This window comes from Meriones unguiculatus, chromosome 7, assembly GCF_030254825.1.
Source record: "Meriones unguiculatus strain TT.TT164.6M chromosome 7, Bangor_MerUng_6.1, whole genome shotgun sequence".
Taxonomy (NCBI): Eukaryota; Metazoa; Chordata; class Mammalia; order Rodentia; family Muridae; genus Meriones; species Meriones unguiculatus.
In genome coordinates this window covers 43,089,242-43,150,189 of record NC_083355.1, presented here as the reverse complement: position 1 = coordinate 43,150,189, position 60,948 = coordinate 43,089,242, and the positions used below count along the sequence as shown (strand labels likewise).

The window sequence follows — 60,948 nt, the reverse complement described above, 5'->3', positions numbered from 1 at the left end:
TAGGTAGACTTATGAAGGGACAGGAAAAACCCATCTGTACTGAAGGAAGGCGGCTCATAGACATTAATAGAGAGAGCCTCCATATTGGATTTAAAGTCATCAGAGGTTACTATGAAAGTTTAATGTCTTCATGAACCTGCAAGATGTGCTTCTTGAACAAATAGGAAAATGCAAATTGTCTAAAGGAAACGGCAGTGAAAAGCGCGCTACCTGAGGTGAAAAATCCAAAGGCCTCACAGAGGAGTTTAGTTGTATGGGCAAGGGACAGAGCTCAGTAAAGGGCTCCCTGCAGAAGCGCAGGGACCTGGCTTTGATCCCTAGACCCCTGGTAAGAATCCTGACGCCGTGACACCGTTTATGATCCCAGCCCTGGGGAGGTGGTTGAAGCCGATCCCGGAGGTCCGCTGGCCAGTCTAGCCTCCATGGTGAGTGTTGTCTCAAACCACAAGATGAGCCTGGTGTGCCTAGATGCCTGTAACTCCAGAGTAGGAGGGGGTGGAGACAGAGTATGGCTGGGGCTACTGGCCACCGGATAGTTCCAGTTCAGTGACAGAGCCTGTCTCGAAGGAGGAAGGTGGAGCATGATAAAGGACACAGGAAATCCTAGTTTGGCCTCCACGCATGCATTCATGTACATCCATATCATACCACACGTACATATACCACACTCAGAAATTATAAAAAAGGGCTGGAGAGATGGCTCAGCAGTTAGGAACACTGGCTGCTCTTCCAGAGGTCCTGAGTTCAGTTCCCAGCACCCGCATCTGTAAAGGGATCTGATGCTCTCTTCTAGCATGCAGGTGTACACGCAAACAGAGCACGCAGCATTTAAAAAATACATATAAACATTTTTAAAGGGGGTGCTGGAGAGATGGCTCAGGGGTAAGAGAACGTGTTGCTCTTGCAGAGGACCCAGGCTTGGTTCCCAGAACACAAAACGTGGTTCACAACTCTCCGTAACTCCAGCGCCAGGGAATATGACGCCCTCTTCCGACCTTCCCAGGCACCAGGCCCAAACATGGTATACATGCAGGCAAAACACACACACACAAAATAAATAAATCTAATTTTTAAAAAAAAAAATAAATACAGGGTGATAGCTCCTGAGGAATGACATCCAAGACCATCCTCTGGCCTCCACACACATGTGAACACACGTGCACCTGCCGACACACATACACATACATGAACACACAGCTTTAGTGTCACAAAAGCCAAAATTGGTAGAGAAAATAGAGGCTAAAAATGCTAAAACAAGCTGGGCACAGTAGTAATCCCAGCACTCGGGGAGGCAGAGGCAGGCGGATCTCTTTGAGTTTGAGGCCAACCTGATCTACAAATCAAGTCCAGGACAGTCAAAGCTACACAGAGAAACCTTGTCTCAAACAAACAACAAATCTAAAACACATAACAATACCTAAAACTTAATCACAGCCTGGCATAATAGCTCACGCCTTTTATCCTAGCACTAGGCCAGCCTGGTCTACATAGTGAGTGCTACAACAGCCAGAGCTACATAGGAGACCTTGGCTCAACACCACCTCCTCCAACAAGAAGAAGTTAATCTTGGGAAGGAAATAAGCTGAGCAGGAAATTATCTGGCAGAATGAAAGAGTGTAAGAGCAATCAGAAACTGCCAGTGAACGGATCACAAGATAACACGGTAAGTCCTGAGAGGTGTGGGGAGCCTGTGCTGCAGGAGGCAGCCACAGCGCTGCACTGACCACGCAGAAATTCTGGAGAGAGAACAGAAGGAAAAGCTAGCTGGTGAAAGTGAGGAGGAAAGGAACCATCAGAGCTAGGGACTCGAGAGACTTTTCTAAGCCTCCAGAGAAACAAATGCCCGCAGAGGAGGGAGCCACACACCGCTAACTTCTCGGCAGCAGCAGTGGGTATCAGTAAATGACGGGCCGGGCATGTTCTGAGAGAAAATGGCCGGGGACCTAATCTTTCTGTCCTGTGTTAAATTAGCATTTAAGTGTGACGATGAAGTCAAGACTTCAAAGTCTGTAAATTTCTCATCCCAAACTTTTACTAAACAGTTATGAAGAGGTCAGAGGGATGGCTCCACAGCAAAGGTGCTGGTGAACAAGGCTGGGGCCTTAGTTCAATCCACGTAGTTGTCCTCTGACCTCCATGTACAGGCTGCACGTGTGCCCTCTCCCACTGTGTACACACACATTCACACGTTAATAAAGAACTATTTATTAATGAAAACGTGCTCCCCATGAAAGGAAACAGCAAACCAAGAACTCATGCATGGGGTGGGGCGTCCTCAAACGCCATCCTGACAAAACACAGGAAGGGAAACACATCTCTCAGCAGAAAAGCCTGCAGCCTAAAATCCTGCACCCAGCCAAACTGGCATTTAATTTTGCGAATAAACAAAAGTAAATTTTGATATTGAAGAATTCCAGGCATTTATTTATTTCCACTCAAACACCCCCCCAGACACACACACACACATCGACAGATAAAACTGGAAACTGGATTCCCTGTCTCATACTAGGGTCACACGCTAACAGGCATCTGCAGACGTGTGGAAGGAAAGAGCACCTCCACACTGGTCGAGTTAAAGGTGTGGTGCCTCCTCAGCTTGACAGGGTTTAGAAGGCCTAGGAGATGGACTTGTGGCAGTAGCAGAAGGCCTGCTTGATGGGAGGACCCACCCGCCATGGGCAGCGCCATTCCTTTTGCTCAGGAGCCAGACTGAATAAAGAGGAGAAAGCTGCAGCCATGTTCACGTGGTGTCCTTGGCTCCTCCGGCTCCCCCAATGCTTCTTCCCGCTCCTCTTCCTCTAAAGGACTCTCTGAGCTCTGCCTAATACTTGGCTGTGGGTCTCTGCACCTGCTCCCTTCAGGTGCTGGATGCTCCGGCCCCAGCACATCCTGCAGGCATGGCAAATTGTAGGTTAGAGTTTTCGTGACTGTGTTGGTGTCCCAGTCCCTCCACCTGAAGCCTGTCACACGGCCCACAGAATCAACTGACTGGGCCTCAAGTGTGCTCACTGAGAGCAGGGAGTTTGTGTAGGTCTGATTTCTATGTTTATGGCTGTGTAGCTTGATGTTCTTGTGGGAAATCTGACAGTGGGGTGGGGTTAGGGGATCGGCCTGCCTTTGGGACCCTTTTCCTCCTACTGGGCTGCTTTGCCCAGCCTTGATGTGAGAATAAGGGCCTGGTGGTAGTGCAGCTTCTTATGCCTTATTTGGTTGATGTCCCTGGGAGGCTTGCTGTTTTCTGAGGGGAGGTGAAAGGGGGGGAGGAAGAGGAAGGGAGGAGAGGCTGGGAGAGGGGGGAGGAGGGAGGGGAAACGGCAGCCTGGAAACAATATATTATATAAGAGAAAATAACTAAAAAGGTAAAAAAAAATTCGAAGAAGAAGAAGGAGGAGGAGGAGGGGGAGGAGGGGGAGAAGAAGAAGGAGAAGGAGGAGGAGAAGGAGGAGGAGAAGAAGAAGAAGAAGAAGGAGGAGGAGGAGGAGGAGGAGGAGGAGGAGGAGGAGGAGGAGGAGGAGAAGAAGAAGAAGAAGAAGAAGAAGAAGAAGAAGAAGAAGAAGAAGAAGAAGAAGAAGCTGCCAAGTACCAGCATCCATCTCTCTGCCGGGACTGTGGATACAGAGAGACCAGCATCAAAAGCTGTTCTCAGCAACATGCCTTCTAGTCTGATGGCCTGCATTTTCACTATGAGCCAAATAAAGCCTTCCTCCCTTAAGGTGAGATGAGCAGCAGAGGCAGGTGAATCTCTGAGTTTGAGGCCAGCCGGGGTTACACTGAAACCCCCTTGCAAAAAGTAAAATCCTTCCTTACGGTGCTTAGCAAGCTATTTGGTAAGAGCAACAAGAAAAGTCAATAATAACAAGGGTATGTTTAAAAAGTTTAACTATGAAGCCTTCAGTGTGCTGAGAGGAATCTTATCAGTGCAGTCTTCTATAGGAAAAGCAATGGGAACCATGGAGAAGAAGAATAGGAAAAACTGTAAGGGTTTATTAACTCAAGAAAGGAATCTTTATAATTTATAATTCATCATGATGCGATTTTGTAGACCAAGCTGGCCTTGAACTCACAAAGATCGTCTGCCTCTGCCTCCCAAATGCTGGCCTATAAGTGTGCCCAAACACCACCTGGCTGTGAAGGGATTTTTTTTTAATATTAAAATTTTCATTCAAAAAAAATTTAAACTCTTAAGATTAAGATAAAAATCTTAACTGTATATTGTCAAACATTTAAATAGTTTCTCAAGTATATCATTTACAAATATTTAATATGAAATCCACCTTGAACCAGCCTGGTCTACAGAGGGAGTTCCAGGACAGCCAGGGTTAAACAGAAAAAAACAAAAAAATGAAAAGCACTTTGAACTATGAACGCTGCATTTCAGAGAAGCTAAATACGTCGTTACAGTTCTCGGTAGTCTTTGATGAACTTTAGCCTATAAAGCCTTGTTTCATTTGGTCACCATTGGTCTAGAGAGCAGATGCTCTTTCCCAGCGTTGCACAGAGGAGCCTGAGGCTTGGCGGGGAGGGGGAGTGGCTTTCAAGTTCATTCAGCTGGGAAGTCCCAGAACTGGCCTAAATTTCCTTGTCAAAGTGACATACAAACGCATCACTGTTAAGCCACAATCTTTCCTTTCTCGTTCATCCCCCAGATTACACATTAATAAAGACATCACAATGTAGAAGCTTTTGCCAACTTAAAGAGTTCCACAGCCTTACAAATTCAAACACTTTAAAAGTTGTCTTTTTAAAAATATCCAGTCTCAGCTGGGCACGGTGGCACACACCTGTAATCCCAGCACTTGGGGAGGCAGAGGCAGGGGGGATCTCTGTGAGTTCAAGGCCAGTCTGGTCCACAAAGCGAGTACAGAACAGCCAAGGCTACACAGAGAAACCCTGTCTCCAAAGGAAAAAAAAAATCCAGTCTCTTTTAAGATTAAAACTCTCTGTAAAATTCCAAAGTCTCTCTTTTTTAAAAAAAGTTTTAAGTTTCTCAAATGTGCGCTTTTTTTTTTTAACTTCAAGGGGGGGAAGAACCAGGACACAGTTACAATCTGAAGCAAAATCAAACCCCAACAGTGTAAATAGATTCACTGTCCAATTATCTGGGATCCACTCACCCTGGCCTGGCCTCCCCCAAAGGGCTTGGGTCACTTCTCTGGCTCTGTCCTCTGCTGCACACACAGCTAGCTCATCTCCTAGGCTCAGGCCAGCTCCACTCCACACCTGCTGCTGTTCTTAGTGGTCGTCCATGGCTCTGGCATCTCCAAAATGATGGGTCTTCTGCTGCAGCAGGCAGCATTTTCACCAACAGCCTCTCCTGGCCTCTCCCTGCCACACAGTGCCAAGTCTCAGCTGCCCTCCACGACCCTTTCATGTCTTCAAAGCCAGCACCACCTGGGTGACTCTCAGACTACCAAATTCAGCTGCCAACAAGAGGAAATGACCTTGGCCTCTTCCAGAACACAGCTTCTGTGTGGTCACTTAAACATGTCCCAGAAGGCTTCACCTTAATGATGCTGGTCTCTTCTTAATCACGGCCAGTTCTTCAGTTCCAGTTCCCTCTGAAGCTTCCCCAGCCCAGCCTCTATCATCTGCACAGCTCTCAATACTCTCAGCTTCCAAGCTCCTACAGAACAGCTCACTGAGCCCTCAATACTCAATGGCTTTTCCAGCCCAAAGTTCCAAAGTTCTTCCATAATCCTCCCGCAAACAACACGGTCAGGTCTGTCATAGCCATATCCCATTATCCTGTATCAACTTAGTGTTACTCTGAAGGGCTCTAGCAGGCCCAAGCCTGGCAAACATGGGCAGGCCTTGCCCTTCCCCCTTTCCACTCCCTTTTTAAACCGTACATTACATCCCTAAAGCCAGAGACCAAGATCTGTTCCCTTATGTGGACACGTTCTTATGCCACACTCATTCCTATGGCTGATCACCAAGGTTCAGCTATCAAAGCACTGAAATCCAGCAACCGAAAGCTCTAATTAACATGCTCGGTAAAAAAACCATCCTACCACACCCTAGCCCATCCTAACACAGGCCTCCCTTTTTCCTCTTAAAAGTCACATCTACAAGGTCATTTGCAGCTGTCTTTTGCCTAAATCAGAGATCTGCCATTTTAATGTTCTTCCCCACTTGATAAAGAATCTCTTTGAAAACGGGCGTTTGGGTGTGGCTTACACTCAATGCTGGGTTGGGGAGGGAGCACCCTGCTGTGTGCAGGTCCCCTTCACTGCACTGCAATGAAACTATGACCAACTGCAGAGAAAAGGGTTCATCTGGATTACACTTTCACGTCGCTGTTCATCACCAAAGGAGTCAGGAACTCATTCCGGGCAGGAACCAGCAACAGGAGCTGATGCAGAGGCTGTGGAGTTGCGCTGCTCACTGGCTCCTTCCTCGCGGCTCGCTCACTCTGCTCTCTTACAACACCCAGAACCACCAGCTCAGGGGCAGCACCACTCACAATGGGCTGGCTCTTCCCCAGCCATCACCAATTAAAGAAATGCCCTACAGGCTTGCCTATAGCCTGATCTTATGGAGATATTTTCTCAATGAATGGTCCCTCCTCTCTGATGACTCTAGCTTGTGTCAAGCTGGCATAAAACTAGCCAGGATAGTTCTCAAAGTAAAAGAGAGTGATCAGCAGGTGGGTTAGAAATGAGAAAACGAAATGTTCCAGAAATGAGGCTACATGTCATGGCTTTCGACACTCACAGCTGATGTGCTACAAGCCTGACCAACAAACACTAAGTGCATGATGTTTCAAGTGCAGGATTTTCCTTAGGAATTCCTTCACTCTAGTCTTGGGACACATCACTAAACAATAAATATCTCTCGGGTTCTTAAAATGACTACCTGTATTCATTGTTTCTAATTACAAGGCTTTTATAAACTAAGATTTCAACTTGTAAAACGGAGAGAATAATGCTGAGATCTGAATGGATTTGAATTAAAACAAAAACAAAAACAAAAAACAAGATACTAAAACACAGATCCTAACTACAAAAGTAAGCACAATGAGGGACGTGCTTGCTGCAAACAAGGACATTCTCTTGACCCTAACACAACTGTCCAGTCAGGAAAGTAACAGCCTTGCTTTCTGCCATCTCTCCTGACCTCATTGACGACTGTTGTACAAATACAGCCACCCAGAACAACACTTTTCACTTCGTTTCAGATCTCTTCTCTCCAGTCTAGAAGTTTCTCTTTCATGAGAAGCTCTGTAAGAGCTTCTGTAAGATTGAGTGGTGGGATGGTTTTTACCGAGCATGTTAATTAGAGCTTTCGGTTGCTGGATTTCAGTGCTTTGATAGCTGAACCTTGGTGATCAGCCATAGGAATGAGTGTGGCATAAGAACGTGTCCACATAAGGGAACAGATCTTGGTCTCTGGCTTTAGGGATGTAATGTACGGTTTAAAAAGGGAGTGGAAAGGGGGAAGGGCAAGGCCTGCCCATGTTTGCCAGGCTTGGGCCTGCTAGAGCCCTTCAGAGTAACACTAAGTTGATACAGGATAATGGGATATGGCTATGACAGACCTGACCGTGTTGTTTGCGGGAGGATTATGGAAGAACTTTGGAACTTTGGGCTGGAAAAGCCATTGAGTATTGAGGGCTCAGTGAGCTGTTCTGTAGGAGCTTGGAAGCTGAGAGTATTGAGAGCTGTGCAGATGATAGAGGCTGGGCTGGGGAAGCTTCAGAGTGAACTGGAACTGAAGAACTGGCCGTGATTAAGAAGAGACCAGCATCATTCTGGGACATGTTTAAGTGACCACACAGAAGCTGTGTTCTAGGTCATCCTGACACAAACTTGAGTCCTTTTAGAAGGGGAAACCTCAGTTGAAAAAAGCCCCCATCGGACTGGCCTCCTGGCAAGCCTGTGGTGCATTTTCTTGATTGATAATGTGGGTAGTGCCATCTTTGGGTAGGTGGTCCTGGGAATGCACAAGAAAGCAGCCTGGGCAAGGCATGAGGAGCAAGCCAACAAACAGCACTCCTCAATGGCCTCTGCCTCAGTTCCTGCCCTCCGGTTCCTGACTTGGGCTCCTGCACGCCACTTCCCTGGATTATGGACTACTTCCAGCACATTCACGCACTGCTGAGTCTGCTATCCACGCATAGAGAAATAAATGAAACAAAGCTCGGCACTGAGGATGTGGTCTAGTGGCAGTACACATGGAAGGGCCTAGGTTCAACTCCCAGCCCTACTAAATAAATCTCTAATCTTTACACAGCATCTGACATTAATTCTTACTGCGGACCTCAAGGTGGGTAGACAATAATGTTTCTGGAAGAGCAATGTCTGGATTTAAACTGCAACAGAAATGCCCGGCAAACCCCATCGTTTACGGCAACCGCAGACCACATATGGCTATTGAGCACTTGAAATGTATTCAGTGTAACGGAGGAACTGAACTGTTAATTTTAATTAACGATGAAAATTAAGAGATGTTTGTTCATTTAAAAATCCCATTTAAGGAGTAAAAGATAAGCTGTGTGGTGATGCATACCTGCAATCCCAGCACTCAGGGAGGCAGAGGCAGGTGGATCTTTGTGAGTTTGAGGCCAGCCTGGTCTACAGAGTGAGTCCAGGAAGCCAAGGCTACACAGAGAAACCCTGCCTCAATAAATAAAAAAATTAATAAGAGTGTAAACAGGGCATTAAGAAAGGGCAGGGAGGCAGAACTTCAAAAGGAGCCGGGTGTAGCAGTACAGGCCTTAAGCTCTGCATCCTGGAGGCTCAGCCATGAGGACTACTACAAGCATAAGGATAGCCAAGGTTTACAAGGCAAACTCTCCCTTGAAAAAACAGCCAACACTGGGCTGGTGAGGAACGGGTCTGCAGGTGAAGGCACTTGCTACCAAGCCTGAACCACCAGAGTTCTGTCCTTGGGACCATAAGCAGAAGGAGACAACCGACTTCCAACAACTATCCTCTGATCCTCACACATGACCTTGCAGAAAAGTAATTTAAAAAACAGCACCCCCCACCCCCCAGTGAGCTATTCACCTGTTAATAAATGCTGGTAATGCCCACTGATGGAAGAGACTCTTTGCTCACTCATTTTGTGGTACTAGAAACCGAATCCACAAAATGCCAGGCAACAGCTCCACCACTGGGTGATTTCCCCAGCCCAGAGGGAATGAATTTTAACACAGCTGCTTTGGCATTATCCACTGAGTGTTTCCATACCTTTGATCAACCAGCATGTCCAATTTCTGGGAGTGAACCCACCAAAAGGCAAACGGATACATACATTTTGTAGGTGAACTACTAGAAGACAAGTACAAAACCAAATCTTATAAGCAAAGTAACTTCAACTGCGATGCCAGCCAGGGCCCATCAACAATGGACGGCTACTAGGGAGCCAGCCCACCTGACCTGGTGGCGGAAGCAGGGAGTGCCCTAGACAAGTCCAAGCTGAGCTTCTGTCCATCTTGTTTTCTCAACTCTGCACTTTCTGTAAACCTGCTACATGTGTAAGCCTGGTTTCCTTCCATGCATGGTATGATAGTAGGCTTGGTGGCCTGTGCCTTAACCCCAACAGAGGCAGCTATCTCTGAGTTTCAGGCCACCCTCGTCTGCATGGAAGTTTGAGGCTAGTCGGGTTTACTGAGAGCCCACCTCAAAATTAAGTGTTTCCGGTAACTCTTGGCATGGGACTATTGAAAAGGAAACAATGTATCAAATAGGTCTTTTTGGTTGTATTGGAAGAAATCTAATTCAAATTAATTTAAGAGAAAAAGCACTGGTCCAAATAGTTTAACAAATGATGACCTCCACCCTGAGCCAGACTGAAGAGCCACCAGGCGGGGTCCTCACCCCTCATCTCTGCTTTTGCCCTGTGGGCTGTCAGGCTTGTCTCATCTTCAGGGCAGCAAGGCTGGCAGAGAAGACCTTCAGGAACTTCTCTAATCCCACCTGAACTGGGATGGAGAACAAAGGTGGCTGGAGAGACGGCCTGGCCGCTCAGAGTACTTGCAGAGGTTGTTCCCATTACCCACAGCCTGCAGCTCGCAACCCTCTAACCCCAGCTTCAGGGGATCCACACCCTCTTCTGGCCTCCAACGGTACTCTCACACATATACCACGCATGGCTTTTGACAGCACACGTCAACACACACAGAAATTAACAATGAAAAGGTGCTGGGTGCTTTCCGCCGGAAAATCAGGACACTCTTCCCAGAAGGGGAAACGAAGGGCAGGAGATAAAAACTTGTTATGCGTGGAAGATCGATACATCATAACCAATCAGCGTCTTCTCCTATACAAAGTATCCAATTTGCTTTGTGGAAGTACTTGAATTTCAGGGACAGGGAACGTGAATTTATCTTCTCTCTGATACAATTTCTCCCTCCTTAGACTACTTTGCACACCACAATCAAGTTAACTTTGCCACGCATAAGGAATAACCCTAAGAAAAGAACAATGCTCTCTCTCTCTAGGTTCAAAGTCTGCACTCACTCCTGTTCTCCTGCAATCTCCTCTTTCCACACTTAAGCTGTTTATTTCCTGTGTAAATCAGTGGTTTTTAAGGGATTGTCCAGGGTCTGCAAGAACATAACATTCACTGAGTGAGCCAGGGATCTAATATTTACTCTATGTTTTCTTTTTGGATCTAAGAATATAATAAAATAATAAATATCAAATACAATAGTTTTATCTACATTAACATGCCCCTAAACCAAGCTTATAGAGAGCAGCTTTCTCCCTAGTAGTAATGTTTTCTTTACCCATGAATAAATTTACAGTATGTCAGGTTTCAATGACTTAGTTCAGAAATCGTAGTTTATTTGAACATGGAGATGGAAATTTAACAAGCTTCAGTCTCCTTGTTGGAGTATACGAAACATCTTTTCATTCTCAGCTCACAGATTTACTTACACAATTTAGGAACTTGCAAAATACAAACTTACAAACTAAAGTGACATCTAAACAAAATTAAACATGAATGAAATTACTGCTCTTTCATATTATATTAATTATGGCAATTCCAGGGCCTGTGCATGTCAGGCAAGAGTTCCACTACTGAGCCTTGTTCCTACCCCAGAAATTACATTTAAACTAAGTAAAAAATGAATTAAATGCAGGAGCACATCACCGTGTTTTTATTTAAGCAAGTATGCTGTGGATCAAAATGTTATTTAGACAACATGCATGATACACGGTACATTTTAATACAAATTTCAGAGCATATACCACTTTTTATATTTCTAAAATTTATGTATCTTAATTTACAAGGTAATATTTACAAATTCGTTTCTGCAATAAGAGAAACATGACCAGCTGTGCATGGGGTCGGTCATATGCCTGTAGTTCTAGCACGTGGGAGGCTGAGACCCTTGAGCACAGGAGTTCCAGAGCAGCTTGGGCAACACGGGAGAGACACTGTCTCAGTAACAACAACACCCACCCCCCAAAATAAAAAAATTCAACCACCCCCCAAGCAAAAGCTGAATATTAAAAAACCAAAACCCTCAGAGCTGGAGAGATGATGGCTCAGTGGTGAAGAGCACTGTCTGCTCTTACAGAGGCCCCGGGTTTGCGTCCCAGCAGCTACAAGGTAGCTCGCCATGTATAACCTCAGTTCCAGGGGATCCAGTTCTTCCAGCCTGCTCTGCAGGTACTGGGTACCGACCCACTTGGTGCACTGCCTTACACGCAGGCAAAGCACGCATACAGGTAAAATAAATAGTTAACACAAAACAATAACAAAAAACTCAAAAGCAACATTATATAAGAACTATTTTTAATGGTTACAGTGAAGTCAGTTTTCCTCATAAAGAACCCAGGGAAGATTTAACACCTTCCAATTCTTGAGTGTAATCAAGAAAGTGCAACAGATTAGAAACGATACCACAAGTCCAGCCAAGCCCTGAAGCTGAAAGAACTGACATCTGAGCTCACAAATTTTGAAAACACCCTTAAAACCCCTCCAGTCAGTGCTCACACAGTCACGTGCTTGTCTGAAGCTCACAGTGCTCTATGCTTCCCAGGAACTGCAGGTCCCGCAGCCATCAGTCTTCCTCTTTCTCAATGTAAGTCTTTGCGTTCATCCGCGCCATTTGCCTGGCCAAGTACCTGTCTCTAGCTGACATCACAGTTTCTTCATTGCTCCGCTTTGCAAACTTGCTCATGGCCTCAGGGGGCCTCTCTTGTTCACTGCTCTTCTCTGGCCTTTCCTCTTCCAGTCTGTGTTTTGTTGCTAGTGATGTTTCAGAACGAGAGGGCTTCCCTTGGTCCCCTTTGTCCTTTTCTGTGTTTCTCATTTTGCTGGATCTTTCCTGGTCAAGAAATTCATCCTTTGGCCTAGGCCTTGGGCTGCTTTCCCTTCTGTCCCGATTTCTCTCTGAAGAGTGACCACTTCCTTCTTGCTTTTCCCTCTCTCTGTATTTACCATTATTTTCATATCTTTCCTTCTTTCCTTTCATATGCTCTTCTTTTTCTCTGCTTCTCTTTTCTTTCTCACTGTATCGGTTGTGGTCATTTCCTTGTCTGTCTCTTTCTTGTTCTCTTGAGGAGTATTTCTCCCTTTTCTTCTCCTTGTCCTGTCTTTCTCTCTGTTCCCGCCCCTTCAGCTTCTCTTCTTGCTCATGCCTGTTCTGGTAGTGATCTTTATGATCATCCTCTCTGTGCCTATGAGAATTCTTTTCTTCGCGCTGGCTGCGGTCCAGGTGACAGCTGTCTTGGCCTCTGGACTGCCTGTCCTGGTGCTGACCTGCCTTTTGCTCATGCCCTCTTGACTTGGCACCTCTGGAGCGGTGCTTGGTACTTTGCCCTCTTTCTTCACTAGATGATCGTGAGTGGATCCGATTCTTGTGGGGTTTGGGGTGTTTCCTAGAGGCTTCTGTGTCTTCTTCCCTTCTGTGGTTGACTTTATTTTCTCTCCTTTCATCATCGTCACTACTCTTAGCGTCAAAATCGCTGTCAGCATCTGGGTTTTCCTCTTCTTCCTTTATCCCACTCTGGAGAATGCAGTTCTGCTGTGGTGGTCTGTTCTCTGAATTTGTTTCATCAGAGCAACCCCTGAGCGTCTCTTTTATTCCAGTCCTAAGAAAGAAAATTAAAAAAATTATAAATAAAGGCCATATTGTTCGTTGTAGGAAGCAAAGGACGTTCCTGTAATTTTCTCAATACAACTTAATTTTATGTACTGTCTGACAGTGCACAAAGATGTCTACTCACGTGGTCAGTTAGTGCTTCCACACGGCTGAGAACACTTTCAATACTGACAGAAGTAAAATCCACAGCCCCTCTCTTTCAGGTCACCAGAGCCTGTAGGTCTACATAAGGTCTCTTTCTAGTTTTTTTCTAGTTCTAGACAGAGAGTAACTGGGAAAAATAAGGTATGCCCTGGATCTAAGTTCTGTTTTCCCAACACAAAGTTCAAGTTGTGATTGTTACATTTTTCATTTTGTTCTTTAAAAAAGTTCTAAAAATACATGTGGATTATTTCCCATAGAAAACAGTACTAAATCTAATTCTAAAAATTACTATTTAAACTTCCATGATTAGAAAGGCATCATCAACCTGATAGTTGTGGTACCCATCACAACACAACAACAAAAATTGTGAATCTTCTGGCTGTTGCCATCAGCTATGCTTTTCTGGCTGTGTGATTAACTCATTGATAATGCTCACAAATGTTCCCTTCCCCAGTGAGGACTGGATGTAGTTAAGCATGTCAGTCAAGTGTTCTTACAGTATCCATATGCCCTCTGAAAACTCTCCCTTTTACATTTCGTTACACTGTACATACATGTGATAATATCTTACCATTCCTATAGTGTCTTAAAATTTTATCTGAAAGTCTTCTAATCCTTTGCTTTTCCAGATCAGAGATGGGTATGGAACTGTCTACAGAAATGGTAATATTTGAGTTGTACAGTACAGCAGTCATTAGCCAAAATTGGCAGGACAGTACTTGAAATGTAGATTAAAACTTTAAGTCATGCATGGTAGCACTCAGGGAGGCAGAGCAGATGGATCTCTGTGAGTTCAAGGTCAGCCTAGTCTACAAAGCAAGTCCAGGACAGCCAAGGCTACACAGAGAAACACTGTCTCAAAAAACAAAAACAAAAAACCCAAACAGAAACAAACAAACAAATAAGTAAACAAAACCTTAGATTTTATCTCTCTTTAAGTTACCTACCTGAATACCCACATGTGACTACTGCTGATATCTGACAGGGTAGTTTTGGTCTTTAGCTCCTGAATCTACATGGAGGCTGGGTTATACTCATGAAAATAAGCCCCTTTCATACTATATACTATCTAATGATCACGTAGAATTATATGTTGTATAACCCAATTCTTTAAAATTTCTATTTCTATTTATTATTTCTACAGCATTCTGCCTGCACACCAGAAGAGGGCACCAGATCTCACTATAGATGGTTATGAGCCACCATGTGGTTGCTGGGAATTGAACTCAGGACCTTTGAAAGATCAGCCAGTCTCTTAACCGCTGAGCCATCTCCCCAGAGCCCTTCTCTTTACTTCTTACAGTAACTGTTTTCAGGCACCAGAGCCTTAAAATGTTTTTAGTTTTAAAAAGCTCATACTTTGTTTTTGTTTCTTCTTTAAGGCCATACATAAGACCCATAAAGCACTTAAATATTCAGAAATTTTGTACACCAAAATGTTTTGATTAAACTAATATATTTTTGTGTGTGTGAGCTGTAGAATAAAAACCATGCTAAACAAAATCTTCAAGTTTTTAAGTTAAGAAACTGCAAACTCCACTCATGCATTCAATTAGGTCATGCTGGTCGGCACTGCAATACACAATGATGCACCCTTCTATGTTTCAGGAGTTTAAAACAACTCCCACAATGCATAGCCTCAGACTGTCAAGAGTACCTCTCTTCTAATACTCTCCTTGCCACCCCTTACCTGGCTTCCCGAAAGCTGGACTTAGGAACTGCCTCTTCACCAACTGCTTGGTTTAACAGATGCCTATAAAATCCACTGAGATCTTTCTGCTTGGTCACATCCAAACGTGCTACGGGGAAAGCAAAGGCAAACTGAGGACATGGATTCAGTGAAGCACAGTGCAGCGTTGTCTCACATAGGCAGAGCATGATCACACGGGATGTGTAAATGGTCTCTAGGCCAGGAGTCAGGGATAGCCTTTCAATGGCTTTGACTGGTGTGTCTATGTGTATGCATGTGGAGTCACCGGATAATCTGCGGGAGCTGGTTCTCTCTTGCCACCATGTAGGTCCCAGGGATTAAACCAGGTTGTCGGGCTTGGTGGTAAGCTCCTTACCTGCTGAGCCATCTCCCTGGTCCAGATACAATCTTAGAGATTTAGTTTTCTTTCATTTAAAATTGAAGAGCATTTGCCAATTAAATTACTGATATGTACACACTACAGTTTGATCTGGAGAAAGGTAAGATATTCTACAGCTCCTGGTTACTCATGATACTCTTTTTCTAACTGCCCAGTCAGTGTTCCTTGAGTGGTATTAAACATTTTCTCATCCTAGAATACATAGAGTCTAAAGTTTATTTGTTTCTGGAAAGTGTAATGTTGTTATGCCTTGTAAATGTTTTTACATTTGGAATTTCTAAGACAATGGCTTATAATGACCATAAAGTAATTAAATAAGAACTAAATTAAAAGCCCAATAGAAACAAGTTGCTCAGGGCCCAGCTGTGTCCTTATGAGCCATACGCTGACACGCACATAACATGCTGACTTCATATGCACACTATAGTCACGACAGCATAACCCAAATCCAGCGACAGCAGGTGGCTCAAGCAGCAGTCTGCTGCCGTTCCCTCTTCCCCTTTTACCTTCCAGGGCAGCTGCCCTCCTCTCTCTTTCCTCCTCTTCAGCTCTCTCTTCAAGCTTTTTTTTATAAGCAGATGTCACAAATGCCTCTTTATCATCAAATTCTCCTTTTTCCATCTCTCGTTCTCTCTGTATTTTCTTTTCCATCCTTTTTTCCTGTTCCTTTTTTCTGATCTCAACTGCTTTTAGTAAGTTGTGAATATATTTGGGCTAGGGAAAAATTTAATTATTTAGAAAAGAGGAAAAAAATGACACCCATTAATATAGAAATGTTTACTCTAAATGGGTCTGTGCTTTCAAACTTCAGAATAAATTTGCTAGCAAAATTCTACTGAAATGGTTCCTACTAAAAATGTCAGTGCCACAGAGAGAATGATGGTGCACACTTATAATCGAGCCCTGGGAAGTCAGGGACAGGAGAATCCCACCAAGTCAAGATCAGCTCAGCCTGGCATTCAGTTCAAGGTGGGCAAGGGCTACAGAAGCCTGTCCTGTTTCACGTCCCCCTACCTCCGGCCCCCACGTGCTGGCCTCAGACACATGGCAATACTCTTGCCTCAGCTCCCTCACTCAGTACCAGGGTTATAGCTGGGAGCCATCATGTCTAGTTCCTAGTTTCTAGTGTTCTTTTCAGTTTGTTTTATTGAGATGATTCATGACACAGTCCAAGTTAGCCTTGAACTTGCTAAGTACCCAAGTGTGGCTCTCAGCTTCTGACCTCTTGCCTCAGTCTCCCAGTGGCACATGCCACTCACTATGCCCGGCCCTTAAATTTTTATTTATTTAGAACAGGGTCTCACTATGTAGGTCTGGCTGGCTGGCCTTGAACTCACCTGACTCTGCCTCTCAGTACTGGAATTTAAAGTGTGTGCCACTATGCCTGGCTACTTGATATTCTTAAGTCAACAGATGAATGAATCAGGAAACAGATCAGGAGCAGTATAATTCTAGTATACTGAATGGCTAAAGAAAAAATTTCAAAAAAATGACTTGTAAGTTTCAAGGTGAAAAAAACAAACCTCAAAAATACTGGATAATTCACTTGACATCCTCTAGGACCTAAATTCTAAAAATCAAATCAATAATTTAGAACCAAGAACCCATCACAATACCTAAAATTTGTACTGAAGTCACAAAAATAATACAAAGAAAAAAAATATCCAGGTCAAGAGCAAAGAAAGCTGCATTTCAGCTACTAACCTTTCGATCTTTTCCTGAAAGCAGTTTGGGATTACTTTCTTCCTTTTTTCTCTGCATTTCATCATAAATGCTGTCATACTCATACACAGTGGAATCTTCTGCGAGAGCTTTCTGAATCTCCAGTTTGGTCTTTAAAAAAAGTTTAATAGATACCATTAAAAGTCTTTTCTTTTTTTCCTTTCTTTCTTTCTTTTTTGAGAAAAGATGACAAGCTAGAAATATATCTTAAAAACTATACCAATCACATTTCAAGACAAGAAATATGAATGTAGATTCTACCTTAGACCACCTGGATTTGAATCCTGGCTCCACTTACTCTGAGCAAGTTTGCTTTAATCTCTGTGTGCTTTAATTTTCCTCACCTAGAAGAGTGGTGACTGCATCTCTCTACTAAGCTGTGACAACGCAAGCTTAAAGCGTCTAAAGCAGAGGACTGACTGGTAAGAAGTGTTCAATAAACATTAGCTACAACATCTCACGATCAAGTACACTGCATGTTTAAAAAGTCAAAGGCACGACTGAGGAACAATCAGCCCTGGTTTAATTTTTATGTTACACTTAATAAATGAGGGTTTCTAACACATTGTTTAGTTTTCAAATATATGATCATAGGAAACACATTAAAAGTTCCAAACATTAAAAGAAAAAATCCAAACACCGCATCAAATGGGAGCCATATTATTAATTTTTACATTATCAATCATAGCCTCTGCTTTTATTATGTTTCTATCTGTTCCTCCTCTTACAGTATATAAAAATCTTCTCTAAAGGCTGGAGGAAAGATGGCTCAGGGGTAAAGAGCTGCTCCTGCAGGGATCTGGGTTCGATTCCCAGCATGTGTCACATGTTGGCTCACAACAATACACAGCTCCAGTTCCAGGAGATTTGATGCTCTTTCTTCTCTGGCTTCTGAGGACATTAGGCACACAAGTGTTCACATACATGTATGCATACACACATGTATGCAAAACACTTATACATATACAATAAATCTTAAAAAAATAACTAGGGGCTGGAGAGATGGCTCAGTGGTTAAGAGCACTGTCTGCTCTTCCAACGGACCCAGGTTCAATTCCCAACACCCACACGGAAGCTTCACAACTGCCTGTAATGCCAATTCCAAGGGATCTGACACCTTCATACTAATGCACATAAAATTAAAAAATTAAATAAAAAAATCCCCTTAAAGAAATAACTAGAGTTTCGGAGCTAGCTCAACCCCAACATCCTAAACGAGGCATCTCTGAGACACTTAACTATCAACAGTTTTCTGAGTATGATAAAAACGGTACACTGTAGTATTCAACTCTTTTCTTTTTTGGATTGTTTTATTTGCATGTATGTTGTGTGTTTTGCCTGCACGTGCGCAAGGAGACCAGCAGAGGAAGTCCAATCCTCCAATACAGGAGTTACACGTGGTTGGGAGTCTCCATGTGGGTGCTGGAACTGAACCCTGGTCTTCTGAAAGAGCAGCCAGTGCTCTGAAGTGCCAACCCATTCCTCCAGCCCCCGAACTCTTAATGGAATGTTTGATGTCACTACCTTCTTCCTGTTCCACAAATTATGACCTTTTGTTCCAGCTAATTAGTGTCTGAACCGCAGAGCTGTACATTCTTAAATTGCTATACTGCCTTGTTTAATATAGAATCTAAGAGTGGTCCTTTTATCTTCTTTTTTTTTTTTTTTTGAGATAGGGTTTCTGTGTAGCCCTGGCTGTCCTGGACTCTCTTTGTAAAACAGGCTGGCCTTGAACTCAAGAGATGTACCTACCTCTGCCTCCCTGAATGCTGGGATTACATGCACCGCCTCGCCCTGCTAAGATTGGTCCTTTTAAAGTGAAACGGTTACACAATTATTCAAATGAATCTACCTGGCATCTTCAGGTTCCTTTAAAATAATACTAAGGATTGAACCCAGGGCCACACACATGGTAAGTAAGTCCACTACCCTGGGCTACAGCCCCAGTCTGTCCTAAGTTTCTAAACTAAACCTTCACAGTTTTTCATATATAAATGAAAAAATTTCACCTGGAATATTGTTAAAACTAAGGAATCCCACACCCTGGATTTCCCAATATTCAGAAAATGAATGATAGTGAATACTACTCCCACAACCTAGCTGGCAGAATCCAAACAGAAAAACGGCAACTAAGAAATACTATATATCCATCCCCGAACCCCAGCAACAGAGCGGCTGGACGCGGTGGCACACAGACCTGTGAGGGAGAGGCAAGAGAACAAAATCCAGGAGAGCTGTGAGGCAAGTGCGCAGCTTTAAAGAAGCAGATCACACAGGGCAATCAACTATGGAACGGATGCACGTACTCATCTGAAAAGCTTAGAAGGAGGGCTGGAGGGCTGGAGGGCTGGAGGGCTGGAGGGACGGAGGGACGGCCCAGCAACTAAGGCTGCACACTGTTCGTACAGAGTTTGGCTCCCGGCGCCTACACTCGGCAGCTCACAACCACCTATAACTCCAGCTCCGGAGAATCCAATGGCCCCAGCCTCCTTGGGTTTTTACATTAACTAAGGATATGCATATGTCCACACGCAGACACCCACACTCACACATAATTAAAAATAATAAAAATAAAATCAGCCAATTAATTTGTCTCTTATAATGTTTCTGCAGAAATTAAGAAAAAGCTGCCAATAGTAATGCCATATTACAGGCCTTGAGGACAACAGCAGTCATTAAGGTCCCTGAAAATGGCTACAATATTGCAATATTAGGAAGCATTCTTGGAGGGCTGTTAGTTAAAATTTCACTCTCTGTAATTCTAAGAACTTAAACTTGAAAAAGTTGGTATATTACACGAAAAAATAACACCACCAACAAAAACTTGTGAAAAGGAGCAGGTGAGAAGGCTCAGCACAGGACACCTAGCCAGCAACCTGAACTCAACGACAGAGAGAACACACTCCTGTAAGCTAGCTCCTGGCCTTTTTCAGCTTACATTGTTATTTTTTTTTTTACTTTTTTTTAACTGCAGGTGGGAAGTGCCACATGGCATGAACAAAGCAGAATGAAGCAACAATGGTGGCAGACACCTGCGCTCTAGCACTTGGGAGGCTGAGGCAGGAGCATTACAAATTCTAGGCCAGCTTAGATGATAGTCTAAATTAACACATTATTTCTAAATAAATACATTAAAACAAACAAACAGGAGAAATGGCTCAGCAGGTAAAAGCGAAACTGACCGCCTGTGTTTAATCCCTGGAGCCCATGTTTATAAAAAAAAGTGAGACATAGCAGCAGACATACGAAATCCCAGCATTGTTGCAGCAGGATGGGAGGCAGACAGGAAAACAGGCCAGAAGCCACAGTAAGCAGCACAGCGACACAAACAAGACATCAAGACTAGAAAGTCTACACAAGGTAGAAGGGAAAGGGAGAGCCAGCTCCTGACCTCATGGTGCAATGGCCTCTCCCCAGGGAGACCACACCTTCCACCACACACACACAGACACAGAGTCTTTAAAGTAGAAATAAACTCACAAAGTGTATAGAGTACTAGCTCATTCTAGAAGCACTAACAATCTTGGCATTATTAGACCTTTTCCAATCTAGATAATTACACTAGTATTTTTCCAGTGAAATAGGTAAAAGACAAAATGTCACCATCAGTTCTGTGTTATTCAGATCCAAATAAGAAAAAGGAAAAAAAAAAAAAGACTATTAAAGTATCATCTACTTCCCAGTCATATTTGTTTACAATCTGGTAAATGCAATCGAAATTCATGATAAGTGAGCTTGGAATTAGCGCAGAGGCGGAAGGCAGAGACGCCGCAGCGGGGAAGCGGCAGCCGGTGAGAGGGGCGCACTCGGGCGCACTCTCAACTCTGTTCATTCTTTCTACTTTGGACCCGTGAAATCTGGGACGCAGGATTATAAAAGCAACAATCAGTACAAAAAGGGGCAATTGATACTTTCTTAGAGCACGAATGGGTTTTCAGAATTTTACAAGCAAACAGGGTTTGGGAAGAAGTGCTTAGAGCCACTGTTGAAAACGGCCCGCCGCTCCCCGCCTTGTTGGCCAATGATTCTAAGTAGCTGTGACATCACGGTGCTGTGTCTAGACCTTTTTCTTCTGACAAGGGAGCTCCAAGCAAAATTTACTAAAGAAACAAATCCCAACAATGCAAACAACCGTTATCAGCCTACTGAGTCAGGTGAAAGCACAGCTACAGCCCATAATAAGGAGCTAATTGTATTTTCCTTTAATATTCACAAAGAAAGTCTGCAATCTACATAAGCTGAGAAACACTTTACACATTTGAAGAAATAAAATTATGTCATCATACTCATTTATTCTGTTTCACTCTCAGCACTAAGTTCTGAAACACTGGTTTATACAGTTCTTTCAGTCATCCCCTACCTGTTTCATGGCCTGCTTCTTAGCAGCTTCCCTCTGAAGGCTTTCACTCACGGAGGTCTGAAAGACAGAAAAATGTCACTGTTCATCTAACTTAAATTCCTCTTCCAGTATTCTGGTTAGCAAATGGTTCCTTACTTAAGAGTTAAAATACAAAGGTAATGCTAATTAAATTAGTATCAGGGGTTTTCCACCTAAATGTTAGGAGACAAATTAATTTCCATTTTAATGCATCAGAATAGATTCTAAAGCATTTAAAAAAAGCTGGTTGTGATATTTGTATAATATACATCTGAAATGGTAGTACAGCATAATGAGCTACAGACATAAACAGACATTTTTAAAAAGAAGACAAGCAAATAAATGGTAAACGGGCATATGAAAAATGTTCAGCCAAAGAGCATGGAGGCAGCATGTTAAAACACTACCAATGTGTTGTCAAAATATATTATCAACCAATCCGAACTTCCCTGCTTGGTGGCACTTTCAATTGTTTTCTTTTCTTTTCTTTCTTTCTTTCTTTCTTTCTTTCTTTCTTTCTTTCTTCTTTTCTTTTCTTTTTTCTTTTGTCTCACTACTGCAGTCCTAGTTCTCCATGTGGACCAGGCTGGCCTTGAACCCACAGGGGATCTGCCTGCCTCCGCCTCCTCAGTACTGACTTAAAGGCATGTGTCACTATATCCAGTCAGATAACAATTTTAAACATTTTTAGAAGTAATATATACTTCAGATGTATTTTATGTCTACTTCTAATCAGTGCAAACAAAAGCTTTTTATCTTCCTTCCACAAATCAGAAAAGCAACAATGAACTCAGTAAGGAAAGAAATGGATTTCATACTGTATGAAACAAAACTGTGACATAACTACCATCAACACTGACCCATTAATCTCAGTTTCTAGACTACATAAGGAAGAGGTCAAAATAATATTCACAAGCAGCTCAGTGGTCTGAGTTCCAGTTTCACCAAGTTTCCCTGTTTCAATATCCCTACATCTAATAGTCCCTACTTCACGACTGGCTCAAAGCTGGGGGGGGGAGGAGAATAATGACCAAAATCAAATATGCTCTAACTACAAAGTACACCTATTAGTTGATTAATTCAAACATGAGCACATAAATAATTCTAATAAAACAGTTCTAAAAACCAGTCCACAGTAAATGCAAAGAGAATATTCATTAATGTTACTTTTGTTGAATCACAGACTACCATTAAGAGGATTCCCATTGCTTTTTTAAAAAATGTATTTATTTATGTATATGAGAGCTTTATTTGCATGACAGAACAGACTATCAGATCCCATTATAGATAGTTGTAAACAACCATGTGGGTGCTGGGAATTGAACTCAGGACCTCTCAAGAGCAGCAGTGCTGTTAACCACTGAGCCACCACTCCAGTCCCTAGGATTTCCATTGCTTAAGAGGGCAAAAATTATTTTCTCTAAGAGCTTTTAAAGGGGCTGGAGAGATGGCTCAGCGGTTTAAGAGCACTGTCTGCTTTTCTAAAGGTCGTGAGTTCAATTCCCGGTGACCACATGGTGGCTCACAACCATCTATAATGTGAACTGATTCCCTCTTCTGGCAGATGTAAATGCAGATAGAACACTCATATACATAAAATAAATAAATCTTTAAAAAAAAAAGAGCTTTTAAAGATATTATTTTACAAGCAAGATCAAATATAAACATTTGAACTATCATAAAAATAGAAAAATAAACCAAAACCCATACAGATGCTTAAAAAACATTTTCTGCCTCAAAGTTCAAGAAAAGAGGTCTACAAGGCCTGACACCTTTTAAATGTTTACCTCACTAACACTTAGGTAGCATCTAAGTAAGTAAGTTTCTATCTGTTTTAGTTCCAAGTAAGAAAAATTAACATGTATTCTACAGGTACTCATCATGTAACTCTTAAAGGTTAAAGATGAAAGATGCTGTCAAGTATGGGCACTGTAAATTGAATAATTCAGAAGAAACTGCAACTTGCTTTTCTTAGTCTCTGCACTCATTTATTCTACAAGAATAAAAATGACTCAACCAACCCAATGTTTGCTACAAGGAATTACAGTGAGATCTGGCCTCAAGGGGAGACCTTTTGGCCACTATTTAGCTGAAGTGCCTCCTGTGCCATGATGATTGAAGAGAAGCATCTCTGCAAATGCTGTTGGCATGCTTTTACCAAGAGGCTGTATAACAAACTGAAAATCTTACAGATATTAGACCACTATTTATATCAATTTTCCAGTCATATTCTTTAACTGAACCAAAGTTTTACATTTTTATAGAAATTAACCTGTCACTCTGTAGTTAATAAAGGGGGGGGGGGGCAGCATTTATTGCCTATTTTTCTGAAATAAGAGTTTCCCTCCCCCTGTCCTATTCTAGCTAAAGAAAAACAGTTCAAGAACCATGCTTCTTTTCAAATGGTGCATAGCTATGATATGTTGTGTTGGGAACTCTAGAGATGAAAACGCCCTGTTCTTTTTTTTAATTTAGCAGCAGACCATTTGCTAGTGGTCCCGCAACTCAGCACTCTTTGTTATGGGCTTAATTTACTCATATTTATATTCACTATAAATGCAAAACCTGCTTAACAGTTGTGAAGAGTGAGTGAGTTTTCTATGAAGACAAGGCCAATCATCCTTATCCATGAACCCCTACAGAGAAGAAAGTTTGGGTTTCTGGGTGCAGGAGGAAGTCAAGCTCACAGCCTTACTCTTACTACACACTGTGATATTTCAGAAGTGAAGAATTAAGTTTTCAACTTCATTTTCAAATGGCTTTATTGTTTTAACACTTTAAGCCATCACTTGAGGATCTTGCTGTGTAAAAGACACCATACTAGACACTACTGCCAGTAGATAAAAGCCTACCAAAACATCTCTGCTCAGGGAGATGTTTACATCATGAAAATGAAGGTGTAGATATAATGGGAATCACTCCTAAGAAGCCAAAATTTCAGAAACCATCTGGGTGTGGTGGTGCACCTTTTTAATCCTATCCCCAGTCCTGGAAAGGAACAGGCAGGCAGATCTGAGTGTTCAAGGCCAGCTCGGTCTACATGGAGAGTCCCAGGCCAGACAAAACTACATAGGGGAAAGAAACCTCATCTCAAAAAAAGGGGGGGCTTCCAGAATATATTAGTACTTTGATAGGGCTAGGGCCGTTTCTCCCTGAGCAACCAAGAATAGATAACTGGTCACCTAGCTTTCTCTGAGAGGCATTTTGTATGAGCTCCTATTTGTGCAGAGCTCTGCTTCTTTTGTTCACTCTGTAGTGTATATGCTTGACTTTGACCTATTTCTGGCTACAAACTCTGGATTCACCTATTTTTGGTTACCTGCTTTATGTTGCTAAAATCAGTTTTATACTGCAGTAGGTCTTCATGGTAGACATAATTTAACTTACAGTGTTTATCCAGATCTGTTCTTCTGCTGTCTTCTGTACTGTAATTTGCCTTTGCGTGTAGATTACACTTTTGATTTTGCACCTATCAACTTGACTTTAAATGGTCTTGTTCTGGCTTCTGTTTCTGAATTATGTCTTTAATTTTTTTCTTCCAAAGAATTAAAGCAACCAAGTTTTTTTGTTTTTGTTTTTTTTTTAAATCACTGGTTCAAACCCTCTCCTTCACCTGAATTGTGGTAATTACAATTCACCTTATTTTACAAGTCATCATGTAATTTTTAAAAATCTACTTTAATTCTTTACCCCATCTTTTTTTTTTAAATTTTCATTTTGGAGTAGACCCTCACTGTGGAGCCCTAACTGGCCTTAAATTCGTATTATTCCATTATTTATGCCTCAATCTCCTAGCATAGTCTGGTACATTAAAAACAAACAAACAAACAAACAAACAAACAAACAAACAAAAACAGGTCAGTGCAATGACTCAGTAATTGACGTGTCCATGCTGGAGCTGGAGCTCAGAACCCAAATGCATGCTTGGCGGGTGCAGTGGCCCACACAGAATCCCAGCCTCAGAGGCAGAAGCAGGGGCACCCAGAATGATAGAAATGGTAACCAAGATGATTCCTGATGGCCTTCCTCTGGCCTCTACAGGAACACTCACATGTGCAGACACACAGACACGAAGACACACACGCATGCGCCCTTACCCAAACAAACAAACATGCATACATAGATATACTCAGTCTACTGTCCCCCCCTTCTGTCCTTTCTCCTCCTTTACCCTTTCCTGACCTCCCCTCCCCACAGTCGGCGCTCCGCTTTTCCTCCCCACTGCCTCGCTGCTCCCAATAAACCTAAATTTATATAATACATCTTCATCTTTCTATTAGCTCATTCTGTTTTATTTAATCAATCATTATACTACACTACATGAGATATTAAGTGGTTAAAATCCCACTCAACATGTACCCTAGTTCACCTGAAAGGTGAGTCTTAAACAACAAATGACCTTAACTCCACTCCAACATCTCAAGCTGGGAGAATGCTCTCTGGCAAGAATTGCCTAAGATAGTAATTTGCTACATGGAGTTTTCTGGTAGGCAGCTAACTGGTGCTTTTACTCAGCAAAGGAAGAAGTTAGGGGACATCTTTTTAAAGCAGCTTTGCTTTCCTGTTGAAATACTTCCATGACACAGAATCTTCTTACTAACATACACTGTACTTTTCTTTGCTTTTTTTTTTTTGGTCAGGGAATGAATTGAGAGAAGACTGTACATGTACATGACCCCCCAAGCACCACTGTAGTAGCAAGAAACTCAAGGTAATTTACGTTTTAACTCTCAGATGGCTAAAAAAGTCTCTATGTATGTACGCTGTAGTTAGATACAGTCTTAACTAAAAATGATGAGATCTATAATTCAAACACAAGTGTGTTTGGAATATGGTTAGGAGGTAGAAGATTTGCCTAACATGTATGAGGTCCTGGGTTCAATCTCTAATACAACAAATAAAATAAAACTTAAAAAACATCTAGACAAAAATATTATATTATCCGCCAATCACAGCATGGTATACTTAAAGAGGAATGCAAGAGAGGGTAAGGGATATGGTGGGAATTAACAGTAACTCAGGACAAGTCGTGTGCAGGCTAATGACTTCAGTGTGCCTGGAAGACAGCTGTGAGTAACAACTCAGAAGTTAGGTCTGCTGTGTAATGGCTCTTGCCCTTGTTGGAGCAGTATCATAGTTCCAGAGACCAGACAGACGTTTTTACACACTGCATGTGCTGATGTCATACCTTACCCACTTTGTGTGGTAATTTCTCTGAGATAAAAACCACAGCAAACAGTGTGTGCCGCATAAGGGGATGGATAGGGTCAGCTGTGGCTTGCTCATAATGAAGACATATAGTTCTCTACCACAGCAGTGTAGGATCCTGACTGAAGGAAAAACCTCAGAACATGCTGTCTATATCGCATGTTACATCAACCAAGATTAGTGATAGAAAAACAAGTATTTTATGTTTAATGAAAACATATGGATATAGAATGGTATCTCTTTCAGCTTTCTTTAACTTACCAATAAAATAAAATTCTGTATGCTTTTTTCAGTTAGGAACACAAACTTATTTTCAAAAGCGACACTCCAAGCCATGCTGCAGCAGCTAGCACTCAGAAGAGTCAGAGGTTGCATTGCCTTTCCTCTACAAGGGCAATTTTAATGAAATATACTCAGCAATGCATTTCTCCTTTTAAAGACAAGCCAGAGTTTGGGACCCCATAGATAACGGCAATGACCAAGTCAGGTGTGCAGTGGGCCCAGGACAGACTTTATTAGAGTTTTGTTACAAACACACAGTCTCTTGACACTAAAGATGTAGTTCTTGCAGATAAGGCCGGGAGGCAGGAAATGAATCTCCTCCCAAATGCTGCTTCTTATCTTTAAAGTAACCTCAAATTATTACTAAACTAATAAAGTAATTTTGTTTCAGAAAGTGATCTGATCTATTTTATTTTGAGCTTTTGATAAGTCCAAGAGTGAGATGTGGGATTATTACTTTTTGTCTGACTATAAACACTAAGATATGTCATAAAAATAAAGGAAAAGCTTTTAAAAAATGATTTTTATAGTAAAGCTGAAATAACCAATATCAAAGTCTGTCAGTATAGTACATGAAGATATACACAGTTTTGGATAAGTAAAAACAAAACAAAAATCACAATTGATTGTTATTTAACTACAAATTTTGAGGTAAAAATTTTATTGGCTTCTAATTAAAAACTGTCATTAAATAGGACACAGTGAGCTTGTATATAAACCGAATAAAAGTGATAATTCCCCAAAGTAACTATGAATATCAATCAGTGCCTTATTTGTGAAAATTTTGTAATATAACGCCTCCTAGCTAATAGTAACAGCCCAAACTGGAAATTAAAATTGCACTAAAAGGCCACAAAAAAGCCGGGCATGGTAGCATACACTGTAATCTCAGCACTCGGGGAGGCAGAGGCAGGTGGATCTCTGAGAGTTCGGGGACAGCCTGGTCTACAAAGCGAGTCCAGGACTGCCAAGGCTACACAGAGAAACCCTGTCTTGGTGGTGGTAGGGAAGTCCATAAAAAGCCAGGCTACTAAGTATTACCATCAAACACCAGTGGGCTGGAGCCAGTCCAGGAAACAGTCACCTAGATGAATGGCGGTAATGACTGTAAACAGAGAAGGCCTTACTGTGTAGGAACAGACATAGTTTAGCACACTTCTACCATGTGTCACAGCGCTGGGCACTTAAGATACACTCTTGTTATCTTTAAACCTTAGGTGCTATCACAGGGCCAGGCTTTCCAGTTTTGTTGTGGAGACAAGGCTTCACAATGTGCCCAGGCTGGCCTCTAACTCAGGCTCCCCTACCTTGGCCTCTAGTGCTGGGGTTATAGTTGTGCAGCACTGTGGAAACTGAGACCAAGAGAAATGAAACAATCACCTAAGATACCAAAGCTAGGAAAGCCAAGTTCAAATTTGCTACAAACTGCAAATTAGCCCACCCTGCAGCCTGATCCCTTGAAATGACACAGGAAATCCATAATCATGCTCCAAGTTAACAGTTACCCTCAGCACCCGCAGCTCAAAGACAGAAGGCAAGACACCAAACTACCCCTGAGGCTGTGTGGGTATGTGCAGGAAAGGGTGGCAGGGGCTCCAGAGGCTGGTATTTTGAAGCAAGAAACATGAATAATAGAAGACTGATTAGTTGGATTTTACATTAAAAGCAGCAATGTAGATGTGGACCTTGACATCTCACCTTCTCTGGGAAAGGCAAATAACCGAGATTTCATTTCTGCCCTGAGTTGGATATAATACAGGGGAACAGACTGATTAGATGATTGGCTTGAGAACATAGGAAGAACTGGCATTCTGTCTAGTCTGCAGTATGCCACTGCTCTAGGACAAGTGGTCAACTAAAAGGCAGAATGTTTGTGTAAAATGTATCTAACGTGAATTTGGAAAGGATTGACTAGGATGGAGGTAAGAAACACTTGCAGTAAAACAACAACAATAAAAACAGGTGGGCAGTAGTGGCCCACGCCTTTAATCTCAGCACTGGAGAGGCAGAGGCAAGCTGGTCTAGGAATTCAAGGCCAGCCTGGTCTACAGAATGAGTTCAGGAACGCCAGGCTGTTGCACTGAGAAACCCTGTCTTAAAAAACAAAAGAACAGCAACCACAGAAAAAGTTCACCAAGTGCTAGGCTAGATACACCCTAGGGCAGCAGCTCTCAACCAAAGGTCACGACCTCTTTGGGAGTGGAATGACCCTTTCACAGGAGCCACCTAAGTTCATTGGAAAACAGATATTGATATTATAACTCATAACAGTAGCAAAATTAGTTATGAAATAGCAAAAAAAAAAAAGTATGGTTGGTGTCAGCACAATATTAGGAAGGCTGAGAAGCAGCACTGCTCAGGAGCTTTTATACCCTTATATGATTGGGGACTCTGACTAGGACAGGTTTACCATATTAGATACTGAAACTACCAAGGTGACAAAATGACTCAGTGAGTAAAGGTGCTAACTGCCAAGCCTGGAAACTTGGGAGTTCAATTCCCAAAATCCAGGTAGAGAACTTCAAAGCTGTCCTCTGACCTCCTCCTAAGCACCACAGCACTAAAGCTCACACGGGTGAAACAACATTTAAAGAAATTAAAACCAACAAGGGATGAGCAGGGCTGTACATAAGTATAATCCCTGCGCACAGGAGGAGGAGGAGGCAGCAGGACTTCATGTTCCTCAAGATGCTGTCACAGGGGGAGGCGAAGGAAGCCAGTGTGATGACAAAGCACCCAGGAAACGGAGGCAGGAGAATCATCCTTGGCTAGACAGTAAGTGCAAGGTCAACCTGAACTATTCCTGAAATCCTGCTCCAGAAAAGAGGGGGCGCTGGAGAGACGGTTTAATGTTAAGAGCGCTGGGTGCTCTTCCAGAGGATCCAGGTTCAATTCCCAGCTCCCACATGGTGGCCTAGAACTGTCTACAGCTCTAATTCCAGGAGATCAGTTGTCCTCTTCTGGCCTCCTCAGGGAACCAGGCACACAAGCAGCGCATATACATCTACAGTTTCTTAAAAATAGTAAAAGACGTAATTTATGTTACACTTTGCAGTTTAAAACCAGTTGCACATATATACCAAGGCCAAGTGCGGTTTATGTAAGAATTTACAAGAATGGTCTCACTTTAGAAAAATTTATCAATGTAACCCACAACAGTAACAGATACTGGAGAAAAGAAAACAGCTAACAAAATTTAATCTAACAACTAATACAATTTTTGGGACGTGTGGTCCTGGAACTCTGTAGACCAGGCTGGCCCTGAACTCAGAGATCCACCTGCCTCTACCTCCTGAATGCTGAGATTAAAGGCGTGCACCATGACCACCTGGCTTCCTTTTGGGGGGGGAGGGGGAGAGGGGGTGGTGTAAGGGAGCTAATACAATTTTTAAGCACTCACAGTTATTCATAAATTTTCATGAACTTATCCTGTGTTGGCTTATAGCATCAAGATTTGTAATGGCCTCTGGGGGCACCAGGCATGCAAGTGATGCACAGACACATGCAGACAAAACACCCACACATATCAGCATACATTAGTATAGTTTAATTGCTGTGCTGCATATAGCTCTGTGGGAGAGGCTTGCTTACCATGTGTGACGCCCTCAGTTTGCTCCTCAACACAAAGGTAAGTAAATAAATCTAGAAATATTACAGAAACCAAGCAGGTTTTATATGATAAAGCCAACAGGCAAGCATTCTTCCACAGTCTAAACTTAGGAAATGATGCCCTAAGAACACTTACTGAAAACTTGGGAAGAAAGCCAAAGATCACAGAAATGGAAAGCAAGAGTAAAAAAAGAACTAGTGAAGAGCAGCAGAAAAAAAGAAGTTTATAGCAAAGCAAGAATGAGTTACTTTCGGAACAGAACTCATGTCAATTTATTACAGCAGAGGGAGTACACAGCATGCTAACCATAGCATGGCATGGTGGCAAATGCCTACTCCTAGCTATCCAAGAGGGCAGCCCGGGAGTTTGAGACCAGTCAGGGCAGTGTATGGAGAGCCTAAGAAGCTATCCCAAACAAGCAAGCAAATTAAAAGGGACAGTTTTAAAAGTTAAGTAGGCCAAGCATGAAGTTATGAGTTGTAATTCTAGTATTTAAGGCTGAAGCAGGAGGGTCGCAAGCTTAAGGTTAGCCAACAAGTATGATGAGACCCTGTCAGAAAATAGAAACAACGGTCAAGACATTCCAGGGGATCAGGAAGGAGGCAGAGCATGAGTAGACACCAGAGGATTCTAAGCATTTTGGAACTGCACTGGGAGCTACCCAAGAGGAAAGGCTAAGGCAGCGCTGCAAACTGCAGGCCTGGTAGAAGATGAACATAAGACACTTGGTCATAAAGTCTGGGTAGTTCCAAATGTCAACCAAGATAACATACCTCAGTGGCCACACAAAGAACCAGTTCAGAAAATTCACTATACAAAATAGGTAGAGATGCAGATCAAGACCGCGAGGCTCTGGATCTAACTGCCAGCAATACTAAAAAAAGAAAAAATGCATAATGCTAATTAAGCATTTTTAAAAAGCACAGGAATAGGTAGAAATCTCAGCAGTTAAGGACACTGCTGCTTGCTCTTCCAGAGGAGCTGAGTTCAACTCCCAGCACCCACGTGGCAGCTCGCATGTGACTCCGGTTCCAGGGTGGTCTGATACCCTCACACAGACAAACATGCAGGCGAGCATGGGGACCCCACCACGTCTCTACCTCCATCCAATAAATCTTTCAGAACAACAAAAAAAGCAAACAAATTTTGAGATTTTGATTTGCTACATTATAAATGGCTTTAATTTCCAGTTTTCAGGCAAAAACATACAAACTATGTAATGAACAAGATGTCCAACGAACAAAAACAAAAACAAAAAAACCAAAACAGAACTATTTCTAAAGAACTAAAAAACAGTTTGAGCAAAGTGTCTCACCAAACAGAGACCATAAGTGAGGAAGGGAAGAAAAGAAAGAAGAAAGAGGGAGGAAGAGAGAAAATTCTGAAGTTGAAAAAAATACAAACACTGTATTGTGCACTGTATTTCAGAAGGGGAAAAAAAAGAAATTTTAAAAATTTGCCCAACATGCCATCATGAGTCAATCTAGTCAAAAGGTCAGAGATACAAACAAGATTTACAAAGTCATTTTTATTTATCTAGAAAATCTGAGATTAATATCACTTTCTTCCTAGGAAAAAGAATCCCTAGTTCAGGCTGGAGAGATGGCTCAAGGTCAAGAGCACTGCCTGCTTTTCCAGAGGTCCCGAGTTCAATTCCCAGCAACCACATGGTGGCTCACAACCATCTATACTGAGATCTGGTGCCCTCTTCTGGTGTGCAGGTGTACATGCAGACAGAACACTGTCTATAAAATAAATAAATCTTTTAAAAAAATTTTTATTACAGTTTATTCACTTTGTACCCCAGCTGTAGCCCCCTCCCTCATCCTTTCCCACTCCTGCCCTCCCTCCCTCTTCTCCTCCCATGCCTCCCACCCCCAGTCACAGGGGAGGTCCTCCTCCCCTTCCCTCTGACCCTAGTCCATCAGGTCTCATCAGGACTGGCTGCAATGTCTTCCTCTGTGGCCATGGCAAGGCTGCTCCCCCCTCAGAGGGAGGTGATCCAAGAGTCAACCACTGAGTTCATGTTAGAGACAGTCCCTGTTCCCACTACTAGGGAACCCTCTTGGACACTGAGCTGCCATGGGTTACATCTGTGCAGGGGTTCTAGGTCATCTCTATGCATGGTCCTTGGTTGGAGTATCAGTCTCAGAAAAGACCCCTGGGCACAGATTTCTTGGTTTTGTTGCTCTCTTTGTGGGGCTCCTGTCCTCTCCAGGCCTTTCTATCTCCCCTCTTTCATATGATTCCCTGCACTCTGCCCAAAGTTTGGCTATGATTCTCAGCATCTGCTTTGATACCCTGAAGGGTAGAATTCCAAGTTCACCTATCTGCAATACTTGCCCTCTCAGCTACTTCGCATAACTAGGATTCTCTTGTCATCTTGCCCAGTTTTTAAAAACCTCATCCTTTTCTCTTTTTGCTTTGCTTTCTCCTTACTGCTAGACAACAGAGATGATTTTTGGCAAAATTACAGAATTATTTTCAAATATCTCATTGTCCGGGGCTGGAGAGATGGCTTAGAGTTTAAGAGCACTGGTTGTTCTTCCAAAGGTCCTGAGTTCAATTCCCAGCATCCACATGGTGGCTCACAACCATCTATAATGAAATTTGGTTCTCTCTTCTGGCCTGCAGGTGTACATGCAGACAGAACACTGTATACATAATAAATAAACCTTAAAAAAAACTCATTGTCTATGTTGCTATTTAAGTACATTCAGTATCATGAATTTCTTAGGATTTGGCTTGGCAGCATGAGAAAAGTTAACATTATTGGCTGTCACTAAAATAATCTAAATTTTCTGGCATTAAAAAAAAAAAACACCTGTCATTTATTTGTACTACACAAGACCACACGCAGAGTAGTAGACTATTATATGATTATAACTGATAAAATTTTAGCCAGTTACATGAATTCAACTCCACTATAATGCTCAGCTACAGTAAAATTTTTTTACTTTGTCTTATCATTAATCACCCGAATAGACCTCCAACCAAAAGAAAATTAGTTTTTCTTTAGAAATCAGAAATGTGGGCTGGAGAGATGGCTCAGAGGTTAAGAGCACTGGCTGCTCTTCCTGAGTTCAACTCCCAGCAACCACACGGCGCACACACAGATACAACACTCATACATAAAATAAACAAAATCTTTTAAAAATAGATAAGAAATGTGGGTTTTTAATAATTTAGAAATTTAGTTTTTTCCCCTGCCTGATCACACAGCCACGCAAGTATTCTACCACTAAGCCACATCTTCAGTTTTCAATCAACTCATTGTTATCTTATTTTCTATTTCTTTTCAGTTTTGTAGATACCAACATCTCATACAGCCTAGGCTGATCTCTAACTTGCTTCTGATCCTTTGACCTTCACTTTCCCAAGTACTGAGTTACAGGTTTGTGCCACCATGCTTGGCTACATTTCTTAAGTATCTTTAATCTTCATTAGATTTTTTTTAAACTCTGTTCTTATTTAGTGTTCCTTTTATAGTATTTATTCAGTGTCTCATATCTTGGTAAAAATGCTGAACAAGTAAAGTACTATACTATGGCTTCTGAGTGATATTGTGTGTGTATGTATAAGATAACGAATTTTAGCTTTCTAGTTTAACATTAGTTCAGTTTTGTTTTGATCCTAAAACAATTTTCAGCTGTATAGAGCTAAATTACACTGTAAAACTGGATTCCACATGTACATTTTTGCTTAGAAATAAGCATTTTAATTGATAAGATTGAAAGAAAAATTCATGGAGTTCAGTAAAATAAGCAAGCACTGATAAATATCTAAAAGAAAGTTTTGTTGCAGGTATTTGATCCTATTGTGAACCCCCAAAAATGTGAACTGTAAAACCCTGTTTCTTTGGTGTGGTTGAGCCCTATCACACACCGTTAATCCAAGAACTTTCTGTTTGTTGTAAACAGGTGATTATAGTGTGGTTTGTCCAGCCCTAGCACACACTTTTAACCCAAGAGCTTTCTGTACACAGAAGTTACTAAAATTAACCCTAGGTCATGAGGCGGAGCAAGAAACCAGCTGACAGGAATTAAAGAGTAGGAGGGATTTTGAGTTGAGGGCAATTTAAGACAGCCCGGAGAAGAAAGGGCTTTTTGAGCTGGCTCTTTAAGGCTTTAGTTTAGGTCTTGGGCTTTTGGCTTCTTCCTCCTGGGCTGTTGGCCAAGCTAGTGAGCCTTTTGGGTTTTTTCCATCCAAACCTGAGCTGAGAAGGAAGGTCAGATGGGTGCTTTCTCTACCTCTCTGAGCTAGGAGGTTTTCACCCCAGCATCTGGCTCCCCAGTCTTTACTGGTAAAAATAGAACAGTTGGGATTTTCATTTTATTTAAAACAAAGTTTCATGTTTAATCTATCTTCTAACATGATTTTCTTCTATTAGTCATAAATTATGTTGTGACACATGACATATTTGTTATCATGGGTACTTCTGAAAATAACCATACAGGCCAGGCATGGTGATATCACTTATCACTTGTAGCACTCAGAAGAGCAAGGCAGGAAGATCCTAAAGATTCAAAGTCGGCTTTGGGTACATAATGAAACCCGATCTCAAAAAACAGAAGATGATGGGCAAAAGGGGGGAAAGAAAAAAGAGGAGAGATAGAGACAGAGAACAATCATGCAGACCAGGAAAGAGTCAGGAAGTGATGGGCAGATCCAGCCTGCTTGGCTGTGTAAGTAAGCTGAGGAGGCCTCAGGGGTCAAGAAAGTTTGCTCTACAATCGTGAGGACCAGAGTTCAGATCTCAACACTCATATAACAAACTGGGCATCTCCACAAGCACCTACAACCCCTGTTCTGAGAAAGGTGGATGTGGATGGCTGGGTCTTGCTGACTCTTGCCCAGCTGAGAAAGCCCAATCCTAGATCAGGCAGAGACCCTGCCTCAAAAGAAAAGGATGGATGGTGACAGAAGAGGGCACTTCTGGCCTCCACCCACGTGCAGGCATGTGCACTGGAAAAAAAAAAAAATCAAAGGAGTATCTTATAGGAAGTAGCACTTGCTCTCAATTCTGAAAGGTGGCTTTAGTATGGACATGTAAAGATATGTGCAGAAAACTTCCATTATGAAGAAAAACATACTGTAAGAACTAATATCATGATGGTATACTCTGTATGGAAGAGTTAGGTGAAAATGCTAACAGGCATTTGAAGACCAAAGCATTACACATAATAGATGCAAGAGCTGAGGAGTAACGTAATAATTAGAACCATGCTTTGCAAGATCTGACTGACTGACAATGGTATTTAAAATGAATCTAAGAAATCAAGTAAACAATAAGGAAACTACTCAATCAACACACTGGTATGATCAGAAACCACTCAGATGACTGAACAAGAGTATTGGACTATTGTTGCATAATATTTGCTCACATTGTGAACCCCAAGATTGTGTTGTTTACTGAAGAACCTATTTCTGGCTCAGCCCTAGCACACACCTTTAATCTAAGAGCTTTCAGCTTCAGTACTGTAAACATGTTAAATAAAGTTAACCCTAGGTCAAGAAGTGGAACCAGCAACCAGCTGACAAGGAGTGAACATAGAAGAAAAAAACAAACAAAACAAAACAAAAACAGAGAGAGTAAAATGAAGGCAGAAGGATGGATAGAGACACACACAGGAAGTAGAAGAGAGGGACATCCAGAGTGTTTGTCAGACTGGATGGAGGAGAGCTGCCCTTTTCCTTTCAGGACAATGGCTGAGGAAAGTCAGCTGGGTGCTTTCTCTGCCTCTCTGAGCTGTCCGGCTTTCACCCGAGTCTTTATTGATAAAATTGAACACTTGAAATTTTCATAAAAACAACAGAATATGCTTTCTTAAGGCAAGAACTTTCTCCTGTGCAATCTTTTCTCCTCTGAACAAACCAGTAAATATCCCTAATTAGTTCTGATAGTTTTTTTTTAAGCTATCTAAATACAAGTACTAGACTACCACCTTTCTATGCAGAGTTAACCATGGGGCTGGAGGATGACTTAGATAAAGCGCCTGTAGGGCAAGCACTAAGGACAGAGTTCAGAATTCTTTCAAAGAAGGATGCAGCAGCCTCGCCTCAAACTCCAGTGTTCCTATGGCAAGTTGGGAGGCAGAGACAGAATTCCTGGGAGCTGGAAAGCCAGCTAACCTGGTATATGTGAATGAACAACAAAGAATGTGCCTCTAATGAGGGGGCAAATAAGGACCCACACCTCCTCTGACCTCCACATAGGTGCTTTGGCACAAGCTGAGCACGTGTGAGCACGCGCACACACGCACGGATAAACAAAACTAACCCTGAATATATATCTATATATGCACCTCAACAACAGAACTCACATGCTAGTGCCCCCTCTGCTGGACCACTGGAGATAAAGTATGATCTAAAATTTGGGATCTTTGTTTCTGATAAGCTGCCAAGACAACAAAACAAAAGAGCAAGAGCTTTGCAGTAGCTTCTTTCCTGCTGTATCTAATTCTCTTCAGAGGTGGGGATCCATAAAGTCTGTTTCTATGTATTCTCCAAAGCACTCCTAATCTTACAGCTGTTTAAACTGCTGGTTATGAAAAGAGGTTTTACTCCACAGATATTTAAATAATCAGCCTCCACACTGGCTTCAGTTTCTTCTCAAATCAAGATAATCTCAGTTCCCACCAGGTAATCTTGGCTTATTTCTTCCTATTGCTACTCTCTGATCACCTCACCATTTCCTATTTGGCTTCTCAAGTCTTTTACTACTTACATGAACCAAAGTCCCCTTAAGGAAGAGAGGAAGAAAGCTAGAGCAAAATGGTCCATGAACATCTCTTCTTACTCAGGGTACCCACTGTTTAGCTGCCACTGCCCTCATTCCACGACAGAAAAGAACAACAGCTCCAGTGAAGTTACGTTGCTTTGTTTACAAAGTATGCTAGATTATTTAATGTAAAGAGAAACGATACGTTACTCACGCTCTGTAGGCTCCACGGTAAATATTTTAAATAAAGATTTGTGTATTAAAGTAAGCCACAGGAACACCAGACAATTTAATGGGAAAGTCTTTCTTCAAAAAATGATGTTGCAAGAACTACATAGCCATATGCAAAAGAATGAAACTCAATCACTTCAGACTACAAAAATTAACAGAAAACTGGTTAAAGACTTAAGCTTATGAGATAAAAACTGCAGAACGCTTAGAAGAAAACATAGATGCAAATCTCCACGCCCTTCAATTAGGCAATATTTTTCTGAGGAATGGTACCAAAGCACTGGCAACTGATAAATGCCATCTTCAAAATTGAAATTTTATCCTTCAAAGCATATCAAGAAAATGAAGACAACCCATGAATGAAAAGATAAATTTGCAAATCATATATCTAAGTAGACAGTTATAGTATAATAACATAAATAACTATTAAACTCAGTATTAAAAATTGGTAAATGATATGAACAGAGATTTCTCCAACATCTCTGGCCATCAGGGAGATGCAAATCACAAGCACAATGAGGTGCCACTAAACAGCTATGTTAAAAAAGGAAGCTGGATGTGGTGGCATACACCTTTAATCTCAGCATTTGGGAGGCAGAGACAGGTGGATCTCTGTGAGTTTCAAGCCAGCCACATCTACACAGCAAGATCCAGAGATCCAGGACAGCCAAAGCTACATACTGAGATCTGTCTCAAAAAAAAAAGGGGTGGGGGTTTACGTGTGTGTGGGGTGGGGTGAGGTGTTGGAACCTTTATATAACACTGATGGGAAAGCAAAGTGATGCTGCTACTCTGATAATTCTGAAAATCTTAATATATAATTATCATATAAACCTGCTGGCAATCACATTTCTAAGAATATATCCAACATAGGTAAAACACATGCCATACAAAAACCTATATACACACACGTGTTCATAACAGTACTACTTGTTACAGGAACTCCTATGCATACCAAGTGATGACGAAATAAAATGTAGCACAATGAATTATCATTCAGTCATGTAGAGCAGGGCCAGGAAGGGATGGCTCACCAAGAGCCCTTGGTGTACAAGCATGAGAGCCTGCGTTTCCATCCCCAGGACCCACATAAAGTCAAGAATGCTATTAGCCCAGTGTTGGGGAAGGTAGACAAGTACATCTTGGGAGGTCAGTAGCTGGCTAGGGTAACCCAAATGGAAATCTTCCAGTTTAGTGAGAGACTGGTCTCAAGGTAACAAGGTGGAAACATCTGGGATCCTTGTTTGGCTTCTATGTATGGATGCACAAGTGCCTAAGTCTCAACATTCATTTACATGCACTATATACACACACACACACACACATACACACACAAATTCAAATTAAAGTTAATTAAAAAAAAAAAAAGTAGGGGCTGGAGAGACAGCTCAGTGGTTAAGCGCACTGGTGTTCTTCAGAGGACCTGAGTTCAATTCCCACCATCCATATGGTGGCTACAACCATTTGTAGCTCCAGTTCCAGGGGAGCTAATACTTACTGATTCTCATGGGCATATGGTACATAGATATTCATACACATAAAAGAAATCTTTAAAAAAATAAAATAAATACAAAGTAGCCATGTGTGAGGCTCCAAGTTCCACCTGCAGCATCGCCAAGAATAAAAAACGTTAAAAATTAAAGAAAGGAATGAAAAGGGGTGTGAAATACTGACGCATTATAACTTTAAGAATATTTATGCTAACTTACAAGAAATCAGAGAAAACACTGTGTCCTCGGCCCCTACTGAACAAGTCCATTTCTGTAAACTGTCAGAATAGAAGACCCCACAGAAACAGAAGTAAAAGGTGACCAGGGTTTGGAGAGCAACTACAACGGGTACATTTTTTCTTGCTGGGTATAAAACTACTAAAAATGACATAGTGATGATTGTACAATGCAAAAGGGTGCAGCAGGCTGGGGATCCCGAACCTGATGACCAGGACCGACATGTGGGAGGTGACAACCGTCTCCTACAAGCTGCTCTCTGACCACCACACAAGCACGATGGCACACATAGTCATACAGACACACATATATACACAAATAAGTAAACGAAATAGACGTCATTTTAAAATTAAAACAGACGTATATGGCATGTCAACTATATTGCATTATTTTCTTAAGAGGGGAAACTGGTCAGTGAGGTGCTCGCCACACACCGTGACAACCCGAGCCTGGTCCCTGGAACTAACGAAGTGGAATGCGGTGGTCCACACCTGCAATCCCAGTGCTCTATAAGTAGATGAGAAACAAGGGCAGGAGAGGGCGCCAGGCCACTGCACACACTGGACAGCGCCACCTCTCAAAAGCTGCCCTCCCACGTGCGCCACGTGCACCTGACAGAGGAACTCACACACATTCTTCTTTTTTCCTTAAATATGATCAAATTAAAATTTATTCTTGTGAGACAGCCAGTGGAAAATGTCAAAGGAAATAGTCAATGAAAGGTGACAAGAAAAACTACATTTAAAAGTACAACTCTCCGACATGAATATTAAGTTTTGTGTTATCAAAAGGAATGAGACTCAATGAGATCTTGAACATCACAAGAAAAACCAGTCGGTAGGAAATATGAGGAAATGGGTGTTTTAGTACTTGTTACTGAGACAAAAAGCAGACTCATTAAAACTATATCACCATTACTTTCTTCATATTTAAATACATTTCACATGGCTCAAAAAATATACACATTAAGACCAGAAACTCTAGCTGTTTAACCTAATTTTAAATACAACTATCTCTTGTAATCTGAAGATAACAATTAAGATTTATATAAATTTTTTTATTATTATTATTATTTACAATTTATTCACTTTGTATCCCAGATGTAGCCCCCTCCCTCATCTCCTCCCAGTCCCTCACTCTTCCTCCCTGTATCCCTCCCCTACTCCACTGATAAGGGAGGTCCTCCTCCCTTACTACCTAACCCCTAGCCTATCTGGTCTCATCAGGACTGTCTGGATCCTCTTTCTCTGTGGCCTAGTTAGGCCACCTTGCCCAGGAGAGTTGATCAAAGAGCAGGCAACCAAGTTCATGCCAGTGACTGCCCCTGCTCTCCTTACTAGGGAACCCCGATGGAGACTGAGCTGCCCACGGGCTACATCTGAGCAGGGGGTCTAGGTCCTCTCCATGCATACACACATTTTTCTTAAAGGAGAGGAGGGCAAGGGGGGATGGCTCAGAGGGCTCTGTGCTTGTCACCATGCTTGACTACCTGAGTTTGATCCCTGGAATTGACAGAGCAGGAGAAGCAACTGGTGCCAAGGTAACAGTGTGCCTACACACATACACGCAAAATGAATAATTACAAAACTTTACACACTCCATGAAAAAAATAAAAAAATACATCTACTTTTCCAGTGCCCTAAAAACCCACACACTGTACGTCAATTCTTCCCCTGCATCCCATGCTAACTACAGGTCCCTAAAGCAGGACATCCTTAGGTGGGGCTGGCAAAAGAGCTCAGCAGGTGAAGGCGCCTACTGCCACATCCGCAAACCTGCACTCAATTCTAGGAACCTGCATAATGGGGGAAAAACTGACTCCCCCACGTTGCCTTCTGACTTTCATGTGTGCGTTATGGCACACATGTGCTCATATACGCACACATGTGCTCATATACGCACACATGTACGTATAAAGAAAATAAATAAATATAAAATAAATCCTTAACGCCACCTGTTCCTTCCCTGTACATCACTGGGCTGCCTGTTCCTGCTCACTAACCTGGAAACCAAAGCTTAAATCTTCATCTCCTATCTGAACTACCATATAAGACTTCTAACAAGACCCTTGACTCTAATCTCGTCTTCTCCCCATGCTCATTTCTCTGAGACAAGATCTTGTTATACCTACAGCCCAGGCTGGCCTTAAAATTAACCCTTGAGTCTCCAACCTCAGACTTTCTCCCCTTTTGTGCTTCACATTTTGAGTTACCTTCTCAAGATGAACACAAGATAAAAATGGGATGGCATCACTAGGTGAACTAAACATAGCACTCAAAAGCTACTTGGAAATGTAAAGCTGACATTTCACAGCAACAGTTCAAGACAGTCCACAATCTGGCCCCAACCTGTTAAAACCTCACTGCAACAATCCTTCCTCTATACACTATCTTTTCTAAACACATTATTCCACAAAAATGTCTTATACTTTATGTTCTTTGGCTTCTCTTTTTACTCAAATCTAAAGCAGCTTTGAAAGCTGTTTAAATGCCTATTCCTGCCTGGTTTTCTTTCAGCAAAATGAATAATTTTGTCCTCTATATTTCACTAACATTTTAAATTTCTATTATTAAAATAAAACAAAAAATAATAGAAAAAATGTAGGTTTGAGACTCTGATGTGTTCAAATCTTATTATTACACTTATTTACGTGTTTGTGTGTGTGTATGGCTATATGGGTACCAGAACACGCAAATGGAGGTCAGAGGACAAATTGAGAGTCAGTTCTCCCTCCACCATGAGGGTCTGGAAATTGCACTTAGTTTGCCAGGCTGGCAGCAGGTGCCTTATGGACTGAACCATCTTGCTGTCTCCTGTGTTCAAATCATAACCTTGCCATTTACTTATTAGCTACATAGACTAGTAATGGAAAATTTCTTTAATCTATTTGAATTTCAACTTCATCTGTAAATTAAAACAATACATATATCAAAGTATAGCAGGCACACAGGAAACCTCAGTAATTAAATTTTCTTTCCAAATTTCAGTCTGCTTCAGTGTTTGCATGTGTCTCTATCAATGAACTCTAAACTGGTTGAAAGCAACACTATGCAGATGGCCTTCTGTTTACAACAGGATTAGATCCTGAAAAGCCTAGGTATCCTAGAAAACAAACAAACAAACAAACAAACAAGCAAACACCATTTATTATTGCTGGGTGTTGAAATGTACACCTTTAATCCTAGCACACAGGAGGCAGAGGCAGTGTAGCTTTGTGAGTCCAAAACCAGCTTGGTCTACACATTTAGTTCCAGGCCAGCTAAGGCTATAAGTGAGAGCCTGTCTCAAAACAAAAACAAAATACCACCAACAAAATATATTTAATAATACATCGTAGCCTTCCAAACATAACAGCTTAGCACCACACTGTACTGTAGACAGGTTATTCACTCTCATGATCCCTCGGCTGTTACCTTTGGCCCAGTAACCTTACCCAGTATGCAGGAGAGTACCGTAGTTCAGGAAGACCAAAACTCCAACTGTACTTTTGGTACATGCACGATGCTTTTGCATTATAAACGTAAAAGCTTATAACCTGAATCAAGGTAGGTCAGGGAGCATCTGTTCATGATGTTGCCCGCCAAGTTTACAAAGCTACCACACGGGATCAAGCCGCTGGTGACAGCTGCAGAGCTCATGGGCTCTGGCAGGCATGGCAGCACAAGCCTGATTCCTAGGGCTTTGAGGGAGGTCAGGGCAAGAGGATGGTGAGTTTTAAGCCAGTATGGGCTATATAATGAGTTGCAGGCCAGCCTGTTACATATGGAGGTCTTGTTTCAAAAAAAAAAACAACAAATTGTGCTAATAAAATCTGCAATTCTATATAGAAATTTAACCTTAATTTTTAAAAAAACATGAGGTAAACACAACCAATTTTTTCAAAATAAAAAAGCAAACAAACAAACAAAATCCCAAAGTATCTACCTGTGCTAATATATAATTAGAAAAGTCTAAAATGAAAGTTCTTTTCTTTTTTTTTTTTTTTTTTTTTGCCAGAGCAAAAGAGGTGACAGATCAATCTGATCCAAGAGACTTTAAGAAACATAAATAAACACCTTTAATGTTAAGATAAACTCACAAGCAGGGTTGTTTCTGGAAAAAAAATTTAAAAACACTTGGGTTTCATCCAGGTGTGTGATGCACACCTTTAATCCCAGCAGTGCGGAGGTAGAGGCAGCCCAGCCAGGTCTATTGAGTGAGTTCCAGAACAGCCAGGGCTACACAGAGAAGCCCTGTTTCAAAAAAACAAAAACCAAGCCAAACCAAACACCTGGGTTCAGGGACAAACTACTCTGGCTGCTACAACAGAAAATGTTTATATCAGATACTACAGTTTTCTCAAAACTAACTGTATTCAATAGCACAACAAAGTGCTTACATTTAACAGACACTGAAGGAATAACTACAAAAACCATTTCGCAAAAAAACTGCCATCCTCTATCAGTTAACACATTGGAAATTACTTTAAGAAAACTTGTAGGAAACTGGTAGCATCCTAGCTCATTCCTAGAAACACTGCCAACAAGTCTGAGGCATCGACATTTGTGTCTGGAAGGAGTATAAAAAGCTATCTAAAAGTAAGTTTATAGGGAGTCACTTTAAGTCATACAGAAAACTGCAGAGGAACTCTCTCTTAAACAGTCCTTTTGAAGGGTCTGCAAATGATACTCCAAAGCCACTGTACTGACAAACAACAAAGGTGAAGACACAAATTCACAAGCAGTTTTTAAAACTGTTCTATTAATGCAAGAGTTAAAAACATAGGTTCCCTTACCTCATCGTCATCATCAGAATCATTCCCAAACACTGACGGTTTTTGCAAAACTCGGTGCAAGGGCTGTGTTTTCTTTGGCAATAAAAGCCCATACCTGCATATTTTTTTGAAATAGAAATCAGACCATTATCTTTAAATGTTAAAACATTAACACACTTCTTCCTGTTGAATTTCCCAAATTAAAACATGTCATACAACCTGTATACACCTAACGGACTTGCTGCTTTGTAATGATCGCAAAATTCTAATTTGTTATGATTTTATAATTATTATTGTCTACCTGGGCCAAACTCAAACATTATTTTTACTAAGGAAAAGAAGTAAATGAATACTGCCACGTGTTGGATAGTCAAGTGACAGTCATCTTCAACAGGCACACGATAGTGCCACCCTCTTGCAAACACGCTAAAAATCAAAGCGCTCTAAACTGTCCCCCACTGCTGTGTGCTCAGTTCTGGATAACGAAACCCAAGAAAACTTTTTGTAAACCCCAAGCAGAGATCTGGGCAAGTTCCCATTCACTTATTTGGCTCAACTGCTTTTTTTTTTTTTGTCTGCGAACAAGTCGCCACCGTTGAGTGACCTCACGTGCTTTTGTCTTAGCGCCTGGGAACCATCATCACATTCAACTCATTTCGTTTCTCGCGATTTTGGCTGTTAAAATGCTGGAGCCGCGGGACGTAGCGTCAGAAGTTTGCATGCCCAAGATAAAACTTCAGGCACGTACACAGGACTTGTGATTTGACAGCAGCGGACACCGGGTCTCCTACGTGCCTACCCTTTTTACCCTCTCTCTCCTGCAGCTTCTCAGCACCACTCCTAACCCCAGAAGGGAGGGCGAGCAGGCCCGCAGCTTCTGCCAGGGAGAACAAGGCCCTCTAAGAAACCGGAGTTTCTCTTCTCGGTGCCCCTGAGCGTAGCCAACCGGGAGAGACTCAAGCGCGGGGTAGGAAGCAAGACTGAGGGGCCTCAGACCGAGCTTTTGGAAAACAGAAAAGTCTCGCTCTCTGCCCCTCAGCCTAACTTCCTCTATTTCCTCCCAAGTTTCTCAAACTTCGGGCTTGAGTCCTGAAAAGATGGACAGGGCGGGGACGGGGAATCTACGTTGCTCGGGAGTCCTCGCCTCCGCCCGCCTCTACCCCTGGCGGCCGTGGCCCTGCACTTCCGGCCACCTCGGACGCCCCGGCCTCCCGGCTCCTCACTCCCCACCTGACCCTAACTCCCGCATCACTCACTGCCGGCCCGGGATCGCCATCTTGGTCCCGTCTCGAGCGACGCGGACGTGACGCCGACGTCGACGCGGGCACGCCCACTTCCGGCGGCCGGAGCGCGCTCCGCCACGGGGTTGTTTGCGTAGGGCTGGGGGGCTGTGTGCCGCCGCCGCCTTGGGTGCCGCATCCCGCCGGTGGTCTCGGAGTCGGCGCAGGGAGAGGGCGACAGAAGGCTAGCCCAGCGGCCCGCGGAGCGCGATCCGGGGACGAGCCGCGTTCCTGGAGACTGCGCGAATCCCAAGTCCAACCGGCGCACCTGCTGAAGCCGGACAGGGTCGGGGTGGGCGCCAGCAGTCAGAATTTAACGAGTTTCGAAAAGGCTAGCTACAGGTACACCGTCTGTTTTTCTTTTGAGCTGCTCAGAGTAGCCGCCTCTGGCTTATTCGAAAACGAAAGGCAGTAAATAGTACGTCAGTGTGAACTGATTATTTTGTTCAAACAGGGCCTTGCTATATCACCCTGACTATCCCACAACAAAACTTTCTCCTGAAGGCCCCTGCCGAGAACTGAAACAGTATGTTAGTGGTGCCCAGGCATAGGAACAGTGTCATATCTGATACTGTTTTGACCGCCTTCCTATGTGCACAGACGAAATGTGGCCAAAAGATTTTTTTTTAATGCGGTGCCACACCTGCAATGAATTACTGTCATTCAGGAGGCTGAGGCTACAAGGCAAAGTGGAAACCCAGAAGTAGAAAGACTCACATGGCAAATAGTCACTTATAAGTGGGTATTAGCCATATAATACAGGATAAACATACTAAATTCTATAGTCCTAAAGAAGCTAAACAACAAGGAGGACCCGAGGGAAGAGGCTTATTCATCTTTCAGAAGGGCAAACAGGATAGACATCAGAAATAGGACAGTAGTGGCTCCTGCAGAGACTGATGAACCAAGGACCATGCATGGAGAGGACCTAGACCTCCTGCTCAGATGTAGCCCATGGGCAGCTCAGTCTTAATGTGGGTTCTCTAGTAAGGGGAGGCAGGAGCTGTCTCTGACATGAACTCAGTAGCCAGCTCTTTGATCACCAACACCTGTGGAGTTGGTCTTACTAGGCCACAGAGAAAGAGGATCCAGACAGTCCTAATGAGACCTGATAGACTATGGTCAAATAGTAGGGGAGGAGACCTCCCCTATCAGTGGACTTGGGGAAGGACGTAGAAGGAGACGAGAGAGGGTGGGTGGGACGGGGAAGAGATGAGGGAGGGGGCTACAGCTGGGATTCAAAGTGAATAAATAATAATAAATATTATTTAAAACGAGACCAATTGCAAAATGTCTATTAAGTTCGTGTTTCTCTGTTGTTTTTCCCCCCCTCATATATTTGGAAATCACATGAACATGTGGAGTGGTGAGAACTCTGGTATCAAAAGGAAGTGCCCCTGAGGCCTGGGTTTATGTTTCAAAGGAAGGCACTTACCTGTGGCAGGATATTTGATCCTATTGTGAAACCAAAAACTCTGAACTGTAAAAAAAAGTTGCTTGTTTGGTGTGGTTGAGCCCTAACACACACCTTTTATCCAAGAACTTTCTGTTTATTGCAAACAGGTGATTGTGGTGTGGTTCACAAACCCTAGCATACACCTTTAATCTAAGAGCTTTCTGTACACAGGAGTTACTAAAATTAACCCTAGGTCAAGAGGTGGAGCACGAAACGAAACCAGCTGACAGGGATTAAAGAGTGGGAGGGACTTTGAGTTGACAGGTTTATAAAACAGCTTAGAGGAGTGGGAAGGGCTTTTTGAGCTGGCTCTTTGGGTCTTGGGTTTTTTTTGTTTTGTTTTTGCTTTTTTGCCTTTCCTCCTGGGCTGTTAGCCAAGCTAGTGAGCCTTTTGGGTTTTGTCCATCTAGATCTGAGCTGAGAAGGAAGGTCAGCTGGGTGCTTTCCCTTCGTCTCTGAGCTAGCCCTGGGTTTGAAATCGCATACTGCAGAGGAGGAAAAAGTGAGCCTTTATTCATTCCTGTTTTGGTATAACTCGTTCTGTTTGATTAATATTAACATAGTATGCCTTTTAAAAAATCTTTTTACTCTTAACCTGTTTTAGCATATTTGTGATATGCTTATATTCGCATTGGCTTTCTTGCTGAGAGTATATACTGAGTCTTTTTAATGCTTGCTATTTGATAGTCATTGGAATGTTTAAACACTTCTGCTGAAGTGGCTGTGTATTAGTCAGGGTTCCCTAGTAGCACAGAACTTATGGAACGACTCAACTTCCTGTCAGTCTGTAATGTACGATTGCTAACCCAACAATTGCCGGCTGTGAACGGAAAGTCCAACACTCTGGGAGTTGCTCAGTCCCGTGAGGCTGGGTGTCTCAGCAGGTCTATGTATAAGCTAGAATCCCAAAGAAGTAGGCCCCAGTGGATGTGTGTAAGCAGGAGAAGAACGAACAACCCCTTCCTTCTTCTATCGTCCTTATGGAGGTCTCCAGCAGAAGGTATGGCCTCAAGCTTGAAGTGTGTGTCAATCCAACTCAAAACTGTGCCCTACCACTGTAGTGAAATGAATAACAAAGCCTTTGTGCCTGGCTTTGACTGAAATGTTTCATCAAAGCCTTTACTATGTTTGGGTCAATAAGTAGAGGCTGAGAAACTGTTTTGAGAAATTTGAGAATTGTCTAGAGAATTTGCACTTGGTACTATGTGACAGCTTGCAGCTGTACCAACCTCCGTCCTAAGATGCTCCTGGCAAACCTGGAGTTTTTACATTCTTGTTTTGCTTTGTTTTTTGTTTGTGTTTTTTGGTGTTTTGTTTTGTTTTGTTTTTGAGACGGGGTTTCTCTGTGTAGCCTTAGCAGTCCAGGACTCACTTTGTAGACCAGGCTGGCCTCACATGAAATCACAGAGATCCACCTGTCTCTGCCTCCCAGAGTGCTGGGATTACAGGCATGTGCCACATCACCCAGCTGAGTTCTTGCTTTTGGTTGTGACTAACGATGGTCAAAAGGATGAAGCCTCCGGCCCTCCCCGCCCAGTGCTGGGATTGCAGTCATACACTGTCATGCCCAGTTTACACCATGTAGGCGAGTGACCTAGGGCATCCCGTCAACTGGGCTACGTCCACCAGCCCTGTGCTACACATCTTTATCATATTCTGCCTTTGAGGGAGAATGTGCCTCTTTCAGGGAGGTAGGTCAGTAGTAGGGTGCTTGCCTCGCTGTGTGAAGCCCTTGGTTTGATTTCTAGCATCCAGAGAATACAGACACAAACCCACTTCACCACTTTGTTTATAATGTAAAAAGTGTACAATCGTGTATGGTAGCATGCCTATGACCTCAGCTCCTGGGGAGTTAGCAGCACTGTGAACGGAAAGTTAGCAGGCTGTGAACGGAAAGTCCAACACTCTGGGAGTTGCTCAGTCTCCCAGAGTGTTGAGTTCAAGGCCAAGATCAATCTGTAGAACACCTTACTCTGAAAGGTATAATTAGATACATAAGCTGATTCTCCCTCTCCTATGTTTATACTGTTTGTCAAATAAGAATAATTACTACCTTTGCTTTCAACACTTTTTGGTGAGTTTTGTTGTTTTCTTTGTTTAAGATTTATTTATGTGTTCTATATATATATATGGGTGTTTTATCTGCATATACATTTTCGCTCCAGAATAGGGCATCAGATCCTCTGGGACCATAGCTATAGGGGGTTGTAAGGTGCCACTTGGGTGCTGGAAATTGAATGCAGGGTCTCTGGGAGAGCAGCCAGTTCTCTTAACCACTGAGCCACCTCTGCAGCCCCTTGTTTCCTAAGGTAAGGTTTTGATATATGTAGGCCCATCTGGACTGGAGCTCACTATGTTGGCCAGACTGGCCTTGAACTTGCTGGGACCCTTCTGCATTTGCCTTCTGACAGTGGCATTGCAGGTGTGCCATACCCCAAACAGCTTCAAATAAAATATTTTAAGAGGTTCTTGTTCTGTTTTAATGAGCATAGTATCTGGAGAGAAGGCGGAGAGGACCATGGGCTCAACTCCTGCCACTCACATGGTGCCTCTGCAACTCTGGAACCCCAGTTCCAGGGTATCTAGAACTTTTTTCTGGCCTCTTAACATGGCCCTGGCTACAGAAAGGAGACTCTGTTACTCAAAATAACAAGTCTGGTTGGGACCTTGGCTGTGTTGTTGCTGGCTACCTTCATACCATGATGTCAGGAAGATCTTCCCGAGACCACATGCAGCAAGTCCTTAACTAACGCCAGGGCTGTTTGCCAATCTGTATGGCCAGGCACAGAGGTGGTGCACATACATACATGCAGGCAAAACACACATGCACATAAAATCTTGAAAAAAAGAATTAGCCAGGCACAGTGGTGCAGATTACAGAGTACTATAATCCCAGCACTCTGGGAGGCAGAAGCAGGTTGATTGCTGTGAGTTTGAGGCCAGCCTGATCTACAAAGTGAGTCCAGGCCAGCCAAGGCTACACAGAGAAACCCTGTCTCAAGTTTTGCGTTTACCCACATATTTACCAGTTCTGATGTCTCTGTATCTTTGTTTGGATGTTGATTAATATCTAACATGACATCTCTTACATTTTTTTAAAATAGAAGACAGGATCTCACCATGTAATCTCTGCTCTCAGAGATCTGCCTGAACGTGCCTCCAGAGTTCCACCACACCCAGCTAAATTCTTCTTTTTTGGAAAGTAGCTGTGCTGAGGATAAAATGTTTGTCTTACAAACACAAAGCTCTGAATCTAATCCCCAGAACCCATGTTTGTTTGTTTGCTTGCTTGCTTGCTTTTAAATGCACATAAAGTATAATGTTAGCCTTGGAGGAGATGGAGACACATGACCAACCTGCTTTATCCTGTCTTGCTTGGTGAGTTCTAGGTGAGAGGGAGGGGAGGGCGGATAGTGCTGGTGAATGACGCTTGCAGGCTCCCCTCTGGCCTCCATGGCACATATATGCAACCCTCCCCTACACATAAGCACACATGTAATTCACCCCAAGTTTACCATTGAAAATACTACTCAATAGTTGATATTCAGAATGGTACTCCCAGTACCATGTCAATTTTAGTATACTTTCTATAAAAACCTGTTAGTATCTCTCCCCCGACCCCAAGTCCTCTGACCCCAGGCAGCCATCAGTCTACTTTCTGTCTTTTAAGGATTTGAAATAAGATCAGTTTTTGCTTCTTATGTTCTGAAAGTCAATTATTTAGATATATTAAATATTTTAAGAATGTCATATGTTCTTAATTAGTTGACCCCGTTTTCATTATGAAATTACCGTCTTTACCATAACTGTCCTTGCTCTGAAATCTTTGTGTGATCTAGCTATTTTGGTTTTTTTTTTTACACTAACTCCAGAAAAATTGAAACGATGTACAGGGGTGAAAGATGATTGTACATTCCACATAACAGATAATAGTCATGGTAACATATATGAATTCCCATCCATTATAACTTAAGTGAAGACATCATATTGATAGAGGAATGGGAAGTATTTATATGTGTGCGTGCACACACCCTTGAAGTTTTGGGAAGAAGTTACATTTTTGTATTTCAAATTAGGAAGTTAATGGATATTGGCCAAATTGGGAGCACGGAGAATGTGCCCACAGAGCCATGTTATTTAGCAGTGAGGAGGTAAATAGCAAGATTATGGCTGACATGCAGAGGTTGGCAAACAGCCCTGGCTGTTAAAGACTTGCTGCATGTGGTCTCGGGAAGATCTTCCGTTCTGACATCATGGTATGAAGGTAGCCAGCAACAGCATGGCCAAGGTCCCAACCAGACTTGTTATTTTTAGTAAGAGTCTCCTTTCTGTAGCCAGGGCTATCCTAGAATTTAGTTTTCCTACCTGAGCCCCCTAATTCTGGGATTACAGATGTATGGCACCATCTGGGCTTCCAAAGTATAGTTTACCATAACAGACCCCTGGCTAGGACAAATAGTATGTGTTACTTTGCTAAAAATAAAGAAGGGTCAAGAGCAAAAACTAAAGCATCCTGCCAGGCTCTACGTCTTGCTGTAAAGATCGAGTGGGATCCCAGCTGGAAAAGCTGCTACCTTGGTGCATCAGGTGATCTCCCGTTGCCTTTGAAGCACTGTAATGAGCCAGTCCTTGGTTTACATCAACTAGAATTGTGGCTTTCCAGACACATTGTTGAAGATGGTTCTTTGCTCAGTTGGCGGTCTGCAGTAACAATGGCAATTGCTACAAGGACTCAAGGGCACAGAGAAATCATGGAGACTTTAAAACCCAAGTCTGGGATCTTAACCTCAAAATGCAATAAGGATAGAAATAAGCTAAGCTGGGAAAAGAGCTCACCGCCACCATACTCCTGAATGCATGATAATTCCCACTCTCTTGGGCTTCCAGGAATAAGATGAGGAAATAGTCACTTGGAATTGAGAACAAGACAGCTGTGGGAACAGTATCACCCAAACCAATGGATTATCTGTTTAATCTTACAACGTGAATGTCACCCATGTCACTGTCACTTGCCGACTCTGTCTAACCTTTCACCTCTCTACAACTTCTGCTCACTTGTAGTGTTCTGAAAGCAGTGCAAGTCAACTCTTTGAATGTCCACATCACTTTTTGTCTTTCTAAACACTTAATATATTTTAAGGAAATATATGGAAATAAATGGACATTCCATTTGCCATGTCTCAATTTTATTTGTCTATGCTTTTGGGTACTTTTTTTTGGTGGGGAGAGGAAAGAGGGATCTCTCTATATAGCCCAGGCTGGCCTTGAACTCACAAGTCCTCCTGCTCGAGCCTCCTCAGTGCTAGGATTACAGGGCTGCAAGCCATACCCAGCTGAGTACTCTTTATGTAAGTCTATCACACGAATCAGCTTCATTTCAGTGGGTGCTGACCCCTGGTTGAAACAGCTATGGCTAGAGTCATGTGATGATAGCACATGAATCAAAATACCATCACCCAAAGAGGCCTCCGCAGCTGAGGTCTCTGAGGACAGTCTAGGCATAGGCAATAGATAGGGAGTAAAATCTAATAACTCGAGTATGAGGTAGTTACTGAACTGTTTCAGGAAAAAGAAGCAGGTCTTATATGATGGGTGTTCCAGTTGTCAATGGACTGTATCTGGACTGAATTTCAATCCAGAAATGGAGGCACACCTGTGATCTGGACCTGGAGGCGGGGGACAGCATGCCTCTAATCCAGATCTTGAGGTGGGAAGGCACCCCGTTAGTCTAGGCCACAGCTTCTGCTGGAGACCTATGCAAGGATAATGGAAGAGGGAAGGTCCTGCTCTTTGCCTGCTTGCACTTCCCTTGCTAGCACACCCATTCCTTCATTGGCATTGGAGCCTACTTCTTCAGGATTCCAGTCTATACAGAAGAACGGCTGAGACATCCAGCCTTGTGGGACTGAGCAACTACTAGATTCTTGGACTTTTCATATACAGCTGGCCATTATTGGATTAGTTAGACTATAGCCTGTAAGTCATGCCAATAAATCCCATACGTATATATAATTGTGTGTGTGTGTGTAGAGATTCACACTATAAGTTCTGTGACTCTAGGGAACCCTGACTAATACACCTTACTATATTCAATTAATTCTCTTGTCAGTTGAAAGAATGTCTGTATTTAGGGTCTCAAATATCCTAATGTTGCTAAAATCCCTTCTGCGTGGGAGATTCGAATACCCACCCCTTCCTCCTAAGGATCCCAATTATCAACAGGTACAATTCCAGCAAAGGTCACTCTAGGAAACCAGTGAGTTAATTCAGCCTCCTTACATAGCACTGGTGAGGGGTTATGGGCAGGAGCCTAGGTGACCTTAAAAGCAGCCACACTGGAAGGTCTGTACTCAGCACGGATTCTCCCATGGCTGCATAGTTGAGTCCCCTCCCCTCCCCCATCCCTGCCCACATTATACACTCCAGCCCCTCCCAGAGGCCAGAATTAGGGCAGAATTGCAAACAACTGGTTGGGAGGGATGGCCAGAGACTCCAGTGCGAGTCCCATTCCTCCCTGTCTCTACAAGCTCAGCCATGAGGACCATTCTGCAAGCAGATGTGGCTGCTCTGATAAAGATGGTGGCCTCAAAGCTGCTGTGGAGAATCTTGACCTTTGAATCCTCCTGCTTTTAATTTCAGGGTGCAAGGATTAGAGTTGCGTGCCACCACACCTGGTTTTGCGTGGTGCTGGAGATCAATCCCAGGGCTTTGTGCTTGCTCATCAAGTGCACTACCAACTCAGCCGTCAGGCTCGGTCAGATAGATATTTTTGAGACAGGATCTCATCTTTCCCCGAGCGGCTCGAACTCCCAGTGCCTCCCACCCTTGCCTCTGGGTATGGGTGTCAGGTGCATGCCGCCCGTACGTTTTCATAAGATCACTAGGGGAGAGGTCTTCTGAGTCAGTGGGTTAGGGAAGTTTAGAGAAATTCAGGACAGCTGGTGCGCTTATCGTATTTAGACCGTCACAACAGGACGTAAGAGGCCAGTCACAAAAGAGATTTTGTGCGATCCTTCTTACATTTGCCAGATACGCAAATCCATAATGAAAGTAGACTTGGAAGCTATATGGGCGCCACGCGCCTTTAACCCCAGCCCTCAGGAGGTAGAGTACAGAAGGCCTCTTTTAGTGCAAGGCTACCCTGGTCTACTTAGGGCAGCCAGGGCTACACAGTGAGGAAAGTAGACTGGTGGCTACTAGCAAGAGCGCGCGCGCGTGTGTGTGTGTGTGTGTGTGTGTGTGTGTGTGTGTGTGTGTGTGTGTGTGAGGTGTAGTGGCACACACCTTTAAACCCAGCATGTGGGAGGTAGGGGCAGACAGATCTATGTGAGTTCAGGCCACATAGTGTATTCCAGGACAGTCAGAGCTACTAGTGAGACCCTGTCTTGAGGAACCAAAAATAAAAACAGATAAAGATAGTGGGGGAAAGTGGGACTGAACAGATGATGGATATGGGGATTCTTACTGGGGTGGCAAAATGCCCTAAAATCGCTATAGCGGCAGTGCAAGTCTCTGGACCTGCCGAAAACTGCTGAAGTATACTTGAGTTGAAGTGGATGCTATCTGAGGCATATTTCAATAAAGTTGTTGAAGAGCAATGAGCCCCTCACCCTCATCCCCCTTTTTTTCGAGACAAGGTTTCTTTGTGTAGCCCTTGTTGGGATCCATAAGCAGGCATCTCTACGGCTAGCCCTGAGGGACCTGACAAACGGGACATCGGGCATCGGTGAGGCCACCTGCAGACCACCTGAAACCCCCTGAGCCACACATTATAAGAGAACTCCCCCCCCCCACGACCCCCTCTCTCTTGCCCTACCCAGAGACGGTCTTCCCTTAATAAAACTCCCACATGGAACCAGTCGTGTGGCGTGTTTGTGAACCCGCTGTGTAACTTTGCTGCACAATCCTAACATTGGTGCACTTGGCCAGGAATAGGCACTTTCAGTGGCATGGAGGTTGCTTTCAGCACCGGCACCCCACCGGAGAAGCTGGAAACCTATTTCCTTCCAAATCTGCCCACAGTCGGATGATTTTTTGCTGCATGCAGCACCAGCTGGATTGGTGAGTTCCCCTCATTGGTCAGCATAACTGTCTCTCTTGGTAAGGGAAAATTGACCAGTGAGCGTTGGCAACTTCCTACTACCCTTTGAGTCGGAGGAACCCCCAACCATGGTCTTCACTGGCTACAGTTGACCCTTTTTGCGACCTCCACTTAGGGATTCCTCTTTCCCTTGGGTGAGATTTTTTTTCCCCTTCTACGTGCACAGTTTTCCCCACACACACACACACTCACCTATGAACATCTTAGAGCTAGGTAAACTGTGTCTCCTACAGGCAGCTGTGCCCTTGGTCTCTGGCCAATGCTGACAAGTTGTTGGATCAGGTAGGGTCATACTATTCTACCTAGCCACACTTTGCCTTTGGGATGACTCTGGCAGTTCACTGACTCCTACCCTCCCAGTGGGAACTGCCCATTCATCTGTTCCTCCAGTGACCCCACTGGGATGTCTTCTGGAGAATTTTTAACACCCTGTGCATGGAGCCTGAGTTAAGGGCCACTTAGCTGATACACCTCTGTGATAAAACTTGGCCTTCATATTACTTAGATAATGGTTCAAATTGGCTGATTAATAGCACATTAAATTCCAATATTTTATGGGATCTTTTTAATTACTGTAATTGATCTGGTAAATGGAAGGAAGTATCTTATGTTCAAGCTTTCTCTCTTCTCTACTCTAAACCTCTCTGTTCTTCCTGTTCTCTTACCCAATTTCTAGCTATAAAATCTCAACCTCTAGAGTTCTCTATCTTTGAGCCTGCGGGTGAACCTCTACCTCACCGTCCTCAACCTCTGGCTTCCTCCTCTTCCTCTTTGGCTTCTCCAGCATCTTCACCCCATCTCTTCAGCTACCTCCCCTACTTTGGCACCTACTTTCACCCTACCAACAGCTATTAGGCCCCCTGCTACCCACTCTCACTTTATAGTGAGGCCCCCTTCTACTCAGCATAAACCAGCCTCAATTGCAGGAGGTGGCCAGTGTGGATGGCTTAGTTAGGGTGCACGTCCCCTTCTCATTAGCTGAACTTTCTCAAGTAGAAAAGAGACTGGGATCCTATGCCTCTAATCCTTCTACTTTCCTTAAAGAATTTCAATATCTCACTCAATCTTATAGTCTTACCTTCCATGAGGTGTGTGTGTGTGTGTGTGTATGATTCTTTCCAATAACCTATTACCTGAGGAGTGCAGGTGAGTTTGGAACAGACTAGAACGAGGTTCACCAAACAAATGCAGCACACCTGGTTGGGGCTGAGGTGGTGCCTGACCAGTATCCACAATGGGATTGTAATACCCCGGAAGGCATTCTAGCAAGAGATCAGTTCACGACCTGCCTCCTGGCTGGTCGAAAAGCTGCTCTTAAGCCCGCTAATTATGAGAAGCTCCAGGAGGTCATTCAGGACAAGAATGAAAACCTGTCTCAATTCCTAGAGAGCCTTACAAAGGCCCTCTTACAACACACTAACCTAGACTAACCCTGAAAGTACAGAGGGTAGGCAACTCCTGATGACCTACTTTTCCTCCCAGAGCTACCCCGACATCAGGGCTAAGCTTAAATGCTTGGAGAGAGGACCTCTGACTCCACAGGCAGAAGTCTTAGTGCTGGCCTTTAAGGTGTACCATGGGAGAGATGAGAAAGCCCACAAACAAAAATACCAAATGCTGGCCCAGGCCATCTGACCATCCTCAGCCACTACCCAGGCTCCCTTGCCTCCTAAGGCATGAGGACCACAGGGTCCCTGTTTCAAATGTGGTCAAGAAGGTCACTGGGCCTGGTTTGTCCTAACCCCTGCAAGGCACCGGGGCCATGTCCAAAATGCCACCAAGGGGGACATTGGGGTGTTGACTGCAACCTTTTCTCCCATGATATGGGGGCATACCAGATCGCCCTCTGGCTGATATCCTAGGCCTGGCTATGGACGAATGAAGGTGCCCGGGTTCCCTTGACCCAACCACTGCCATGACTAGCAGGGAGCCACGGACAATTATCATGGTATCAGGGCGGTCCATCTTCTTCCTTGTGGACACCAGAGCCACTTACTCAGTCCTGATGGAGTACTGGGGACCAACCTCTCCTTCTAGTTCCCCTATTGTCAGGGTAGAGGGACAGCCTTGCTGGACTCCACCACTCAATTGTATTTTCAGGGGTGTTCCCTTGACTCATTTCTTTTTAGTGATGACAACCTGTCTAATTCCCTTACTGGGAAGGGACATTTTAGCCAAAATGGGAGCCTCTATCTCCTTTCCTCCACCCATTTGCCTGACCCCAAGCTCACGAGCTTCCTCTCTCCTCCTTCTCCTAGCTACCCTACCTACCAGTTTCGACACATCGCTTCCTTTATCAGCCTCTCAAGTGGACCCCCAAGTCTCAGATGCCACGTAACTTTAATGCACAATCCTAACAGCCCTGAACTCCCTCTGTAGCCCAGGCTGGCCTCAGAGATCCACCTGCCTCTGCCTCCCGAGTGCTGGGGTGAAGCCAGGCATGCTGCCCGGCTTCAGTAGGTCCTTTGAGCTTGTGCCTCTGAGCTCGGACTCAGAGCCTTGCACTCGCCCAGCAAGCACGCTGTTTGCCACATCCCCAGCCTCTGGAGCCTTTTAGAGGTCCCTTATCAGTGTCTCGACACATCACACACTGTTTCTGGACATGCTGTAATCATAGAAGGAAATGGTCGAGATCATTTACTAAACAAACAGTGTCTGTTTGCCTGTGTGAGATAAGGAACCAACTAGGAAGCCCGATTAAGATGGGGCTAGAGGAACGGATAAGAAATTAAAGAAACAATATGTAGCAACACTCAACATCAAAAGTTTAAAAACATACACTTAGTTAGATAAAAAGCTACAACCTGCTCCTTTTATTTACCAGATGAGGTTTCTCTGTGTAGCCCAGTCTATCCTGGAACTCACTTTGTAGACCAGGCTAGTCCCAAACTCAGAGATCTGCCTGCCTCTGCCTCCAGAGTACTGGAATTAAAGGCATGCATGACCTTACCTGCCTATAGCCTGCACTTTTTAAAAAGTAAGTTTTTTTGCAAGAATCTTTTCAGTGGGCCAGAGAGATAGTTCAGTGCTTAAAAGTGCACGCTGCTCTGGCAAAGGGAAGGAGTTCTGTTCTAGCTCCTGTGTCACGTAGCTTACAATTGCCTTAAATTCCAGCTCCAGGGCATTCAATGCCCCCTCCTGGACTCCCATAGCCACCCACACACAGTGTGCCCCTACACAGAAAATAGAGTCTCATCAGCCTGTACAGTTTTTACACTTGAATTTCATCTTAGCAAAACAATGTTTGGAGAGCAAATGCCTTTACACACACACACACACACACACACACACACACACACACACACTTGCCATTTCTCCTTCCTCTTCTACTTCATTCTTTTTTAAAATGCTTTTCAAAGATGTACTATGTGTAGGAGAGTTTTGCCTGCAGGCACGTCTGTGTGTGTGCACGTGATTGTCCACTGCATGTGGACGCCAGAGCAGAAAGCTGGAACTGGAGTCACAGATGGTTCTGAGCTACTTGTGACGCGGGTGCTGGGAACAAGAGCTCGCGCCCTCTGAGCCAGCTGTCCAGCTCCTGCTTCCTCGGCAAGCCTGTCAGGACTCTTCTCTCCTGTGTTACTTTTGCCCTTAGCACAAAATGCAGCAATATTCCTTTTTCTATTTCTCCTTTAGTTTAACCGTTTTCTATTCATATGGTGTTTATTGTGGCCGAGTGAGTTCTGAGACCTCATTTCAGCCAGTCTCTCTGCGGTGTCACAGACAGACAGAAGTTCCGTTCCCAGCTCTCAAAGCGGCCTTTAACTCCAGCTCCAGGGAATGTGACGCCCTCTTCTGGCCTCTGTGGCACCCCTCCATCCCCCAACCCTCCATAGTGAGTTTATGCACACAGAGATCCACAAGCATTCCCATTAACGTAGTTCCCCCTTCCGGTATAAATGTGCTGTTTTTGGAGACCCAGCAAGGTGCTTCCTTTCTGGTGTTTCGTTAGTGAACTGCCCTCCCTGCAAGCTGACCGCTCACTCACTCTTTGAGCTTGTTTCCTCAGGTATAAATTGCTGATGGTATCAGAATCACTTACCCACGCTGGGACTGTGGCACACACCTATGATCCCAGCACTCAGGGAGGCAGAGGCAAGAGGATCGCTGTGAGTTTGAGACCAGCAGAGTCTACAGAGTGAGTCCAGGACAGCCAAGGCTATGAAGAGAAGCCCTGTCCTGAAAAAACAAACAAACACAGAGAATCACCTGCTTTATTGGCAATAATTGAATAAGCTAGAATTCAAACACGCTCTAAACACATTAAGTGCCTCGAAGGTATCGGGAATCTATCTTAGCTGGTAGAGTGCTCACCTAGCATGCACAGAACTCTGGGCTCAATCTCCAGCACTCTAGTCTAGGTCATGGACCTGTGCCTGTAACCACAGCATTCAGGAAGTAGAGGCAGAAGATTCAGGAGTTCAAGGTCATCTCCAGCTACCTTAAGGGTTCTGGGCCAACCTGTGCTACATGCAACCCTATCTCAAAAATAAGAATGCTGGGGCATGGTGGTGCACGCCTTTGATCCCAGCACTGTGGAGGCAGAGGCAGGTCGGTCTCTGTGAGTTTGAGGCCGGCATGTTCTACATAGCAAGTTTCGGGCCAGCCAGGCTTACGAGAGAGAACTGTCTCAGACTATTACTTGAAATGATAAAATAAACTGTGGGAGCTGGAGAGACAGCTCAGCAGAATGGGAACACTGGCTGCTCATCCAAGAAAAAGTTCAGTTCCTTGCACCTACAAAGCCTCTCACGTTTGGCTGTGAGAGGCCCAAGGGGATAAAGCGCCCTCTTCTGGCTTTCTAGGGCACTACATGCACGTAATGCACAAACCTGCGGTCAGACAACCACTCATACACATAAAATAAAAGTAAATCAAATATAACAAGAAGAAAAGTCATGAAAATACAAGATATCTATAACTCCCACAACCACAGTGTAAACAGCATCTCTGCCTCTCCTCTCCCCAGCTGCCTGCACCATCATTTGTGTTCAAAAGCTTGTTCTGAAGCCATCCAGATACTCCACTATCAGCTTAATATTTTCAAAAACACTGCTGCTATAAACGTTGCTGCAAATTCCTGAAAATACCTTCCTCAAAGTGCGAAGTGGCCATGAGTGATAACACTGGTCAGGAGCTCATGAGCATCCCGGTAGCTGGTAATAACATGGTCGTCTCATCCGGAAAGGGGACAGGGCCGCCCACTACTCTTCACTTACAAGATACTGCAGACGCAGACACGTCGCAATCTGCTACCCTAATAAAGAAAATAAAGTTTAATTTCCCAACTTTTATTAAAAATGGACTTTGTCATCAGATATCGTCTTATGAAGACAAAAATCTCATCGCATGGCAGTGAAGTTTGCTGTAATAATGGGTTTGAGCAAATATACCTTCTTTTGTGGCTGTAGAACTTGAGAAGTTTTTGTTATTAAAACTGATGCTTTCAGCCAGGTGGTGGTGGTCATGCACGCCTTTAATCCCAGGGCTAGGGAGACAGAGGCAGGCAGATCTCTGAGTTCAAGGCCAGCCTGGTCTACAGGATAAGTTCCAGGACAGCTAGGGCTACACTGAGAAACCCTGTCTTGAAAAACCAAACCAAAACCAAAAAAAAAAAAAAAAAAAAAAACAAACCCCAAACTGATGTTTTCTTTATTCTGTGAGTCATGGACATTTTCCACAAAAACTTCTGTTCACTAAAATGCACCTGTGGTAGGGTATCTGCCTATACTCAGAGCACTCAGGATGCTGAGGGAGGAGGATTAGGAGTTCAAAGCCAGCCTCGGCTATGTGTCCAGTTCCAGGCCAGCCTCAGAAATATATAGAGACTCTGTCTCAACAAACAAACAAACAAACAAACAAACAGTGATATAAAAGTGACTTTAACCTTGTTCAGGAAAGGAGCCACAAAGGGGTGTGGAGAAGGACTGTTTGGAGAGTCTTTGAAAAAATTCTAAAACAAGTTACAAGTCTACTTCTTTAAAATCTTTATTGTTTGATACTCTTTAGATGCAAAAGCTGCCACTTCTTCCCCACATCCTCAGTATTCTTTATTTTGCTTTTAAAACAATGAAGAGCAACTTCCCAAACAGCCGTAGTAGTCTCAGGTCATACAGAAAGCTTAAACTAAAAGGAGAAATTTGAATACATTCTATTACATATTCAAGTATGTTTGGTTATGGCCA

At 43.2% G+C, this 60,948-nt stretch overlaps 1 protein-coding gene and 1 non-coding gene across 2 annotated transcripts; one reads left to right on the top strand and one right to left on the bottom strand.

The window, feature by feature from the left end:
* Window positions 1-10,759: 10,759 nt before the first annotated feature.
* Nsrp1 (nuclear speckle splicing regulatory protein 1) lies at window positions 10,760-45,248 on the bottom strand. The gene is made up of 7 exons (XM_021654881.2): window positions 45,183-45,248; window positions 43,948-44,041; window positions 21,377-21,433; window positions 16,999-17,127; window positions 15,801-16,008; window positions 14,895-15,003; window positions 10,760-13,049 (listed from the first exon to the last, which is right to left on the bottom strand). The coding sequence occupies exons 1-7, from the start codon at window positions 45,200-45,202 to the stop codon at window positions 12,017-12,019; spliced, it is 1,650 nt and encodes a 549-aa protein (XP_021510556.1). The 5' UTR covers window positions 45,203-45,248; the 3' UTR covers window positions 10,760-12,016.
* LOC132655647 (small nucleolar RNA SNORA33) lies at window positions 19,590-19,718 on the top strand. The gene has a single exon (XR_009593436.1). It is a non-coding gene; the product is annotated as a small nucleolar RNA SNORA33 (small nucleolar RNA).
* Window positions 45,249-60,948: the final 15,700 nt, after the last annotated feature.

Coding starts and splice junctions, on each gene's coding strand:
- Nsrp1 (XM_021654881.2), bottom strand. CDS start 45,202: ATGGCGATCCCGGGCCGGCA. Junction 44,042..45,182: donor ATGGCGATCCCGGGCCGGCA/GTGAGTGATGCG, acceptor AAAAATATGCAG/GTATGGGCTTTTATTGCCAA. Junction 21,434..43,947: donor ATTCTGATGATGACGATGAG/GTAAGGGAACCT, acceptor TCTGTCTTTCAG/ACCTCCGTGAGTGAAAGCCT.